This window comes from Eretmochelys imbricata, chromosome 1 (genome assembly GCF_965152235.1).
Source record: "Eretmochelys imbricata isolate rEreImb1 chromosome 1, rEreImb1.hap1, whole genome shotgun sequence".
NCBI lineage: Eukaryota > Metazoa > Chordata > Testudines > Cheloniidae > Eretmochelys > Eretmochelys imbricata.
This window is the reverse complement of record NC_135572.1, coordinates 90,494,562-90,566,650: the sequence shown is the minus strand read 5'-3', so window position 1 is coordinate 90,566,650 and position 72,089 is coordinate 90,494,562.

Genomic DNA, 72,089 nt, shown 5'->3' with positions numbered 1-72,089 from the left:
ACATCATTCAGCATTAAGTATTACTTATCTTCTGTGTCAGTTTCAAAAGAAATACTCTTATTAAAAGAATATCTGAAAAAATAGGATTTTTTAATGGGGACCAAAGCAGCTCCTCCTAAGCCAATCAATAATTAGTGTGCTAAAGATCTCATTAGAATGCTGGACCTCATTAAGAAAAAAAGGTTCACATAAAAATCTCCTTACAGCAGCCTTATTATGTACCCTGATCCCTCAAAAACAAACAGGCTATATATCATGGTGGGCAGATGTTCACTTAATTCTGTTTGCTGTGTTTCTTAAGTGTAATAGAGAATAAGTCTAAATGCAGAATGGTAGGTTCAACGCATCTTTAGTAGGGCTAAATTGGTCACATTCTGCTCTTGGTTACCTGGCTAAAACTCCTATTGAAAACAATGGGATCAGATAGCTCCCTCTAGAATTTGAAGCCCCCAGTTTCATAGCTACCTATTTTGGAACATTCCTGATGAAGACAAAACAAAAATGAAAAACAAACAAACAAACAAATCAGGAGTGGGTCTTTGAAGGTCTAGGGAGAAGAATTCCAGAATTGGTAGGAAATTTGGAGAGGCATAAGTCATTCATTGGAGAAAAGACTGTGTGAGAGTCCTTTAATAGGCTTCATCTTAAAACCTGTAGTGAAAGTTGAAGATGGAAATGGCCTGTGATGAGAGAAGCTATGTTTTTGGGTCCATAACTGAGTTTTTAAAAGAGTGTAGGAGGAAGCTCCCCTCTGCATCTGCAGGATTTGGGAGGAAGAGCTTATGGGTCTAGAGAAGAGTAGTATGGTCTGGGGAGAGTTAAGGACTGTCTTGTTTCAATGACTTTTCATTACTCTAGAAGAGTAATGTTTTATCCCTCTAAATGAACCATAATCTAGTCACCCTATCAGCAGAAGGACACTGTGGACCAGTGATGGGAAAGTGGGACATGAATGGCATGAGGTAAGAGGTCTGTGAGTTCAAGACTCTGTTATTTCATCTTATTTTACCGTCCTTTTGGTTTATATCCACATGTATATAATAGCATTAACTGTGGATATACATTGAGGGCTATTACCTGCCCTTTGGCATCAGAGAACTGGATATTTAAGATGACTAACTGCCTGTAATAACTCTGAGTTAAAACAAAGTTATACAAGATTGTCAATATAAAATTATGCAATTAAGTTAACCCCAAACTGTCATCACTCAGTTGGGGAAGAGGGGGAGGAAGGAAAGGGGAATGGAATGATGGGAAATTCAGCTTTGAGGCTGAACATTGGAGCTGCACCATTATGGCATGCCACAGATGTTTTTTTGTATCAGTTACTACCAAAATCTGGGTCCTCCCTTGAGTCTAATAAGTCACCCTGAGACAGAAAGACCAGGTAATTATATCAAGGATGGAATCCTTAACCGGGGTCCTGTGAGTCTTGAAACATCATGATCTGGCCCTTCCCATGTCAAATGTTACCTATGAAGTAGCTAAACCCAGTTCAAGTTGTACATGTCAGGGAGGTGGCAGATATTGGAGGTCTTTAAATATTTTGTAAAGCATTACCTTAATCCCACTACCTGAATCCTTTCCCAGGCTTCGCCCCTTCTCCATTACATCAAACATAAACCAATTGTCCTAACTCTGAAAGCTCTTCACTGCTAAGTCCCACCCTCTTGATCAAATCTAATATGTTGCTGAGACTTCAAGCTCTACCTCTGCTCTTTCAGTAATGCCAGTCTCCATTTCCCATTAGTCCAATTTCTTCTCTTTTCTCCATACATTTCCTTATGTTTTGGAAGAATTTCTGCAGAAGACTGTGCATTATTCTTCTTTAAACCTCTATAAAATCATCACTGCTGTGATACATACAAAATGCCAGTTATTAAGCCATTGTCAAGTGTGCTAACCATGGTATTTCTTACCATGACAGACATAATTTATTTCACTATTAGACAGTTTTTTTCCTCTCCACCTTTATTTTCTCATAACATTCTAAGAGTACAATGTCACGGTCAAGGATTGTCACTCTTAATGCAAATGTGTACTATGTCTAACACAGTGGTGCCCTGATCCCTGATGGGGGTTTCTTAATTTTACTTCAACAGAAAGAATAAGTTTTGGGTTAGGTAATCAGTTAGCCTCAGATAACTTTCATATACCAAAGCTTTTTCTGTGAGGATGGGTTCACCTGTACAAAACCAGTGCTTTCATGTTTGTGGCAAACCTTTATTTTTAGTTGGGTCAGACCTGATTACCCAGTGGGGTTGTGCTGGTAAGAGATATGATTAAACTAATGCTGATATTATACAACAGTCCATTGTGGACTCTGGAGTGCTTTTATTTTTTATTCTCCCCCTCCCCCCCCCTCAACTCACCAACCCAAGCACAGGGTCAAGAATAAATATGACTAGGGATATTCCCTATGTTATGGTCTGGGATGGAATTTCACTACTGTGCATAGATTTAAGATTTTCCAATATCTTTGTATGTGGAAAGGGCAGGATGAGGAGACCTCAGTTTGTCAGCCCTAATCCTAATTTGATCAGCGAAAATAGTGGCACTTTATCTTGGAGGATTGAGCCGTGAAATGGAACGTGACTGAAACTGAACCAGATGAGTTGTTAAATAAAGAGTTTTTAGTTTAGTTGTTCAATAAAGTTCTGGCCATTGCTTAAATCAATCTAATCGTTTGGAGTCTTGATTTATATTATGCTGTCTCTTCAGCAGCAACAGCACTGTTGTACACCCAACCTCCTGTGCAATTCTAAAAAAGAAGAAACCTCTTGCATTTATACAAGTGCAGATAAGCATACAGCAAGAATGCCTTTCTCAAACCAAACCTATCAATAATCTTGTAAAATGAATTGTGCCCTCTGGCCATTCGGAGATTATCTGAAGAAGATAAATGCTATATAAGGTTATGCTATCTTTGCCTCAAAGCTGCATACATAACCCAGTAGTCCTGCGGACCACCATGGACAGGGATTGTCCCTGGTAATGTGGATAATTTGGAACTTCACTGCCAGGAAGTCAAGGGAGAAGGCTATATGTGATGGCCACAGGATTGCCAATGCGTCCTGAGGATTTCATAGTTTGGGAGTGAAACCTCTGGCCTTTTGAATTTGGGAAGGACAAACTCTATAAGAGAATATAGGATATCTCTGAGGCTTCTTCCTGCATACCCTAATGTGATGAGCTTTTGTGTGTGTGTGTGTGTGTGTGTGTGTGTGTTGCCTGGGGGGGGGGCGAAGGGAAGGGACTTGTTCTGTGCAGCTGATACCTTGTCCTATGAAACTTGCTTTGAGGCCTTCTGCATTGGTATGCCTTGCCTGGGGTACAGCAATACTGAAAAGATTTGCCAAATTTACCTAAGACACATAGGTACCTTAGCATTTGAGTATTATATTCTTTCCTATATTTTCTCTAGCAAATACCTCTCATCTGCAAGAAAAACAAGAACTAATTGGAAATCTTATTTAGGAAACTCCAGCTACTGGCAAGTTCTTCAGTACCACCATTGTGCAGATTTGGGGTACCATTAAAAACAACAAATTTGAAGGTCCCAAAATTGAGACACCCCTTCAAAGTGCATTCTATGAGAAAATTTCTTATGAAGATTCTTAATAATAATTTCCAAACAAAACTGGCCTTTCAATGAAAAATCCACATTTAAAGAAGATAAAAAATGTTGACATTAAAGATAGCATGTTCTCCATAACTTCTCCCTGCCCCACACATTTCTAATAGATTAAAAGGGTAGCACATATAACACACATATGCTGATTTATAACATTGAAATATAAAATTGGAGGATTGCTAATGATAAGATTAAAAGCTTTGCTAGCTATATTTTAATGATTTGTAATTTTGGATAGCGAATGAGCACAGGTGAAGTGGAACTTAAGCAAAGGTCTTGCTGGCATATTTTTGGTTTTGTCAATTCTTCTTTTACATAGAATTGCTAATCTGCTTAAATTATATTGTTGCTGACAGAACCAAGGTAACATGTTGGGTTGCAAGATGTAATGAAGAAGTACACACACATAATTATAAATTAAAAACAACAAAAACAACAACAAAACTGTTTCAAGAAAGCTGGAAACCAGGACAATTCATTGCAGAAAACTGAAAATTTAGCAGAAAAAAAGGTAGAAGTTGGATAATTGAAACTTGCATGTGCATAATATATGGGTTACCTAAAACCCAAAGGCTTTGATATGTTAAAAGCCAATTGGATAAAGATTAATCTGCAATGTAAATGTATAAAAAACCTAAGTGAACATGGGAAAAACTGGAGAAACTATAGACCAGAAACTGAAGGACAGAACTGAAGGACAAGACAAAGGGATCAAAGCAGTCAACAAATATCATGGAAAGTGGAAGGGCTTCCCGGTGCCTGGTGGAATGTGGTAACTTGGACCCATTTACCAAATCTGTTTTGTCTGTTATTATCTGTCTGGCATAAATGTATGTACAGACACTACAAGTGGCAATAATTATGTATGAAATTTTATAAATAAAAGCCAAAAAATTAAGACTAAATTGAGTGGACTTGTGACTGAGTTTCCCAAATTTTACCCCCAACATGCAATAATGGAGGATAATATCCGAATGGACCACTTACTGAATTAAACTATTTGCTTTAGGGTGAAATTTACCCCTGTATGGCAACCAGCAGAAGGTTCATCTGTACACTTAAATCCCCTATAAACCATGAGAGTTCATCGTTGATGTAACTGAAGTGAAACCAACTAAGATGAACTGGATCCGTAATTTTGATCAAGTGACACTATTCACCTTCCTATTGCCCAAAAATTGCATTATGTAGGCTTATACTATAATAAAATAGTCTTTGTTTCTTCTTGCGTTTTGTTTTGGGTTTTTTGAAGGTAACTTCAAGGTAGACACTGCCTATGCTGACAGAAGTAAAGCTTCAGGGTAGACACTGTCTATGCTGACAGAAGAAGTTCTTCCATTGGTGTAGGTAATCCACCTCCCCAAGAGATGGTAGCTAAGCCAATGGAAGAATTCTTCCTTACACCTAGTGCTGCCTACACCAAGGTTTATGTTGGTTAAACTGCGCTTCTCAGGGTTGTGGATTTTTCACACCCTGGGGTGATGCTGCTGGGTTTACAAAGCATTTTAGTGTAAACCAGGCCTAAGAGTCACCTGGAATCATTCAGGTTTTGATACAAGATCAAGTGTGGGAAATGACATGAAATGTCTTCCAACAACTCCTTGGAAGAAAATTCCCAAGAAGCAAACTGCTTTCTGTTAGAGCTTTATAATGTCTGTTAATTTACAGTACCACATGGTGAACTCATAGAATGATTTTATAGTCATTTCAGGCAGGGGAAGTTGAAAAATGTCATATCACATTTAGAAATGATCATGTGATGAGACTGTTCCTTCACTTCTCCAGATTGCTAGCCCTAAGGTTCCTGCAGTGATCAAAGCTATTTTAGTAGCAAAACCACCACAGTTCATAAAATGGTTCACTTTGACATAGATTCATAGATACCAAGGTCAGAAGGGACCATTATGATCATCTAGTCCGACCTCCTGCACAACGCAGGCCACGGAATCTCACCCATCCACTCCTGTGAAAAACCTCACCTATGTCTGAGCTATTGAAGTCCTCAAAACATGGTTTAAAGACTTCAAGGAGCAGAGAATCCTCCAGCAAGTGACCCGTGCCCCGTGCTGCAGAGGAAGGGAAAAAAAACCCAGGGCCTGTTCCAATCTGCCCTGGAGGAAAATTCCTTCCCGACTCCAAATATGGCAATCAGCTAAACCCTGAGCATATGGGCAAGATTCACCAGCCAGATACCCAGGAAAGAATTTTCTGTAGTAACTGAGATCCCACCCCATCTAACATCCCATCACAGGCCATTCGGCCTATTTACCATGCATAGTTAAAGATTAGTTAATTACCAAAATCATGTTATCCATCATACCATCTCCTCCATAAACTTATTGAGTTTAATCTTAAAGCCAGATAGGTCTTTTGCCTCCACTGCTTCCCTTGGAAGGCTATTCCAAAACTTCACTCCTCTGATGATTAGAAACCTTCATCTAATTTCAAGTCTAAACTTCCCAATGACCAGTTTATATCAATTTGTTCTTGTGTCCACATTGGTACTGAGCTTAAATAATTCCTCTCCCTCTCCGGTATTTATCCCTCTGATATATTTATAGAGAGCAATCATATCTCCCCTCAACCTTCTTTTAGTTAGGCTAAACAATCCAAGCTCCTTGAGTCTCCTTTCATAAGACAGGTTTTCCATTCCTCAGATCATCCTAGTAGCCCTTCTCTGTACCTGTTCCAGTTTGAATGCATCCTTCTTAAACATGGGAGACCAGAACTGCACACAGTATTCCAGGTGAGGTCTCACCAGTGCCTTGTATAATGGTACTAAAACCTCCTTATCTCTTATCAGGAAATACCTCACCTGATGCATCCCAAGACTGCATTAGCTTTTTTCACGGCCATATCACATTGGCGGCTCATAGTCATCCTATGATCAACCAATACTCCAAGGTCCTTCTCCTCTACAGGGCTATATGTAGATGGCATTATTGGGGATATGTTGCAGACATCCAAAGGAACAAAAGGAATAATAGGGTTCTCTGCAATTACAGATGCATCGTTTACTCCCATCCCACAGCTACATTTAACCCTCTAATGCCATGTTTGAAAAGTATACTTTTCTCATTCCCAGCAAGACTGTCTTGATGTGGAATTTAGTGAGAGGGAATCAATTGTTAATTAGTTATATACAGAATATTGTAAGTGAAGTTTCTTCCTGAGCTCTTGTAATGGAAACTGTGATACTAGAGATGCTGCTATCTAGGCCCGTTGAAACTGAAAGCCATTATTTTTGAAAAAAGAAAAGGAGTACTTGTGGCACCTTAGAGACTAACCAATTTATTTGAGCATAAGCTTTTGTGAGCTACAGCTCACTTCATCGGATGCATGCTGTGGAAAGTGTAGAAGATCTTTTTATACACACAAAGCATGAAAAAATATCTCCCCCCACCCCACTCTCCTGCTGGTAACAGCTTATCTAAAGTGATCACTCTCCTTACAATGTGTATGATAATCAAGTTGGGCCATTTCCAGCACAAATCCAGTCATTATGCAAGACTAACACGGCTGTTACTCTGAAACCTGTCATTACGCAAGGCACTGCATTTAGCCGTATGGAGTGGAAATCTATCAACTGCATGAAAAAACTTGTACACAGACAGACATCATCTTCCTTTCCAAATGCAAACAGATGGATATCATACCAAAAGGACTGAAGGTAAAAAATCCATTACAATCTACATACCACACAGACTATGCTGACAGCTTGTGCCACACACTCTCAAAGAAACTGCGGAATCACCTAATCAACATCCTCTACAGCAAACAGGGAAAGATTAAGAATGAGATCTCAAAAATGGATACTCTCATAAAAAAAACAACCTTCCACACAAGCTTCCTCGTGGCTGGAATTTACTAAAACTAGACAAGCCATTTACAACACACACTTTGCTTCTCTACAAAAGAAAAAGGACACTAAACTTTCTAAACTACTACATGACAAAAGGGGCCACAGCAATGGTTCCCTCAACCCACCCAGCAATATTGTTAACCTATCCAACTATAATCTCAGCCCAGCAGAAGCAGCTGTCCTATCTTGGGGCCTCTCCTTCTACCCCTCCACCCCCACAAACATGATACAGTTCTGTGGTGACCTAGAATCCTATTTTCAACGTCTCCGACTCAAGGAATATTTCCAACATACCTCTGAACAACATACTAATCCACAGAGACCTCCCTACCAACACTACAAAAAGAAGGATTCTAGGTGGACTCCTCCTGAAGGTCGAAACAGCAGACTGGACTTCTACATAGAGTGCTTCCGCCGACGTGCACGGGCTGAAATTATGGAAAAGCAGCATCACTTGCCCCATAACCTCAGCCGTGCGGAACTCAATGCCATCCACAGGCTCAGAAACAACTCTGACATCATAATTAAAAAGGCTGACAAAGGAGGTGGTGTTGTCATCATGAATAGGTCGGAATATGAACAAGAGGCTGCTCAGCACCACTTTCTACAAGCCATTACCCTCTGATCCCACTGAGAGTTACCAAAAGAAACTACAACATTTGCTCAAGAAACTCCCTGAAAAAGCACAAGATCAAATCCGCACAGACACACCCCTGGAACCCCGACCTGGGATATTCTATCTACTACCCAAGATCCATAAACCTGGAAATCCTGGGCGCCCTATCATCTCAGGCATTGGCACCCTGACAGCAGGATTGTCTGGCTATGTAGACTCCCTCCTCAGGCCCTACGCTACCAGCACTCCCAGCTACCTTCAAGACACCACTGACTTCCTGAGGAAACTACAATCCATGGGTGATCTTCCTGATAACACCATCCTGGCCACTATGCATGTAGAAGCCCTCTACACCAACATTCCACACAAAGATGGACTACAAGCCGTCAAGAACACTATCCCTGATAATGTCATGGCTAACCTGGTGGCTGAACTTTGTGACTTTGTCCTTACCCATAACTATTTTACATTTGGGGACAATGTATATCTTCAGATCAGCGGCACTGCTATGGTTACCTGCATGGCCCCACAGTATGCCAACATTTTTATGGCTGACTTAGAACAACGCTTCCTCAGCTCTCGTCCCCTAACGCCCCTATTCTACTTCGCTATATTTATGACATCTTCCTCATTTGGACCCATGGAAAAGAAGCACTTGAGGAATTCCACCATGATTTCAACAATTTCCATCCGACCATCAACCTTAGCCTGGTCCAGTCCGCACAAGAGATCCACTTCCTGGACACTACAGTGCTAATAAACGATGGTCACATAAACACCACCCTATACCGGAAACCTACTGACCGCTATTCCTACCTACATGCCTCCAGATTTCACCCTGACCACACCACACGATCCATTGTCTACAGCCAAGCTCTGCGATACAACCGCATTTGCTCCAACCCCTCAGACAGAGACAAACACCTACACGATCTCTATCAAGTATTCTTACAACTACAATACCCACCTGCGGAAGTGAAGAAACAGATTGATAGAGCCAGAAGAGTTCCCAGAAGTCACCTACTACAGGACAGGCCTAACAAAGAAAATAACAGAACTCCACTAGCCGTCACCTTCAGCCCCCAACTAAAACCCCTCCAACGCATTATTAAGGATCTACAACCTATCCTGAAGGACGACCCAACACTCTCACAAATCTTGGGAGACTTGCCAGTCCTTGCCTACAGACAGCCCCCCAACCTGAAGCAAATACTCACCAGCAACCACATACCACACAACAGAACCACTAACCCAGGAACCTATCCTTGCAACAAAGCCCGTTGCCAACTGTGCCCACATATCTATTCAGGGGACACCATCACAGGACCTAATCACATCAGCCACACTATCAGAGTCTCGTTCACCTGCACATCCACCAATGTGATATATTCCATCATGTGCCAGCAATGCCCCTCTGCCATGTACATTGGTCAAACTGGACAGTCTCTACGTAAAAGAATAAATGGACACAAATCAGATGTCAAGAATTATAACATTCATAAACCAGTCGGAGAAAACTTCAATCTCTCTGATCACGCGATTACAGACATGAAAGTTGTGATATTACAACAAAAAAACTTCAAATCCAGACTCCAGCGAGAAACTGTTGAATTGGAATTCATTTGCAAATTGGATACAATTAACTTAGACTTGAATAGAGACTGGGAGTGGCTAAGTCATTATGCAAGGTAACCTATTTCCCCTTGTTTTTTCCTACCCCCACCCTCCCCCCTCAGACGTTCTTGTTAAACCCTGGATTTGTGCTGGAAATGGCCCACCTTGATTATCATACACATTGTAAGGAGAGTGGTGACTTTAGATAAGCTATTACCAGCAGGAGAGTGGGTTTGTGTGTGGGGGGTAGGGGGTGAGAAAACCTGGATTTGTGGTGGAAATGGCCCAACTTGATTATCATACACATTGTAAGGAGAGTGATCATTTTAGATAAGCTATTACCAGCAGGAGAGTGGGGTGGGGAGAGGTATTTTTTCATGCTTTGTGTGTATAAAAAGATCTTCTACACTTTCCACAGTATGTATCCGATGAAGTGAGCTGTAGCTCACGAAAGCTTATGCTCAAATAAATTGGATAGTCTCTAAGGTGCCACAAGTACTCCTTTTCTTTTTGTGCATACAGACTAATACGGCTGTTACTCTGAAACCTGTCATTATTATTGAAGGAAAGTATCACAAACGGATGCATTAAATATGCTGATATAATAAAAACATCATTGTATTACCTGGTCAATGCCAAAGACAAAACACGTGAAACACTATCTCAGGGTCTATTTTCCATTCTAAAACAGCAATGTGAATTTATAATGAATCCAGGCATTATAAGCCATTTTCTAAACAGATTTAATTAGAGGTAAGCTCAAACCAATGCCCTGGATCCAAATTTATGTTTGAGTAGGGAACTTAGATTTGAACCATTCTCTTGTGAAATACAATGGTGTCTCTGTGATAATGTTATGAAAAGTCTCAAAACGCAAGAGTTACATATTAATGCATAGTTTTCATTCTGCCCCCTAGTGTATATGTATTCCTTTAAAGCCTTAAAGTACATGATCACATACAATACTATAAAAAAAGAAAAGGAGTACTTGTGGCACCTTAGAGACTAACAAATTTATTTGAGCATAAGCTTTCGTGAGCTGTAGCAGACTAACACGGCTGCTACTCTGAAACTATAAAATACTATAGTATGCCCAAATAATAAAGAATGTTTTACAGGGTTTTATTTTTCTGTTGTATTACAGTGGCTTAACTAAGCTCACCAGAAACAAACAGACATCAATTCAAAATTATTTTTAGTTAAATCTTTCAGGAAGTTCTCTCTGTGTTTCCATTGGAATCTGTCTACAGTTGAAGCTGTATGTAGATGTCACCAGATGCTGTTTAATCTGTGTCAGCTGATAATGGCTACTTGTACAACTCCAGTTAATCTTTTTTCAAACAATAAAAGTCTATAATCTGCTGTGAAGAGTAGCAATCCTGAAAATTTCTAATTATAAAACTCAGCCATTTTTATTTAAAATTAAAATCTTAAAATTAGAACAGTTTTTCATTCTTCCAAAACTCAAACCAGCTGATTGCCCCTTGCTTACACTTTTCAGACTAATTTTACTTCTGAGATGAAACCCCTTTTTATGGTCTAAATGATTTAAATACAACCATCCACCTTCTCCCTTCCCTTACACTTCACAAAAATTGGGGAATGTGGTTTCAACCCCCCGAAATAAGGGTTGTTTGGATCCAGCATTTTGACTCTCCCTGTCATATTAAGTTTGAATCCAGCATTGTAATTCAGATTGGGGCTTTTAATAAGAGGCCATTTTTGTTTAAACACTGTAAAGATTTTTTATTTAGCTGAAAATATTTGCCTTAATATGTATTGACATGGTATTTTTGGCTGACAACAATATAGTGAGCCACAGGTAAAATCAGGTTTCATACAGAGAACACTCTTCTAAAGTTTCAGTATATATTTATTTTCAGAGCTCTTCCAGAGAAGCTCTTTCTTATGAAGATGTACATTATAAAATCTAAAGCATTATATCATTACATAATGCATTTCAGGTTGTAATATTATAATACATCAATGAGGCTATTCTGAAAATCGTCATCTTATTTAGTAGACACCTATTTCCAAGAATTTACTTTGTGGGGGAACGAGTGGGTTGGGGAGCTCTTAACATATAATGTTGCCTACTCTTGCAATGTTTTTATTATGTCTCAAAATGTTGGGGATATTTCTTAAAGCTCCAACTCCTGTAGTCAAGTGATTATGTGAAAATCTTTACTCTAATTTTCGTAAGGGCCTAGCTCTCAGTTTGATGCAGAAACATTTAAAAACATGAGCCCTAAAGGCTCAGAAACCAGAAAGTGACATTTCAAAGGTAGTTTCATGATTTTCCAGAGTCTGACTCATACATTTTTGAATACTTGGGGTTGATAATCCATAAATATTGCCATTGAAATTATATAATAAATCTAAAAACTTTAAATTTAAAAAAAGGGCTTAAAGTGTGCTGGATTTTCAGTGAAAGTTCCATAAAGATGTAATATTATGAAATTGTAGGCTCCTCAGAAGCTAGTTAACATTTGGTGTTAAAATTAGAAGAGATTTCTAAAGAGAACAAAACACAAATAAAAACTGTAGTTTTTATACTTCATAGAATTCCATAAAAATAATTATAACATAATGTTTTAAACTGCTGAGACTGTTCTGGTAACAAACGTTAAATGAAGTGAATGCAAAACAGTTCTAGAGGGCCTCTAAAGGGGATGAGTGGAAGAACATTGGAAAAAGTTTAATTTAAAAGATATTCCATGAACAAAGGAGGATACAGATAAACTTTTTCATGAACTTTGTAGTACCACAAGTTATTGTGGCCATGAGTTATGCATTACAGACTAACATGGCTCCTTCTCTGAAAGGTATTACTGTTCAGAACATCTATACTCTAGTCATGCTTATATGCTTACATTTTTATCTAGGTACCTAATTTCAGGCAAAAAGAAAAGGAGTACTTGTGGCGCCTTAGAGACTAACCAGTTTATTTGAGCATGAGCTTTCGTGAGCTACAGCTCACTTCATCAGATACATACCGTGGAAACTGCAGCAGACTTTATATATACACAGAGAATATGAAACAATACCTCCTCCCACCCCACTGTCCTGCTGGTAATAGCTTATCTAAAGTAATCGTCAGGTTAGGCCATTTCCAGCACAAATCCAGGTTTTCTCACCCTCCACCCCCCCACACAAATTCACTCTCCTGCTGGTGATAGCCCATCCAAAGTGACAACTCTTTATTTCAGGCAGTTACATTTGGAAAATCTTGCCCATGTTTTTTAATGAAACTTATTTTTTTTTATCACAACTTTGTTTCAAAAGGTGGATTCCTCAGCAAAATCTGCATCCATATCATTGCAGATACCCAAGACTCTGCTCATATGGCTCTAGGCAGAACCATTCAATTCTGAGGATAAAATGTATGCATTATAATTTAGACAGAGACACCCTATCAGTTTTATGAGTTTTCAAAATGTCAAAATTTTTCACTGGATATTTGACTGGAGATGATCATAAGCAAATGAGCAGATTTTGAAGATCTGTCTATTGGCATCGTAGCCTTTTTTGACTTACTACCTAATACCCAGTGTCAGTTATCTACCTCTAATGCAGGGCAACCCAATTAAGTTGGATGCACTGGAGGAATGCCCTATCTGTCAAATTTACCTAATAGCCATTTTAAAACAGGAAATATCATATTGAATACTGCATGCAGTTCTTGTCACCCCCCTTTAAAAAAAGGTATATTGGAATTGAAAAAGGTACAGAAAAGGGGAACACAAATAATTAGGGTAAGGAACAGCTTCAATGTGAGGATAGATTAATAAGATTGGGACTTTTCATCTTGGAAAAGAGACAGATAAGGTGTGGGATGCGATAAAAGTCTAGAAAATCATGACTGGTGTGGAGAAAGTAAATAAGGAAGTGTTATTTACTCCTTCTCATAACACAAGAACTAGTGGTCACCATATGAAATTAAAAAGAATCAGATTTAAAACAAACAAAAGGAAGTATTTCTTCACACAACACACAGTAAACCTGTGGAAGTCTGTGCCAGAGCATGTTGTGAAGGCCAAGATTATAACAGGGTTAAAAAAAGAACTAGATAAATTCATGGAGGACAGGTCCATCAATGGCTCTTAGCCAGGATGGGCAGGGACGGTGTCTCTAGATTTTGTTTGCCAGAAACTGGGAATGGGATTACCTGGGATTACCTGTTCTCTTCATTTCCTCTAAAGCACCTGGCATTGGCCACTGTCAGGAACAAATCTACACAGACACACTGCTAGAGCCCTGACCAGGGGTATTACTGAGAAAGAAGGACAATCAGCGAGTTACCTCAAGTGCCTATACACAAATGCAAGAAGCCTGGAAACAAGCAGGGAGAACTGGAAGTCCTGGCACAGTCAAGGAATTATGATGTGATTGGAATAACAGAGACTTGGTGGAATAAATCACATGACTGGAGTACTGTCATGGATGGATATAAACTGTTCAGGAAAGACAGGCAGAAAAGGTGGGGGAGTTGCACTGTATGTAAGGGAGCAGTATGACTGCTCAGAGCTCAAGTATGAAACTGCAGAAAAACCTGAGTGTCTCTGGATTAAGTTTAGAAGTGTGAGCAACAAGGGTGATGTCGTGGTGGGAGTCTGCTATAGACCACCGGACCAGGGGGATGAGGTGGACAAGGCTTTCTTCTGGCAACTCACGGAAGTTACTAGATCGCAGGCCCTGGTTCTCATGGGAGACTTCAATCACCCTGATATCTGCTGGGAGAGCAATACAGCGGTGCACAGACAATCCAGGAAGTTTTTGGAAAGTGCAGGGGACAATTCCTGGTGCAAGTGCTGGAGGAACAAACTAGGGGCAGAGCTCTTCTTGACTTGCTGCTCACAAACCGGGAAGAATTAGTAGGGGAAGCTAAAGTGGATGGGAACCTGGGAGGCAGTGACCATGAGATGGTCAAGTTCAGGATCCTGACACAGGGAAGAAAGGAGAGCAGCAGAATACAGACCCTGGACTTCAGAAAAGCAGACTTTGACTCCCGCAGGGAATTGGTGGGCAGGATCCCCTGGGAGAATAACATGAGGGGAAAAGGAGTCCAGGAGAGCTGGCTGTATTTAAAAGAATCCTTATTGAGGTTACAGGGACAAACAATCCCGATGTGTAGAAAGAATAGTAAATATGGCAGGCGACCAGCTTGGCTTAGCAGTGAAATCCTTGCTGATCTTGAACACAAAAAAGAAGCTTACAAGTAGTGGAAGATTGGACAAATGACAAGGGAAGAGTATAAAAATATTGCTCCGGCATGCAGGAGTGAAATCAGAAAGGCCAAATCACACCTGGAGTTGCAGCTAGCAAGAGATGTTAAGAGTAAGAAGAAGGGTTTCTTCAGGTATGTTAGCAACAAGAAGAAAGTCAAGGAAAGTGTGGGCACCTTACTGAATGAGGGAGGCAACCTAGTGACAGAGGATGTGGAAAAAGCTAATGTACTCAATGCTTTTTTAGCCTTTGTCTTCACGAACAAGGTCAGCTCCCAGACTGCTGCACTGGGCAGCACAGCATGGGGAGGAGGTGACTAGCCCTCTGTGGAGAAAGAAGTGGTTCGGGACTATTTAGAAAAGCTGGACAACCACAAGTCCATGGGGCCAGATGCGCTACATCCGAGAGTGCTAAAGGAGTTGGCAGATGTGATTGCAGAGCCATTGGTCATTATCTTTGAAAACTCATGGCAATCGGGGGAAGTCCCGGAAGACTGGAAAAAGGCTAATGTAGTGCCCATCTTTAAAAAAGGGAAGAAGGAGGATCTGGGGAACTACAGGCCAGTCAGCCTCACCTCAGTCCCTGGAAAAATCATGGAGCATGTCCTCAAGGAATCAATTCTGAAGCACTTAGTGGAGAGGAAAGTGATCAGGAACAGTCAGCATGGATTCACCAAGGGCAAGTCATGCCTGACTAATCTAATTGCCTTCTATGATGAGATAACTGGTTCTATGGATGAGGGGAAAGCGGTGGACGTGTTGTTCCTTGACTTTAGCAAAGCGTTTGACATGGTCTCCCACAGTATTCTTGCCAGCAAGTTAAAGAAGTATGGGCTGGATGAATGGACTATAGGGTGGATAGAAAGTTGGCTAGATTGTCGGGCTCAACGGGTAGTGATCAATAGCAGTTCTTACTTAGGCACAACTCTTGCTGAAATCAGTGGAACTATTTGCAGTGCAAGCCACAAACCACCATGAGTCCTTTGGGATCCTGAAGGTTTAAAGACAGTCTTTAAATGTTAAGTATTCTTGATGTTATCCTGTTTTTTCTTCTCTAGCTATACAAAACAATTTTTTAAAAACATCATGTGCCGTAAATTTCTACCTGTATGTCTGAAAGAAAGAGAAGTACTTTCTTGGTCCCTGGGGAAAGCTCCCTTTCTATTTTTCTATCCAAGGTTCAGGATTCATTAACCATCCTTTTAGAATAAAGGGAGAGAGAATAGTTGCTGAAGTATTCAGAGCAACTATTGAGCAAACAGAGCAAAAGTTTGTTTTCAAGGGAAAGTAAGATTTTTTTGTAATGTACTGTGTCTTCCTTTTCCAAAGCACTCGTGGAATCTTGAAGTATCTTACTCTATAACCTCGTCCAACCAAAAAAAAAAAAAAAAAAAAACAAAACCTACACAAACAAACAAGCAAGGAAGCACCCCCCACCCCAAAGTAAGATCTTTCTAGTTGTAAAACTGTTAGTGGCAATCTGAGAAATTGTAGCTGATGTTAAACTGAAGCTTTTTCTGAATCACAAAGATATACACATGGTAACTTGGACTGTTTTCTTATTGGTATAACTCCTTCTTCCACATACTCTCCCTAGATAGCACTGGATCATACCCATTAAGCACATCTGATTGCGCTAACACATTCCTGGTTCATAGATGATATAAGAACTGTGTCATAGAGAGAGTGCTTCTCAACTGCTGGACATGCAACGGGAGAACACTTACTCCATTTCTTACTGCATTATCACCACCTGCATATCAGTGCAGTACCTAGGTGAAAGGGGATGGGGCTATGAGCTCAATTTTAGGTACTTATGGCTCCCATTACTATAGTATATGAGTACTTCATAATCGTTAATGTATTTATTCCTATATCACCCTTGTGAGATAGGGAAATATTCCCACTTTACAGATGGGGAACTGAGGTACAGAGGCAATGTTACTATCTCAGGGTCCCCCAGGAGATCTGTGGCAGAACAGAGCACTGAACTTGGATCTCTTAAACCTCATGCCAGCACTCTAACTGCTGTTGCATATTTATGGAACTTAGAATGTGTGGTGTTTCCTGCCCTCTAAGGAATTGCAACTGCACACTCTCTAGAGGCACTGTCCATTGGTCTCAGGATACTGCTGAATAGACAGATCCTGAAAAAAACAAATTTTTTTGAGCTGGAGCAGTTTCAACTTTCTTGTGAGAGGATTCTGTGGAACAACAGAAGAAATAATAAGATCAGGGAAGCAGAATTATCGGTGAGTATTCCTTCTATCACCACTTAAATTAGGATGAGTAAAATTCTAGCTTTCTTTGGTGGAGCCTTTCACATGTGCTTGTTTGCAATCAGGTCTTCATATATCATAACATAATCTAGCCTCATAACAAAATCTGGCCTCCCTGAGTTTAGGTCTGGTCTGAATTTTAGGGTCAATATCTGCTTCCGCCAATGATTTTTCAAGGAATGATTTTCTAGTTTTTTTTTAAATTATTGAATATCAACCATGTAGTTATCACTGAGCAGCTATTCATCTAAACAGCCTCTGGAGTACTTCCCTCTCCCCCATGCCAGCTGCTTAGTACTTATATAAGTTTCCCATAGCCAGGTTCCTAACAAATGGCTACTGCCAATGACCATCACTTATGGAGAAGATTCATGTGCAGAATAGTACTGCTAAGAAATATTCATGTAATTGTCCCTTTGTCCAAAAATGGCCCCAGTATCACCAACTAAATATTATCTGTGGATCAAACACTGAATGTTGAATGGCCCTACTTCTAATACAGATCATCCATGTTGCAGCCACCACTGGCTGGGTTAGCGCCACCAAACACTCCTTTGGTTAACTGCTTTAGTTGAATAATGTGACTAATGTCACTGTTTGTGAGCTTTGCTCACAGTACTTTCATTTAATGCATTCAGTCTAGGCTGGGAAAACAGTTCTGCATGACAAAAGAGAAGTAACAGCAGTGATTCAGTGCATAATCAATTTTTATTGCCTCAAAACACATTTTCCATACAAGACAGTCCTTTGGAAGTGTGTGTGATAAGCCTACAGCTAAGGGAGGGTAGGCTCACTTTTGAGATTGTGAGACTGGTACTATTCCAGTGGCTAACATTTAGATCTGAAATCAAAACCACCCTCCCTGGTAGTATCATAGGATAATGGATCTGACCATATTACCTAAAGTAACAGCTTTTTAATTCTTTTGCCCAAGGAAAAGTGCTGATTGTACAGATTAGAATGACTTGACACTGAAAGTCTAATTTTTCATTGAAGGTAGCCATTGGCAGGGATCCACAGCTGGAAAGTTTGAAGAATATTGATATTCTTGTTAAAATATGTTTTAATAGCTTTGGCCTCCATTATGTTCTCTATGGGACTTGGGGTTCAGTTAGGGTGACCACATGTCCCGATTTTATAGTATTTGGGGATTTATCTTATATAGGTGCCTATTACCTCCTTTCCCCCCATCCCCTCTCCTGATTTTTCATACTTACTATCCGGTCACCCTAGGTTCAGTAAGGGGTTATGTCACCACTTGCCCTGCAACCCGGAGTGTCCTACAATGCTTTGCTGCTGTAGCTCCTCGCCTGGGGTGTTCACAGCTAGCATATAGGCATGTCAGTCATTCCCTTAGTGTCCATACAGCAGCTCTGACCCCTGAAGCCTCTCTACAGCCCACACCTCCACCCTGGTTTCCACCAACCTCGGTTACAATCAGCAAGGTGTTCCCAGCACAAGCCTAGTCCCAAATGTTCCCCAACCTGTGTACTTGGCAATGTCTAGCCATCTCCTGGACAGTTCGAGGAAAAATATTAGTTTGTTCCTTTAAAGTGATAAAAGCACATCACAGCTTATTAACTTATTAACTGTGGTAAATACACCCTTCCCTTGTAGTAAAAATAAAACAAATCTATTAACAACAGAGAATAGGTTAGGTGATGCCAATAAAAAGGAATAAAGTTAGCAAGGGTTACAACTGAATAAAAGTGAAAGCACACATTTAAAGGGCTAAAACTTAATCTAGCAAGGTTCAGACATTGTTCAAGTTTGCTTATCTCACAGGTTGTTCTTCCCAGCCATTGCTGACTATCCTCAGTTAGGGGCTTCCACAGAAATACAAGATGCTGGTTTCTCTTGTTTTCCTGGAGATAGGTTTTTGCCTAAGCAGATTTCTCACCTATTTCCAAAGACTTCAAACCCCTTTTGGTTGAAGGACTTATCTTTCTCAGCTTGCAAGAGGTCTGGCCTCTTTTGCCCAACTAGTGGTGGATGCCAAAGATGGCTTTTCTCTTTGCTTATATCTGCCAAAATTCAATGACTTTGTTTCAAGAGGAGGAAAGGCCACAGGATGTTTTTCCTTCCTGTGGGCTTCCCATCCCCCATATGTGAATAGGGTTTCCATTGTTTTGATTGTTCTAATTTAGATAAGAGACAAGTAGTAGTTGAGACATTCTCTCCTTCTGGCAGAGACATTTTTCTCCCTTTTTGATCACAGGTTTTAGAGGATAATATCATGAAGTATCTATATGTCCTAATATAGTGTTAATAAATTACATTAATCACCAGTGTGTCATTAGCTTTAATAACACAGTATATTGTATACAATCAGTTGATTCAATTGTTTATCACTTGAAGTTCAGCTACCCCTTCCCTCTCTTTATAGACCAGTAAACCATTCAAATGGATTCTTCTGAAAGTTACCCCTCAAAGTAAAGTTTTTCTATCTGTGAGGAAAGCAACATAGAGTCTGGTAGTGAAGGAAGCTCCACGCTTTCTTCCCACTGGTGTTTGCTAAAATGTAAATTGTTCTGTTTCTTGAAATCTCCTCCACTCTTGCTAGTTTGATGGTGCTCTTTACTGCTTGTATGTAAACTGATTTAAATCTACAGTTCTTTGTCTAAAGCAGACAGTGCTTATGCATTGCTTGCCAAACATATTTAAGAATATAATTCTAGCACATATTCATAACATTTTGTATACACCCTGTATATACATCATACAGTAATATTAATAATCAGTGAATTGTTTGTTTCCCAATGATATCTTCCATACCACCTTTTTTATACAGATTATGACAGCAGCGTTTAAGGTGTAGTGAGCATTTCAGGCCTTACAAGTGCTGCTGACACTGAGTAGTGAACCACAAATGGATCTCTTTGTCATACCTTCACAAACTACTGCTGTTTTGGGAGCTAGAAACTTATACAAATCTGCACTGACCAAAAGTATTTTGAATGGTTCTGCCATTATCAGAGGTAGCTTGTTTCTTTTTTCAGAGAAAAACAGCCGGAGAATTGACATTTACCTCCAAACGCCCGAGGATCCTCAAGACATATGAACATCAGGCAGTCCACAGAGGCATGCTCCTATACGTTAGCTCCAAGGTCCCTTCAGCTTCGGAGTAGTAGGTCTTTTATAGGAGTTGACAGGGATTGTCCTGCTCACAGCTATCCCTGAAGGCCGCATTCAGAATTTGATATCATGGTTGGGGAAGGGGGGTGGATGAGTAAACGCTTTGGATTTTGAAATGGAAAGGAATCCATACCACAGAGAGGGCCAGGGAGGCAGCCAATCTCCACCGACAGAAGGCAAAGGGGAACCTTTGTATGAGAATGTGGCTATCCCCGGACCTGAACTTTCTTTCTGTAAATCTACAAACCATTTGGCATTATATGGATCAGTCCAAGAGCAAAAAAAGTTCTTCAGAAGCATCTCTCTACTGAGGTGGATATGTCTCATCTACTGCAAATGCTGTTTGCTTCCTCAAATCTTCCCCAGGTGGTGACCTTTCACTTGAAGTATCTTTTCTGAAAATTTATATAAAATGTAAAACTAACATCTTACAAGTTTGAAAGTGGTCTCAGGTGACTAAAATTGAGTATCTAAAACCTGTTTTTTGAAACTTGGTGCATGCAGAGCCATGAAAGTCAGTTGTACCACTAAGGTCAGGTAAGTAGTTCCTTTATTTACTAATGGCTGTGTTTGCCACAATTATTCAAGTGAAAGCTACCTTAGGTCATGTCTACACTGCCCTGCAATTCAGACTACAGGGGTGTGAATAGCAATGTACACTGAAGTACCACTCTGTAACTCCCCTTTGTGGATGCTAGGGGCATGAATTAAAAAATTCCTAGTTTGCATTAATATAGTCTTGTTTAAAGAAGATTATATTAACACAAACTAGAAACCTTTGTTTTGCTCCTACAACCTCCCCATGGGGACGTTTCAGCACAGTACTTTTGTGTGCACTGCAATTCATACCCCCCTCATCCAAACTGTGGTACAATGTAGATAAGCCCTTATTCTTCAAGCAGACCCACTCAGATGAACCTCCTTGTGAAGTAAGGTACTGTCATGGATCTACTGGGCTTCATTATTGTGATTAATATAAACAAAAGTATTGTTAAACTAAAAATGAACAAAGGTATTGTCAATGTTAGACCCCAAACTTCCGGAAGTTTCAAAAAGCAAGCTCTGCAAAGTTAAACTGAAACTTGAGGTCAGGATGCGCTGCAACCAGATAACACTTTAGGCTGGCTCATATGTGTGAAGATAAACTATGCACCCGAGCATAGCTTATAATATTAAAGCAACCACATTTGAGATAATTGGCTACATGAAGATAAACTATGCACATGCGCACAGTTCATAATATCAAAGTAACCACACTAACCACACTAAGAATTTGGTCCACCCTGATTGTTCGGTCTGTTTTAAAACACAGCTGACAGATAAGATAAAAAGTACCTGAAGACACAGGACTAAGGTGTGTGTGTGTGTCTGATCATAAGAGGACCCCTCTTTCATCGGGAAACCTGACCCACACCCCCTGAACCGAAGGGACATGTACTTCTTGACTGTCTGTATCTGGCCAGTGCAGAAAACGGCTGACTGAAGGGTAATGTATTTTTGGACAAATGGAGTAAAGAAGTCTGGTTGCTCAAGCTGAATTGATCTCAAATTTGTATCGATACTATAGTGTTAAAAATAGCACTAGGTAGTTGATGAATAACTTTACATGTATTCGTGCTTGTCTTCAGTATAACTTGCCATTTCTATTAATCATTATACAGTGCTGGACTTTAATCTTTTTTTCTTGTTTTGTCTGTGTTACTTTTATAGCTGGAAATCATTAAAAACCTTTTTTGAGGAATAATTAGTAGTTTTAATGTCTCTTATATGGGCACTACTCAGCCTCATTACATCTTGTTAGGTGGTGGGAAGTAGCGATCACCCAGGGCACAATTAGGGCCCTGATGCATGTCCCCTTCTTCTTTCATCTCCGCAATTATGTGTGGGCCTTTATGTAGACTCTTGGGAGTACCCCTACCTGGCTAGATCTAGAAGCTTTTCACAAGGGTCATTTACATGATCGTGACACTTCAGCTTCAGTTTCAGCACCCCCTGTTTTTCATCTTGTGCTTCACTGGAGGACCAAATGAGCTCAGATTTCTGTGGAGACTTCTACCTCTTCAGAGAGCAAAGTATTCAGTAAGTATTTGCAGTAAGCATAGCCTTTTCAAAACAAGATAACATTATTCATAAACTTAAAGGCAGCACCTGAGAGTCCTTAGGTCAGCATGAAAAGATAAGCTTAGATAGAGTTTGTAATGACAGAAGCAACTGCCCCACTATTCTATGAGGGAAGGGAATCCTATTAAATGATTTTTCAACAAGCTCTAATGTTGGCTTATTTTTTGTTCTTAGAATCTGGATGCAGCCCAAGAACTGCAGTAGAAGCAAGCTTGGGTTTTTGAGTTATCCAACAACATTTGATATCATCAATCCCATATCAACAATCATCCCATATAATCACAGGCAGCTACTATGTGTACGAAAGTACTATTTGGTAAGAACCACTTAGAGGGAGAACTAACCCAATTAACATAATTATGTTGATATAACTAAATCATTGATATTGGCGTCTAGACCTGCATGAAATCTTTGACTGAACTTTTTGGATAAGAAATACAATTTGGAAACACAAAAACACTCCATGAATTTGTGAAGATTTTGCCAAATTGTTCAGATGAGAAATACGTATTAAAAAAAAAAAACAAAAAACAAACCAAATAATTTCAAATAAAAAAAAAGAATCAATATTTTTATTTCAAAATTCCCTTTAATTTTATTTAGAAATTTAAAGACATGAAAAATTCACACAAAAATAGTTTAGGCCTAACAAAATGTTCCACATAACCCAAAACTATTGTTTTCAATTTTTTGTAATTACCAGCAAACCAAAAAAATCCATTATTTACCCAGTTTCCCTGATGACAACAGAGGATAATAATAATAATTATTAATAATAAAAACAGCGTCTATCTCTTAGAAGCAGGGAACAAGTACACAAAAAAGGACTAACTGGCAGGGAAAGCTGTCTTCTGTTTTCTAAGAGGACAAACACAATAATGTTGTGGTGTGCATTACTGTAAATTTACCAGCAGATGTCTTTACAAATGCAAGCAGAGTGCAAAACCATGATGGGAAAAGTGGTCTCGAGGATTTCATTATTCTGTTTATTTTGTCATTGGATGGAAGTATGGTCTGGATGAATGACTACAATTTTGGCAGTTCTAATCATGATTCCAACATCAACTCACACAGACAATGGTCAAGTCACTTAACCTGTCTGGGGTTTCCCATCTGTATTATGTGGGATGATACAGGATTAATATCTGATAATAGTACTGGATATGTTCTAAGGATTCATTAACTAGGCTCCAATTCAGTAGCTCACTAAACTATGTATTTAAAAAATAGATGAGTAATCCCATGGAAGTCAGTAAGATTTAAACACATTAAAATCCTTTGCTGAACTGGGGTCTTTACCACACACTCTTTTGAACGAATGACATGGTATAAAATGTATAGTGTGTCTAGGGTCATACTACACTGTGGGTACTACAGTGGCACAGCTTTGGTGCCATAGCTATGCCATTGTTGTGCTGTAGTGCAGAAGCACAGTACAGCAATGGAATGGGTTTCCCCATTTTTGTAGCAACTCTACCTCCCCAAATGACAGTAGCTAGGTCAACAAAAACATTTTTTTTCAACCTGGCCTCATCTACACCAATGGTTTAAATCAACATAGCTACAGCACTCGGTGGTATGGATTTTTTATACCTCTGAGTGATGTAGCTACGTAGACCTAAATTTTAAGTGTAAGACCAAGTCTAGGATATCCATCACCCTAAAAACTAAGCACCAAAGGATATGTGTTCCAAAGCATTATAGGTAGACATTACTACAATTGATAATCCTGTATGAACTCAAAAAAAAATGATCACTTTGAGATGAAATAACTAAAGTAGGGAGTACTGGCAGTTTACACTGTCTCTGGGATATGGATTAATAATGGACTTTAATATTCAATATCTATAACTCATTTGAAGTATTAGAATTATTCACCAAGACATGGTGGGATTTGCATTATGATTACCTAGTACCATACCTTGGATATATTACGAAGCATAAATTATGCTGAAATTATTCATCTTTATCTATATATGGGATTATTAATATAAATACATCCAGCTCCTACATATAAAATTAAAGTATAAAATGTATTTACTGCCTTAAATAAAATGAGTATTGTTATTTATCTTCAGGTTTTGAAATCAGTCATTTGGGTGGAGTGTTAGTGTCGCTGCTTTAATAAAACAACTCCAGGCGCTGACTTCTCAGGACCTGAAAGCATTGCTCTCACATTGTTGTCTTTAGGGCCATAAAACTTATTTCATAATCCATTCCTTATAGTGATCCCTGGCAGTGGTAATATAAAAACGGGTTATTGGGGTTCCTATGTTAAAATGACTTTTTTAAAGTATTTGTAGAACTATTGCATGGTCATTTCAATTTGCATATTATTTACAGACTACTTTCCCAAGAGTATGCCAGACAGTTGCCATAGAACAGAAGAGGCTGCAAAGCAGGGAAGGTAGGGAGTTAACATAAACTCCTAACAAAAATCATTTCTCAAAGTTTATTGCCCAAATTTACAGGACCTGTAACACTTAACAGGATTATGACTCACACACTTTTGTTTTTTTTTTCAAATTCACCAACCCCCTAGTCCAATCAATTATTCTACCACTTTCTTTTAAAAGATGTCTACTCCAGGCAACTTTACAAAAACAAAAACAACAAGCCCTCCCCCTATCACTAGTTTATCTAAGCACCCACCAGTGAGAGCCCTACTTTAGATATGGCATAGGTGGCTTTTAGTGTTTTTTATCACTGTCAGTTAAATCTGCTACATCATCATTTATGTCAATGCTATGACTGGCTCAGCTGAACTGGTGATAAGAATGGTGGAACATGTAATCATAGGTGCCAACTTCTCCTGTCGCCGCTGGGTGCTCAACCCCCCCACCCAGGGCCCGACTTCATCCCTGCCCTGCCTCCATTCCAAACCCTTCCCCAAATCCCCACCCTGCCCCACCTCTTTGCTACCTCCTCCCCTGAGTGTGTTGCATTCCTGCTTCTCCCCCTTCCCTCCCACAGCTTGTTATGCCGCAAAACAACTGTTTTGCGGCAGCGAGCACTGGGAGGAGAAGCCGGGACCTGGTGCACTCAGGGGAGGAGGAGGAGGTGAGCTGAGGTGAGCTGAGGCAGGGGGGTGGGGAGCTTGGCTGCTGGTGGGTGCAGAGCACCTACCAATTTTTCCCTGTGGGTGCTCCAGCCCAGGAGTACCCACAGAGTTGGCACCGAAGCATGTAATTCCTTAATGTAGAGCAAGTCTTCATGTTTACGATGCCAGGACAGTTTCTGAAGCTGTGAGAAGGCAGTTGCCATAGATAGATCAAGAGGGTTTTCTAATTCAAAAGAGTGGCAGTTTAATTTTTGTGGGTGGAGAACTTTGTCATTTGGAGAGGCCCTCAAGCTTTTCATTGCACAGTATTGAATAGTCTGGGCAGTGAGAAGCTGGGGACACACTGTGGGCCCAGAAGAAACACACTGTGGGCCCTACACAAACAACTATTTCTTAAAGGTTTTCCAAATTTGGCAAAATTCCTCTTTTGACGGAATATCCATTTGAAGTCTTAAATCATCATTTTAAAGAGGTGTATTGAGAGCAAAAACTTGACTTAATAATATTTCTCATTTTATTTTTTTTTTGTAACATTTCATGTAATGGTGCCAATGCTGTTGCCAGATTAGGCAGAAATTTACAATAGTAGTTAACCAGTGCTAAGAATGAACATAACTGTTACATATTCATTCAATGTGGTTTTTGAAGAATCACCGTCTCTTTTTCTGGTGATTTCCTTTGGCCCTTGGAATCAATTACATTTCCAAGGTATTCAGATGAAGGTTTGAAAAACTCATATTTTTCTCAATGTGCTTTCCATCCATGGTCTTTCACGAGTTGTAAGGCAGCATCCAAATTTCAAAGATGGTTCTCTTGATCCTTTCCAGTAACAAGGAGGTCATCCAAATACTTTTAAACTAAGTTCAGTCCCTTCAGGAACTCATCCATGGTGTTCTGGAACAGGGCAGGTACTGATGAGATACCAAACACTGAAACACTGTCCTTCACTAAGGGTATGTTTGCACTGCAATTAGAGACCTGTGGCTGGTAATGGCCAGCTGATTTTGGCTAAGGAGATTTGGCTTAAAGGGCCATTTAATTGCCATGTAGATATTCAGGCTTGGACTGCAGCCTGAACTCTGGGAAGTTCCCCCCTCACATGTAAATATTAAGAATCTGAATAATGTAAGTTAAGCTATTTAATTACTGAAATAAATGTATGTAGATATAGAGTATTCTCCTGGTTAGCAAAAAGCAGCACCATATATAATTGAAAATCAACATGTTTTAATGATTAACCATATTATGCAAAATCAACCTTTCTTTAGGAAAATAACAAAAGTACAAATGCAAAACACTATTAAAATTGATTATTTAATTCAAGATGTTCTGCTTGCTGATTTACATCATGATTAAAATAAATCAGTTCACCCTGACTAGCACTTTGGCTTGGTATTCCGAAATGCTGACACAGACAGCTCCACTTCATTAGCAGGAAAAAGATATGAAAATAAAAGGTCTGATTTTAGGCACCTAAGCTTAATTATTTTTCCTCTTAATGCACCAGAAAGAGACGGAGGGAGGAGATGTGGTTCTGTGGGTTTAGTTAATGCCTTTGAGTCAAAACATACCTTCAACTCTTTTGATATGTACTTCATCTTTACAGGCCCAAGCCATATACCACGCAGATCTGTATGAACTGTGCTTTTACATGCTGTAAAACACTAAAGTAGAAGTATTCTAGATGTTATTCCTGTAAAGTGCTTCAAAGTGCCTCTGGACAAAAGCCTTAGCATACAGAAGGCACATTTTTCTTCAGATTCTTTAAGTCTGACATTTGCTATGGAATCCACAGCTGGCTGTAGATTTTAGGTCGTTCATGGAAAGTAGAACAAAACTGTTAGTGCTGTATTGCCAGTCTCACAGTCAATGGGGATGGATCTTCAGCCAGCCGGTGTAAGTTGTCATAGCTACAGTGACATCAATGGAGCTATGACAATTTAGACCAACCAATTTACACAAACAGTTTTTATTTCTTAAGAACTCAGCTCCTGAGATGATATGATGACATGAGAATCTCAGCTTTAAAACGTAGAAGCAAGACTCTAGACTTCACAGTTGCAGAAAAGAGTATGAAATCATGAACATTAAAATGCCCAAAATCTCAGAAGTCCACTAACTAAAGCAAACCCAAATGTATTTTGTTTAAAATCATGATTTGTAGCATGACTTTTGAATGCTTTTGGTTGGCAATACTGCTATCAGCAAGGCTTTTTATTACGAGAAGTTTAACACTTTGTTTTAAATTTTTTAAAAGGAAGTACAGGCTTTCAGATCCTCTCAAGCTGGATAGACACATTGGAATCCATCGCTAGAAAGTCAGAAACTCTACCTCATTACTGATTGAATTGCTTTTTACTTTATTTCTGGTTCCACATCATTTCCAATATCTGTAGACTGACTCAAATTAATCCCTTGGGTAATTCAACTGAAGCTTAGAGCATTCCATCAGGGATTTATTTGGCACATTACCTGGAATTAATGCCATTTTTAACTTCTTAAAAATATTTCAATCCATAACTATGACAATATAGACAAAGATTATCACATTAAAAGCTACATACACTAATTGACATTGTCATCACCTTAGCTATTAGACTAATTATACAGGATGGGGAAGTCTACACAATTTTCACTGTCTTACTGTATGAAACTATTTGCTGTGAAAAAAGTCAAAAATGCAATGTCTTTCCAAAAAAAAAAAAAAAAGAAGTGGGATGCTTCCAAGTGTTTTCTGAACTGCCAATCCTCCAAAAGCAGTGAGAAATAATTTTCAAGAACAATTCATTTGATACTATATTGATGGTCTTTCCATTTTGAAGGCCAGATCTTGTCTCCAGCAGTACACCTCACATACAGCCTATAGAAGCTGCACACCTCATTTGGGATTCCTCTGTCTCTGTTGCTTATATGGCTTTTGGGTATATGTTTCATATGTTAGGTGTACATGCTGAGATAGGTGTTTACTATTTAAATTGCTACTCAATAACCCCCATTCTCATACACTGAATCAAAGATTTCATCCAGCCCCAAATAGATACGTATGGAAACTGGACAAGAGATGAAGTCAGGGGAAGCACTGACTATACATCCGAAATGTTAAAGTGTGAAAAAACAATCAGGCAAGGACAAAACTGACAGTGAGTCAGAGAGAATAATTGGGTAAGAAAGCTGGAAATGACTTTCACTGGTTGATCACTTTGAGACACAGGCTGACAAAAGTTCATTGGGATGAAGAGCCCTCCACCCTGGAAATCAGAAAGAGAGAGAGAGAGAGAGTTCTTTGGGTCAGAGGAGGGAATAGCGATGAGACCTACAATAACATTCCACACCTTAGGTCCCACGTCTCTTTTGTGGAGAATAGTCTTGGATCATATCCACTCCTACCACCTGCCCATTACCTGGGAGTGATGCTGAAATTATTGCAGTCCAAGGTATACAGTAACTCCTAAGGTTTATACAGGAAGGAGAGAGAGGCCAGCACATCTGTAGGGCTGGAGAGCTCATTGCTTACGTCAGAGCACCCATGTAACACAACTCTGGTTCCACCTCACTGTGGAGATGACACATTTAGGCTTTGTCCACCCTAGAACCTGAATGACAACACTTGTTAAAAAAACACTCCCCCCTAACGACAAGTTTTGCCGATGAAAAGTGCTGGTGTGAACTGCACTTTGTCGTCAGGAGAGCTCAGCGCAGCTGTATTGGCACAGCTGTGTCACTAAAAGATGTATACATATGTAGACATAGTTTAAATCTTTTCCCTTTAGGCACTGGGCTGATTGTCCTTCGGATTGACTGGATCAGTATGCAGCTGGTCTGTGGGGTTTACATGCTCATTTGATGAAGGCTCCTCTTTTCAATTACTAATAGCTGTTTCAGAAGATTTGAGCCGATAACATTTCCCTACTCCAAGAGGGTTCATTGAGGACCATTTGAATAGAATCCTTTATCACCTTTCCAAAATAGAGTTGCCAGGCCTCCAATTTTCGACCCAAACACTTGGTCAAAAAGGGACCCCGGGAACTCTGGTTGGCACCGCTGACGGAGCCATTAAAAGTCCAGTCAGCAGAGCAGCGGGGGCCTGGGGCTAAGGCAGGCTCCCTACCTGCCCTGGCTCTGCACTACCCCTGGAAGCAGCCACCAGGTCTCTGTGGCCCCTAGGCACTGGGGTGGCCAGGGACTGGGAGGCTCTGTGCACTTCCCTGCCCCCAGTGCCAGCTCAGCAGCTCCCATTGGCCAGGAACTGTAACCAATGGGTGGTGCAGGGAGCAGCGCCAGTGGGCACAAAGGCAGCATGCACCTCTCAGAGACGTCTGGCAGCCCATGCACCTAGAGGCTGCAGAGACCTGGTGGCCGCTTCCTCGGAGTTGCAGTAAGTGCCTCTAGGTCCCTGCACCCTCTCCTGCACACCAAGCCCCTGGCCCAACCCGGAGCCCCCTCCTGAACCCCAAACTCCTCATCCCCAGCCCCATCCCAGAGCCCACACCCTCTTTTGCAATCCCAAACCCTCAGCCCCACCCCATAGCCTGCTCCCCCAGCTCAGAGCCCATATCTCTTCCTGTACCCCAACCCCCTCCCCAGCCTAGTGAAAGTGAATGAGGGTGATGAAGAGTGAGCGACAGAGGAAGGGGGGATGGAGCAAGCAGGGGGCAGGGCCTCAGAGAAGGGGCAGTGCATGAGAGGGGTCCCAGAGAAAGGGCAGGGCAGAGGATGGGGCAGGGGTGTTTGGTTTTGTGTGATTAGAAAGTTGACAACCCTATTCCAAAACCTATTAAGTCATTTTTTTTTTGCATTCAATACACCTCTTTAAAATGGTGATTTAAGACTTCAGATTATTCACATGAATATTCCTTAAAATGAGGAACTTTGCCAACACTGGAAAACCTCGAAGAAAACTCTTCTTGCATCTGAAGAAGTGGGTTTTTTTTAACCCACGATACCTTATGCCCAAATAAATCTGTTAATCTTTAAGGTGCCACCAGACTCCTTTGTTGTTTCTCTAAGAAATAGTTATTCTATAGGACTTGTCATAAATATAAAGGGAAGGGTAAACCCCTTTGAAATCTCTCCTGGCCAGGGGAAAGCTCCTCTCACCTGTAAAGGGTTAAGAAGCTAAAGGTAACCTCGCTGGCACCTGACCAAAATGACCAATGAGGAGACAAGATACTTTCAAAAGCTGGGAGGAGGGAGAGAAACAAAGGGTCTGTCTGTCTGTCTATATGCTGGTTTCTGCCGGGGATAGACCAGGAATGGAGTCTTAGAACTTTTAGTAAGTAATCTAGCTAGGTATGTGTTAGATTATGATTTCTTTAAATGGCTGAGAAAAGAATTGTGCTGAATAGAATAACTATTTCTGTCTGTGTATCTTTTTTGCAACTTAAGGTTTTGCCTAGAGGGATTCTCTATGTTTTTGAATCTAATTACCCTGTAAGATATCTACCATCCTGATTTTACAGGGGGGGATTTCTTCATTTCTATTTACTTCTATTTTTTATTAAAAGTCTTCTTGTAAGAAACTGAATGCTTTTTCATTGTTCTCAGATCCAAGGGTTTGGGTCTGTGGTCACCTATGCAAATTGGTGAGGCTTTTTATCCAACATTTCCCAGGAAAGGGGGGGTGCAAGTGTTGGGAGGATTGTTCATTGTTCTTAAGATCCAAGGGTCTGGGTCTGTAGTCACCTAGGCAAATTGGTGAGGCTTTTTACCAAACCTTGTCCAGGAAGTGGGGTGCAAGGTTTTGGGAAGTATTTTGGGGGGAAGGACGCGTCCAAATAGCTCTTCCTCAGTAACCAGTATTAGTTTGGTGGTGGTAGCGGCCAGTCCAAGGACAACGGGTGGAATATTTTGTACCTTGGGGAAGTTTTGACCTAAGCTGGTAAAGATAAGCTTAGGAGGTTTTTCATGCAGGTCCCCACATCTGTACCCTAGAGTTCAGAGTGGGGGAGTAACCTTGACAGGACTCTTTCCCTTTTCTTTTGGGTCTCACTCCCAAACTGATCTAGTATTGTGCAATGAAAAGCCTGCCATCCCTTCCCATTGACAAAGATCTCCACTCACAGAAACTGAACTAGTACTTTCTCGAGTGGAAAGGAGTAAAGAATGTGAGTACACATTTCAGGAAGCAAAGAAACTGTTGGAATCAGTGGGTGCAATTCTTTCTCACATTCTTCCTGATGGCATGAAGAAACCAATTGCCTTCAAGTCATGAACACTTACCCCCTCTGAGAAGAACTATGCACAGATAGAGTAAGAAGCTTTTAGCATTACTTTTGGGATTCAGAAGTTTACAACCTATCTGTCTGGCAGACATTTTATCTTGTTGGTTGACGCGGACTACAAACAGATTAGTGGAACACTTTTTTAGATACGCTTAAGTATGGCTTAAGAGCTAGCATCTCTATATTGAATCACCAGCAGAAACTGGACAATTTCTTGCTTGTCTAAAGGAACACACCATGTGTTATTACCCAGGAGTCCCCTGAATCTCTTTTTATGAAGCAATCTTTAAGGATCTGTTTGGACCTGTAACCTTTTCATGTTGCTTCACATGTAGCCAAATCCCAAGCCAAACTGATTGACAACGTGAGACTCATCACCATTTTTTTTTCAAATAGGAAATTTAGTGTGGACTTGCAACTATGATTGTGGATTGAAATAAGTACCTGGAGAACTTGTAAAATACAGATTGTTTTGTTCATTGTCAAACTATCCAACACTACTTTATGGAAACAACATATGGACTGGTTGCAGCCTTGACAAGTAGCAATGTCCGGCGATATTCCAGTAGGACTTTCTGTACCTCTAATCAAACCTTCTTCCATTACAACTCCTAATTCCGTTGGCTTCTTGGAAGAAACTTTGGTTCCAGATCCAGCTGATTCCTTACCACCAACTGCTCCTGTTGTTCAGGACAATACTTCACCATCATAACCATGTTATCCAAAGAGAGTGAAAAAATCAGTGCTATGCTTAAGCTTAAACTTATAAATTGTTTAACTAGTAAGTTGCTAGAACAGGGCAGAAAAAATCCCTTGTCCCTTAAGAGTCTGCAGTAGTCCACATGCAGCTTTAAGTTAGGTTATATAATGCTTTATGTTAGCCATGTAAATGATTATGTGAAAAAGATATCTATAGAGAGAGAAAGAGTGGAAAATATGTCATTTTCCTTTAAATGATGTGCATTCTGTACTCACCATTCCCAGTGCTGACCTTCACTTTTGTTTGCTTTCTGTTTTGCTATCAGAACATCAGTCACCAAAGCAGATAGCTATATTCAAATCAGATCCCCCTCTGTCTATCTTTTTCACTGCTGTGTCCAAATATAACAAACAGAATTTTATTGTTTTGGTTAAATCTATCTTAAATGTTCTGGATTCATAAACTTTTTGATAAACTTTCTTTCATCTTACCAAAACATGTTTTGATTTTGAACCTAACTAATTTATTAAACAAAGGAAGTTCTGTGTTAGTGAATTAACTGATTGTTTTGAGTCACTGTGTCAATCAAGATTTTAGAAGTGGTAGATCTCATCTCACACCTGATTTTTGTTCATATAGTAAGTTTAGGCCTTTAACATAGGTTGTCAATTTCCAGTTTTATATTAAATCAGTTTAATTGTAAAAGTAAACTTGCATTTTACTTAAATCAAAATAATCCAATTTAAATTTAAAAATCTATTTTTTTCATTTATATTTTAAAATAATTACTTTTTACCCTCTCTGATTCTAGTACCTTAATATAGATAGTACATGCCTCTCTGTAGGCACCCAAGTATAAAATAACCAACCAAACAAACAAAAACTTTAGGTCTAAACCTATGTGAACCTCCTAACCTCCTCAGGATCTTTCAGCCAAAACTAAATTCCTTAGGCCCTTTGCAACTACACAACCACCTTTTCACAACTTCTTTTTCCTTCCTGTTGGGTCCCGACAAATTGTACTCTGGACCTTCCTTTTAACTGTGCTGTAGAATTTATTTCAGTTGGGCTAGGGAAACAAGAGCGCAAGATTTTCCACTCTGTCATGTAATCTGGATCACAAAGCAGGGATATCTCTCAATGCACAGAACTGTACAGAAGGATACCCAGAAAGGTGGCCACTGTACATGTTGTTTAATGTGTGGTAGTGAGGAAGGTAGGTGAGGGTTGTGAGATGAAATGAGGGTCTCCTTAAATAAAACTCAAGAATGGTTGCCTCTGGGCTTCAGATGGGGGCACATATGGAGGAAGTCTTTTATTGTTTATGTTATTCTGCATTTTGGTTCTTCCAGTGTTAAATCCAAAACAGTGTATTGCCTTTATTCATTGGAGCAATTTTGAAATTAATCAGATATTTCACAAGTAGCTGTAAAATGAATCACTTTCAGGACTGGAGTGACATTCTGAGTTGCTTGGAGTGAGTTAAATTCTAGCTTCAGCACTTTAAATAAGCAGGGGTTTATGCAGGTTTTTTTTTTTTTTTTCAGGAAGCCATAAAGTAAAACATTTTAATAATCTAATCCAAGGCACAGCATCAGCCAGTGACAACATTAATCTACATTCTAACTGTGTTACAGTTCTACAGATTTTAAACTTCACCTCTTGCAGATGATTTTTCAACTGAATAATACAGTCCAATAAAACGATGTCCTCCCTTCTTCCAGGGCAGATGGAATTTGAAGACTCCTCTAACATATGTACTCAATATTACAATTAATTGTAGATCGGCTGACTGTCAGAGGATGGAGCACATGGTGTGGAATCCACACAAATTTGTAAAGGAAAATTTGTAAAGGAGGGTGAGAAAACCTGGATTTGTGCTGGAAATGGCCTAACCTGACGATTACTTTAGATAAGCTATTACCAGCAGGACAGTGGGGTGGGAGGAGGTATTGTTTCATATTCTCTGTGTATATATAAAGTCTGCTGCAGTTTCCACGGTATGTATCTGATGAAGTGAGCTGTAGCTCACGAAAGCTCATGCTAAAATAAATTGGTTAGTCTCTAAGGTGCCACAAGTACTCCTTTTCTTTTTGCGAATACAGACTAACACGGCTGTTACTCTGAAACCTTTAAATATTTTGTGACTTAAAGACAATCACTGCACTTTTGATTGCATTTATTTCACTACCCAAAATGATATAGGTGGTTGTGGGTCTTATTTTGCCATTCCCAGCAAAGGCCCTGAAAATTGGGAACAGCCAAGTGTCTCTGCGGGTGGGGAATCTAGACCCACCCCCATTGTATGAAACAGAACTGCTGTGGTTCTGTTGCACAGTAAGCATGGACTCAGATAGCCTCTGTGGAGTGTGCAGCCCTTTAGGATGTCCTGGAATGCATAGGTCTTTCTATGATGCAATGTGAACAAGGATTTAAGGGCAGGACTATTAGCTCACCATCTTTGTGGAAGCACAGGCTGCTCTCCTCTCCTCAATGGCTCTGCTACAACGTTGCAACCTGATTCTTAGATTCTGGTCTTGGAATGAGATTTGCCTTTATAGGAGAAACAAAGGCTGCAGAATATATTGGAGTTAACTGAATGTTTTCATGGTAATGTCACATAAGCAGGTTTCATAGTATTGTGATTTGTCATTGCTGTGACTTCTCTACCATTTGGCTTTGATTCTAGTTAGCCTGTTTTTTCTGCTTTGTGGGAGACCTATACTTTGCAAGGTAGTATAATTTCTGGCATTTTAATGAACATGTCTTGCAAAACTACCTGACCTTAATATTTTTTGTAATTGCCTTACTAACTATAATAAGGCTTTGCGATATGCTTTCCCTTTTCAGTGCTGTGCTTACAATGCTTCTACACACAGACTTTATTGCTAAACAGAGCACTCTGGAGAAGACTAAACGAGTGTTTTCTCTTAGCTATTCTTTGGTCTTGTGTATCATTACTTGTATGCGTATCATTACTTGACCTAACCCTAAGCAAAGATAAGTAAAGAAAACAGCAAACTCTAGAAATTACTACATGCAGAAATGATTGATGTTTGGTTTTGGCAAGCATAGCTGCAAATAGAACCTCACTGGAACAGGTTTAACTAGAACTTAGGGAGATTATGCAAAGAGACTTCAAAGCGTTCAAAGTCAATAAAGCAGTTTTACAAAGTTAACATGAGAACTTACACATACAGGCACAAATCAGTCAATCCTTACCGTAAGGTAATGCTGATAAGAAGTACAGAAATTTTATTTGCCTGCCAAGACTTGTCCCCGGTGAGTGGACCAGTGGAATTCTGAAAGGATGTGTAAAAATAGTTTAGAAAATATGAACATTATGATGAAGCCGTGTGACATAAATAGCAAAATATTCAAATGTAATAGTTGTGCGGACTGATCAAAGTCCTGCATTGATTTTTTGGGGGGGAAAATAGACTTGGTAGCAGTATAATGTGTGAAGCAAATTTGTCTCCAAATTATTACAAAGCTTAACTGTGTACTAAGCATGGGTGCTAGATTTTTTTGTCCCTTCATCCTATTTGAACTACTACCAGCTACTGCTGCCTTTTATTGTGATACACTAACTAGTTTATTAGTGCAATGAGTCTGTCTTTGCATTAATTCAACATATTATTGTCTCAGACTCTACTTCTTACCAGTAAAAATTTGCCTTTGTCAAATCTAGTACATTGAAATGGGCATGCATCCTAAACAATCTGGGATGCCTTGGTGGAAGCAAGCTCCTCAATGGGTTTCCTTCTGCCCACAAAAAGTTGCCATCAAACATTTCTGGTAAGACAATATCCTAGATTCTTTACAAACTGCTGACCAGCATTTAGTAGTCCTGAGGGACAATCTCTTATTGTCCATGAACAACAGGCAAGTATGTGTGCACAAGTGATGTCCATAAAGATTAAAGTCTTCCCAAAAGTCTGATACTTTTAAAGCTGCAGAAAAAAAGATAATGGTCAGAGGACATCTCCTTTGTACACCTAAAATCCTGTGGTATCTTCTACCTAGCTATTAGGACTATCTATCTATCCAGTAATTTGGATATATAAAAGATACAAAATATAAATTGACAAACTTTACCACATTATATAATACCTTTTAATTTCTAGGTTTCCATGCCTGAGGGTGTCTGACGAACAGTAAAGAAAATTAAAACATAATTAAATTTAATCAGCAAGTATTACTTTTCATGGCAACCTTCCTATCCCTGTCAGACATCATCTAAATCAATAGAATGTGAGATAAACATATTGTACATTTCAGCTGGATTATACCCAGTTTATTTAAATAAGAGTGCTCTTGAAGAGAAGAAATATAAATCCTGCCTCTATCAAAAAACATGTCCTTCCTAAAAATTTGTTGAGAGAAATAATCACAGAAGACAAGATGTACTCATCTACATTTTTACCCACCAAAACATATAAAATCCACAATATAAATAGATATTCCAGTCACAATGGGACACAACTGACCTTTCACAACTATAAAACTTGAATATCATGGGAACTTTAAAGGTGACTTAGTGGAGTTTTTCTAAAAGTAGAAACAAAGATGCTTAAATAAAGGGCAGTCTGCATGAGTGTCCTAATGGAAGAGTGTAAGAGTAGATATGACCTTGTGATACTTTTTCGTTCTCATGCAGATCCAATATCCATTGACTTACAGTTCCTGTTCTTTTTGGGATCATTCCAAATAAAATGATAACTTACATTAAGGTGTCACAGCAGATATGGTAACTATTTAAATAGCACTCTTTCTCAGCAAGAGAAAGCTAGATTGAGTTAAAGGCATTGTGTAATATTTGCTTTCAGTTATGAAGAATATAAAAGCCAGGACTTTCAGAAAATGTTTGAATGATGCAAAAGCTCACTTTACTATTATGTAATTAATTTATACTGAAAAACCCATCTAATTCTGTCTCCAACATATATTAATTACATGTAGCTATGTGGATTCTCAAGTGAAAAATCTTGAATGGCTACATCTGACAAACAGGAAAATATAATCTAAAAATCTGCCATAAAAGGCAAATATCCTGATAATTTGTGTGACTAATGTAAATTGGAAATAAATATGTTGTTAACATTGTGAAACACAGGTAAAAGTCTCTTAACTCGGATGTACTGTTGATCTCTTATTGGCTGTATGGATTCTATTACATGTTCAGCATGCAGCTACCATTTGATGTTTTTTTTTTCTAGAAGATATGCTCTAGGGATTATTTCAGGGATGTTCTATCCATAATACAGAAGGTCAAATTAAATGATTAAAAGTGGTCCCTTCTGGCCTTGAAATCTTCTAAGACTATAGTAATTCTTCATGTGAAATACAGAGGGTGAAATGCTGTCCCATATGAAGACAATGGTACTCTTCCCACCAACTTCAATGGCATCAGAATTTCACCAGAATATTCAAAAAAAGATCTGCAGAGGAATCTGCTAAAACAGAAAAATATTGCACCAATAACTCATCAAATTATTCTATAGAATAGATCTAGGCACGTTATTCTATCTGCTCATTTTGGCCTTTTTATTTCCTGTTGCTGGATCATTCATGAATGATTCTGACATCTGAAAATCTAATCTTCTAATAGAGCTTATCAAAAAACTTTCATCAGAATACTATCTGATTGAAATATGCAGTTTTCTCAAAATAAAACATTTTGTGGGAATATTTTTCATCAAATGTTGATGAAGGGGAGAAATTGTTTTGACTCTCCTTTTGATAATATCAAAATGAAACATTTGACTTTTTAATGTATATTTTAATAATAAAGTTCAAAATGACAAATGTTGATACTTCTTGGAATTTTCATTCCATGGGGAAATACTGAAACTTTGGCTTTCCATTGCTATTCAGAATTAAAACAGACTTTGAAACATTGGAATTTCCATTCTGTGGAAAATTCTAATTTCTGACAATCACCAACTTTTAAAATTTGAGGGAACATTCTTTATCCTGAGTTGTTAACAAGCTGTTCCTTTAACTTATCCTTATTTATTTGTGGTGTGTACTTATTCACTTAACTTTGTATGACTTTCTTTCTCGTCCCTCAGCAGAATTTTCTGAAGAGTAGACTAATAAATCAAGAATACTAAATAGCCAATAATGAATATAGTGATGAATATTTCTGTTTGTATACAAAAAAACGTTCATTTGCAATATCCATTCAAACCCTGCTCCTGCTCCCATTGAAGTGAATAGCAAAATATCTCTAGACTTCAGTGGTGAACAAATGTGTGATCTAGCTTCTTGAATGACACTGAGTGGATTAACACAATGAAAGAATTTGTGTCTGACATAAAACTACAGAACTATGGCCAGTTTAATGGGGGGGATTGTAATTTAATTTCAATTTATTTAATTTAATTTGCTTTAAAATGGTGTAAGCAAAAAAAGTTCTCAATTAACGTTTAAAGTATGGTATTTTTAAGTGACAATTGAAAAATATATAGAGAAAAATTAAATGTAAACAATATCTTGCATTTAAGTTATAGAACACATGAAAAAATCAAAAGTTTGCAGAATGTGCAAGCAATATTTCCAGTATTCAAAACAGGAAAAATATGGTACAGTTGTATAAAATCCTGCATGTTAAATGTGAAACCCTTCTGCCCATCAGAGTTGGCAGCAACAAGGGCCGGGTTCAGTATTAGGGGCTCCATTCCAATAACACAATGAAAAACCGGTTCGAGCGCCCACCCAGTGACCTGGGACAAATATATACCACCCCTGCTGGGCGCCTCCAAGAGGCAGTACTTCCCCTCTCACAAGCATGGAGTCTGAGTGTAGCAAAAAAGCCTTTTAATAACAGAGAGAAACAATGTGGCATTATGTCGGGGAAACACCACCAACAGGATTCATAACACAACCCATGAGCAAAAACCCACCTCAAGCAAATTGGGGCGTGTCCTTTCCCTTGGGTTCTTCAGTCCAGCAACCCAAAATCACCCAAAGTCCCAAAAGTCCAATGGCCCAAAAGTCTCTCTCCCTGGTCAGGGCAGCCCCAGAGTTCGAAAGTTTATCTGCAGAGTTTTACCTCCCAACCTGGGTGGAAATGGGCGGGGGGGGGGAAGGGGAAGAGGTAAGGGGCACCTTACATGATCTGAAGCTGACTGCCCCACAACTCCATAGGACTCCGCTCCGCTCCACCAGCCAGTCCACAAACTGCTCTGCATCCCACAAGCAGCTCCCACCGTCCCACGAACTGCTCCACTCGGCTCCGCATCCCACAAGCAGCTCCCGCCGTCCCATGAACTGCTCCACCAGCCGGTCCACAAGCCGCTCCAGCTGTCTCACAAACTGCTCCACAATATATCTTCAGGCTCCCCCACTATTTAACAGAACACTCAGTGATTTCAGCTCTTAGTCAGTTTTTAGCTCTTTTGTGATTTCAGCTTGTAGTAGGGGAGCCTCAGTGCTGGTGCATCATTAGCCCAAAGTGAATTCAGCTCAGCAGCCTGTAACTAGACTCCTAGTGGAATCAACATTAGCTCTGATATTCCACAGTGGAGAGAGGAGAAAGTGCAATTAGCATGTAAATCCCATACCACCAACTATAAATATTTGTCCCCAGCCTCTCTCAATTCACAGAGTTTTGGAACCCATGCCTAGCGAGTGTTGCTTAGTTGATGGTGAGTCCCTCCATCATAACAAAAGGCCCAGTACAGTTCCAAGCACAGTTCCCATAATCAGGGTAATAACAATTTATTCTTTCTGCCCCAATAACAGAGACACTGAGGATCCTACAGCAGTCAAAGTGACCATTTGGGCAGCTATGGGCTTATGCTAGGCGGGGTGAGTGTGCCTATGCAAATGAGATCAGCCCCTGAAGTTCTTTTCCACAACTTGCCACACCTCACCACCAGATGTTAGGGTGGAGCTCATCCTGACTTTGCTTACAAATACACTCCATTTCCACTGGAGGAGAGGATACTCAGCCCCATAAAGAATTGGGTCCTATGTGTCTCTCCTAACTCAAGTGCAGTATCCAGACTTCCAGCACTTTTACTAATCATTAGACCATAGTGGCTTCATATTTGCTGCAAGTTATCAATTTCAGCCTAAAACCAGGAACTTCATGTTATATTTCTTCTGCCAGTTACAATATGACCACATAGAAATGTTGGTTGTGTTTAACCAAAATGAGAATTGACCAACATGAAATTTCATGAAGTAGGCAAACCTTTAATCTAACAAAGAATTGATTCTTCCAAGCAGTATCTATAGTTTAGGTGTCACTTCTGAATGACTAGATTTACAGATAGATAAGGAATCCTTAGGGCTGGATCCCCAGCACCCATTCCCACTTTTGATAAAAGTGGAATCCCCAGTTGCATAAGGAAATTTCCAAATAATATATAGCTGGTGTAGCCAGAGACAGGGTAGGACCACCTCCTGCCTTTCCCCTTCTATGTTGCCACAAGAAGTCTGTGAGTATACATATCATATGATGTTGGACGTCAAATTAATATTGCACAACTGTTACATTCTTGTTTGGATTGGAGAATTTGTGTTTTTACTAACAATGTTAATAAAACTATTGAAAATTTGAAATTAAAGTGTGAGTGTTGCAACTTTATACACAAGTTCCAAACCAAACAGTAATTCTACTTCTGCTATGCCTGATGCTGGGACTAGAACCTATCAAATTTCACAAGTCTAATTTATTAGTTAGGGATTCTTAAGTAATCAGTATAGCCAATATACAATAAGTAGATCAGGCAACAAATGGTTCAGTAAATTTGGCATCAAAACACTTTATTATTCTGAAGTTTCAGAAGATTGTTCAACTCCTTTTTTGTCACTACTGCCAATTTTGCTTTTCTTCCACTAGTAATGTTAAAATGGACTCTCACCTAAAATCAGCTAATTGTGACTCCATAAAAATACTTACCCGTCACGCTCCTAGCATGCAGAAAAAAAAACCCAGTTTTGGTGGCCTTCCTCCATATCCATTACCACACGTGGTGAATTTCAACCTATTTGTTTTTGGAACTAACCCCTACCTTCACTTTCCCCCCTAATATCCTCATTTGCTCCCAAAGGCTTCTTTCTATCTTGCAACATTCTGACTTCTGAATCTGTATAATGTCCTCATGATGTTATGATTTAAAAAAAAATATATGGGGCAAAATTCTTAGGTCCTTACTCACCTTTCTCAGGTTTCAGAGTAACAGCCGTGTTAGTCTGTATTCGCAAAAAGAAAAGGACGACTTGTGGCACCTTAGAGACTAACCAATTTATTTGAGCATAAGCTTTCATGAGCTACAGCTCACTTCATCGGATGCATACTGTGGAAAAGACAGAAGATGTTTTTATACAAACAAATCATGAAAAAATGGGTGTTAATCACTACAAAAGGTTTTCTCTCCCCCCACCCCACTCTCCTGCTGCTAATAGCTTATGTAAAGTGATCACTCTCCTTACAATGTGTATGATAATCAAGGTGGGCCATTTCCAGCACAAATCCAGGTTTTCTCCCCACCCCCCACCCCACCCCCACACACAAACCCTGGATTTGTGCTGGAAATGGACAGTTAACAATATTGTTAGGTTAACAATATTGCTGGGTGGGTTGAGGCAACCATTGCTGTGGCCCCATGTGGCATGTAGTAGTTTAGAAAGTTTAGTGTCCTTTTTCTTTTGTAGAGAAGCAAAGTGTGTGTTGTAAATGGCTTGTCTAGTTTTAGTAAAGGCCAGAACACTATCCCTGATAATGTCACGGCTAACCTGGTGGCTGAACTTTGTGACTTTGTCCTTATCCATAACTATTTTACATTTGGGGACAATGTATATCTTCAAATCAGCGGCACTGCTATGGGTACCCGCATGGCCCCACAGTATGCCAACATTTTTATGGCTGACTTAGAACAACACTTCCTCAGCTCTCGTCCCCTAACGCCCCTACTCTACTTCGCTATATTGATGACATCTTCCTCATTTGGACCCATGGAAAAGAAGCACTTGAGGAATTCCTCCATGATTTCAACAATTTCCATCCCACCATCAACCTCAGCCTGGTCCAGTCCACACAAGAGATCCACTTCCTGGACACTACCGTGCTAATAAACAATGGTCACATAAACACCACCCTATATCGGAAACCTACTGACCACTATTCCTACCTCCATGCCTCCAGCTTTCACCCTGACCACACCACACGATCCATCGTCTACAGCCAAGCTCCGCGATACAACCGCATTTGCTCCAACCCCTCAGACAGAGACAAACACCTACAAGATCTCTATCAAGCTTTCTTACAACTACAATACCCACCTGCGGAAGTGAAGAAACAGATTGATAGAGCAAGAAGAGTTCCCAGAAGTCACCTACTACAGGACAGGCTCAACAAAGAAAATAACAGAACTCCACTAGCTGTCACCTTCAGCCCCCAACTAAAACCCCTCCAACACATTATCAAGGATCCACAACCTATCCTGAAGGATGACCCAAAAATCTTGGGAGACAGGCCAGTCCTTGCCTACAGACAGCCCCCCAACCTGAAGCGAATATTCACCAGCAACCACACACCACACAACAGAACCACTAACCCAGGAACCTATCCTTGCAACAAAGCCCGTTGCCAACTGTGCCCACATATCTATCCAGGGGACACCATCACAGGGCCTAATCACATCAGCCACACTATCAGAGGCTCGTTCACCTGCACATCTACCAATGTGATATATGCCATCATGTGTCAGCAATGCCCCTCTGCCATGTACATTGGTCAAACTAGACAGTCTCTATGTAAAAGAATAAATGGACAGAAATCAAATGTCAAGAATTATAACATTCATAAACCAGTCAATCTCTCTGGTCACGTGATTACAGACATGGAAGTTGTGATATTACAACAGAAAAACTTCAAATCCAGACTCCAGCGAGAAACTGCTGAATTGGAATTAATTTGCAAATTGGATACAATTAACTTAGGCTTGAATAGAGACTGGGAGTGGCTAAGTCATTATGCAAGGTAACCTATTTTCCCTTGTTTTCCTAACACCCCCACACACCCCATTCCTCAGACGTTCTTGTTAAACCCTGGATTTGTGCTGGAAATGGCCCACCTTGATTATCATACACATTGTAAGGAGAGTGATGACTTTACATAAGCTATTACCAGCAGGAGAGTGGGGTGGGGGGAGAGAAAACCTTTTGTAGTGATTAACACCCATTTTTTCATGATTTGTTTGTATAAAAACATCTTCTGTCTTTTCCACAGTATGCATCCGATGAAGTGAGCTGTAGCTCACGAAAGCTTATGCTCAAATAAATTGGTTAGTCTCTAAGGTGCCACAAGTCCTCCTCACCTTTCTCAGTTTTTACATGGACACACTTCCATTGTACTCATTCAGAATTAAGAACTGAGCATAGTAAGCAAAATGAGAGTTAGGATCTCAGGATAAGTTTCTACTTTTTGCTCTTTTAAAAATTGTTTTAAGAACTGAACACGAGCTAAAGCTCAAGGTGAACTTGTTGATTTGTTTTGTTCCTTGCTATAAGTTTATAAATTTTGCATCCTTTTACAGTTTGTTAATGGAATTTCCTTGTTACATCTGACTTGAATAAGAAGTGATAGCTATCTTAGTGGTAGGTAGGTCAATCTCTGACCACAATTTTATGCATCATTAAAATATTATAGCAACTGCCATAATTCCCTCTCTCTTAAGTAGTCAATCTACAGTGCATCTGCTTAACATAACTGGTTGGTCACTTGCTCTCAAAATTTATTGCAGGTTGTACCTTTCCATCATTTTTTGAATGATCAGTGTTGCAATCTAATGAAGTTACATATTGTATTAGCCACTTTAACAATGTTTCTGAAAAATGCACCACTACACAAATTATCCACATATGGTTTATTTTAATGATTGTTTTATCAGTATCATTCTCTCTCCCTCCCCCGACCTAAGCCGCTAGTGAACTTTCAGGGTGTAGGGGGTTATTTCTATTAGGAGACATTGTTGGATTCAGTTTTTTTTGCTGCAGTCCCTGTTTGTTTATAAAGAACATAGACAGTGCTATTTCACTCCCAGTAGGAATCAAAGAGCAGGAGACAGCTTCTTTCCCCACAGCCCCAAGCCTCTTTCCGCCAGCACTTTATCCAAAACCTCTTAGCTCTTTTCTCAGGGACAGGCTACCAGGGATCCTGGGCTCTTTTACTCCTTCTCTTTGTTTCTTCTACTTCTTTCCCATACATATATGCACAGCTCCACCAACCAATGTCCCAGTGCCTTTGTTTGCTATATCAGTTTCCAGGTAAACTCCCTGGGCCACATGGTTCAGCTTCAATTCAACCCTTGTGCTTATCTCTTGCGAGGTGGCTCCTATTGTTTCAGTTATCTTGTTCCATAAAGGAGCTTCATTATTTCCTGAATATATCCTGATTGAATGGGGGATGTCAGTAGGATAGAAGTTATTATTATGTAACACAAACATAGAATATGGGAGAAATCTAAATCCATCAACATACATGCACGCTACTGTCTATGTTGTGTTGGATAATGATTCGAGCTGTCTGAAATTGACACACACACACATATGCACACACACATAAAAACCTCCGCAACACTAAGAAACACTCAGACATTTTCATTGCTCTATTCTGGGCAATTAATTTTGTAACTCTGAGGTGCTGGGAAAACTACACTCTTAACCAACAAGCGAAAGGACTTGACTACATGGGCCATCTCTATCCTGGGGTTGCAGCATGAGAGCAAGGGAGAGCAGCCTCTGCAAGGCCCTGCTCCCTCTTCCAAGGGAATGGGAATACTCTTAATTTCCTTTCCTGCAGAGGTGATCTGAGAATGGTTAAATTGGACTGTGAAATGGGTGGAGGTTTCACTTAAAATGAAACACTAACATGATTAATGTTAACTGCATGTTTCACTGGGGCCACAGTCACAGAATTTTATTTACCATATGTTGAGTAAATGTCTAACTACAATAAAAGAACATGTCAGTAGAGCTGGCTGGGAGCTTTTGTATGGCTTTTAAATTAAACACTTGGAATTTATTTTTTTTATTTCCAGTTTTTCATCAAAACTGAATTTGTTTGTTGATATGAAAATGTATTTAATTTTTTATTTTGCTTTAACTTTCTACAAAGTTTTAATGAAAATATTTCAATCAGCTCTACATTGCATTTTGTGAGTACTACAGTCTTTCTCCTCTCCTCCCTCCCCAAGTTTTCATAAGTGTAAAATTTTGACAGTATGATTTTAAAACAATCATATGCTTCATGGAATTCGGAACCCATAACCCAGAACTTTCCTGTTTATCATGAGCTGATTACCACATACTCAATGCTGCTTACAAAACTTATGACTGTTCATGATTTATGCTGTCATCTAAACTTCCTGATAGAGCTATAAACCTATAAATCATTTACCTCTTTAAACTATGGAAAATATTTTGCTCTTTGTGTTGCACTGCTTGCTCTGCATTACTGCCTTGTCCCCATCTAACTCTTCCCATACATAGTCCTGTATAAATCATACTTTTCTTCTCACACTTTTCTTACCATATCAACCAAAGCACTTAATGCTTCACAAACTGTCTCTTTCACACACAAGCCTTACTCTTGTCATAAATAATTCCAATGTGCCTGAGTAGAGTTGTCAACCATAGACTGCAACTTGGAGCTTTAGGCAATCGCATATCCTGAGCCTAGGCCGCTGAGCATCTTGAAGATAAGGACCAGTACCTGGAACTTGACTTGCTATTTTATGGCAAGTCAGTGAAGACAGCAGAGGGTAGTTTGATATGCTTGTGGTAGCCTATATTTCTGGGGATATGTGCAATAGCACTCTCCACTAGACCTGGAGTTTCTTTAGGGCTGATGGTTTCAATTCCAGGTACGCTGCATTGCAGTAGCTCAGACAGCAATGTGCAGCCAAGGACAAGTCATTGTTTGCCAGAGTGGGGCAATTTTCAAGGCAATCACCAATGATATAAAGCATTACTTCTTGCTATTGCCATATGAGAACTTAGTGAAGAACACAAAAGAACTCTTACAATACAAATTGAAATGGCCAATTTGTGGTTATGTCCTTTCCTCCAAAGGAAACTACACCATGGCTGAAAACTTCTCAAAATTCTTGTCCATCATAACTTTCTTCTTGCTCAGGTCTGGCTTCAACCAGCTGCTCATCCATGAGCTGATTTTTTTCAAAGCACTGTGTTATCTGGGTGGTAGTGGTATGGCCTTATGTGGTGAAGTATAAGTAGAGCTGTGAGTCATTATAATATTGCTGGCTTTTGAGTCCATGTTGACTGACCAGTTCATTTGATAGGACCAGAGACTGAACTGAGATTCCAAGTGAGGAGTCTGGTGGTGAAGGTGCAATTTCCCATCAGTCTTCTTTGAGTGTGTCCCTCGGGGAAGGTCTCAAACCACTTAGTACATTCCAGGGGAATGCCACTTCTCTCAGGTGGGACAGCAGTATCTCATAGTCAGCAGTGTCAAATATTGCAGAAGTTCATCAGGATGAGAATGGATGCTGCCCATCATTCATTGACAGCTGGCAATCATCCATGTCCTGGTCTGATTCTACATTGTCAGATGTAGGGTATGAGCTTTAGTGAATTTATTAGGATTGCACTGCTGTAACTGACAGCAGAGCTCAACCTTCTGTGGTCAGGATCAAACTATCATTGGCAATTTTTTGTGTGTGTTGAGGTAGGCAAGGGGAAAAATACATGTAAATGAATAAGGAACAGGGTTCCTCACTGCAGTCCTTTATTCACAAAAAGGAGGTGGAGACATGAGAAACGTATTGATCAGACAGTTCACATTATTCCAGGATTAAGTACCGTTATTGAAAACTCACCGAGATATTCCCTGGACCTCACAAGTTTTTCCTATTTGGGGAGTAATATTATGGGACAACAAAGCAGAAATGAAATTTTGGATGGAGAAAGAGAAAGGAGATATGAGGTAGGAAGGAAACAGAATTTTGAAGAGACCGCTAGTAGAAACTATAATTTACAATGAAGAAGTAGAAAGTATGAATGAAGGTTTTTTTTTTTTTATTTTCAGAGACAAGAAGAATAAAAACAGGAGCATAGTGACAGGAAAAGACTAATACATACATGGTCTGTTGAGTCTTGTTCAATTAACCTTGGGACACTTTTACGTAAATTATATCAACTGAATATTACTAAACCTGCAAATATTGCTGATGCTGGAGAGTTTCTGTCCCTCAAAATGATTCTCACTCTTGAGCTGTTTTATACTGGTTTCAGTTGACTGCCTCTGTAGCTTGTTCAATATTGCAACAATTGTTTGAGAAAAGAGATTCTAGCTGGAATGTTTATATACAAGTCCACTACTTTAAATTCAATTCATGAACTTGTTAGCAGAAGGTGAAACTAAAGACTTACGCAGATACAGTTAGACTTGAACTTATTTCCATAGCTCCTCAGTGGAGTATGATGGGATACAAAGGAGACATGGATATAATGTGAAGTCAGTGGTTCTCTGTGGTTGGTAGAGGGTAATGAGGAAAGAACACAAGATAAATGTGTCTTGTAAACAGTTCACATGGAAGAGATTAAAAAGAATGAATGGTATTGAACGAATGAGAAGAGTACCTTAGTGCAATAAGATGATATTGTTGATATTGAGAACATACAGGGAAGGGTGTCTATTCTGAAAATCATTATGATTAAAGAGTAATAGATTATGGGCCAGATTCTGAGACAAGTTAAAGTGATTTACTCAGTACTAGAGAAATGTAAATTTTAGTCCACACTAGTGTTGTGCAGTAACTGGCTCTTTTGGCCCTTGCTGGCACTCACTAAAAGTTCCTAGTGCACATTGGGTCCACATGGGTTAGTTAGTACATGCCACACTAGTGAGGACTAAAATTGATATCCCTCTGGCATGGACTAAATCAGTGTGTAAACAAGTCATCAATCTAATTGAATATAGAGGGAGACAAGTTGGTATAATTACACAACCCCCCCCCCATTTCAGCATAAACATTGCACCATTTTAGACATTTTTATTTCAAATACTTTATATTCACCTCCATTTACTAACATATAATTTAACGTCCCCACCAAAGTCACTACTCTTTAAAGTGACAAATCAGTGAGATCTCTCCATCTATAACCCATTTTAGCTTAGGCAAACTGGACTTTCCTGATCTCCTTTTAATTCCTTTGCTTCACAAGGTCCTAACATGATTGCCAGAGTGTTAATCAGGAAGAATAGATTGAAGTCATCTAAGAAAAATCTCCCCATAGCTGTACAGCTATACCACAGTAGCTTCAATAGCTGATAGCAGTCACTGCAGAGTGAGGCAAGGTCTCCTATTCCCAAGGAAAATCAACCTCTGAAACATCACTGCAGCTCTTCCAACACTGCAATCAAGAAGTGAAGTTTCCAGAATAAAACATACTAGTATGACATGCATGACCTCCAGGATGGCTTAAAGTGGAAAGCTTAATAAAACTTAATATACAGCAAAAAGAAAAGTACTTGTGGCACCTTAGAGACTAACAAATTTATTAGAGCATAAGCTTTCATGAGCTACAGCTCACTGCATCAGATGCATCACGAAAGCTTATGCTCTAATAAATTTGTTAGTCTCTAAGGTGCCACAAGTACTCATTTTATTTTTGCGGATACAGACTAACACGGCTGCTACTCTGAAACCTGTTAATATACGGCAGCAATCACAGTAGTGGAGCAAAAGGTTAACATTCAAATTCTGATTCATTCAGCTTTACCACTTGGTCTCAGTATGAATCTTGATCTAGTAGTCAGCAATACTTTCACTGACAGAGCGAAGAGATTTCAGAAAGGGGAGATAAGTCACACAGATTATATACTCAGGATTGATCCTGCAATTCTGAGGCAGGCAAAATTCCTATTGACTTCCACAATAATATTTAGGTAGAGAAGAAGCTATTTTGGGAAGCTCAGGGGAAATGCATTAACATGTAAATCAACCTTGTGTTAGGACTATCTCTATCATGATGTAGAGAATATTGGATTAACGTGTCCATTTTTAAAATGCCAAACTCTCAGAGCTTTGTGAAATATTCAAAATGGCATGTTCTCAAAATTCAGCTTTTTGAATTTCATTTCAGCCAGGTGGGTAGGTGAATAAATATGGACATTTTTTTCTGTAAATGTGAGACTATTGTCAAAACTGGATCCATTGACACTTGCATGACAACTGAGAACTTCAGTTTTCTTGAACCTGAACCACCAAAATAACCTAAAATCAGCCTTCTTCTGGTGGCATCTGACTCAGATAATGAAAATGAGCATGCATTGATCCCCACTGCTTTGGATTGTTGTCGAGCAGAACCCATCATCACTTTGGATGCATGTCCCCTGGCATGGTGGCTAAAGCAGGAAGGGACATATGAATCTTTAGCACATTTGGCACATAAATATCTTGTGATGCCAGCTACAACAGTGCCATGAGAATATCTGTTCTCACTTTCAGGTGACATTGGAAACAAAACATGGGCAGCATTATCTCCTGCAAATGTAAACAAACTTGTTTGTCTGAGTGATTGGCTGAACAAGATGTAGGACTGAGTGGACTTGCAGGATCTACAAATTTACATTGTCTTATTTTTTAATACTTTTTTGTACATCATTCTACATTTGTAAGTTCAACTTTTATGACAGAGATTGCACAACAGTACTTGTAATTTGTAAACTGAAAAATACTCTTTCTTTTGTTTTTTTACATTGCAGATATTTATAATAAAATAAATATAAGGTGAGCACTGCACACTTTGTATTCTGTGTTGTAATTACTATCAATATATTTGAAAATGTAGAAAACATCCAAAAATATTTAAATAAATGGTATTTTATTATTGTTTAGCAGTGCGATTAATCACGTGATTAATCATGGTTAATTTTTGTAAACACTCAATTAATCGTGAATATTTTTAATTGCTTGACAGCCCTAATATAATGCAATATGTACTGGTTACTATTTCATAGTAACAAAACTAACTTTGTACAGTGATAACAAAAACAGAGGGAGGCATTTTTCAAAAGAAGTGCTTTGATTCATAATACATAGAGATTATTACATGCTTCTTCCTAAATAGTAACTCATTTGAGATATAAATGTTTTTTTTTTAATATGAGCATATTGAGATCACCTTTGAGTAATATGTACTGTGAAGAGTGAAGAATGATACTAAAGTGATGGGCATACTGATTTCCAATATCCATTTGAATCTTGATATCCAAAAAGTAACCTTTGATTTCCCCCTAGTATTTTATTATGCAGGATGGTTTCTTTAATTTAATTCTTCCACTGAAGCATTAGAAAAGTAACATTTTACTTGTATTTATACAGCTCTGTAAAGTTCCTGAATGGAAGATATTGATTCAAATTTGTATCACATTTCATTCCCAACATTCCTCTTGCCATATTAGCACATTTTCTATTTAACTACCCATGGATTTATAATCTCCCCTGGAAGTCCAATGGGAATTTTACATGATTATTCAGAGCAGAACTTGGCCCTTAATTAAATCTTTCTTTCTTTCTTTCTTTCTTTCTTTCTTTCTTTCTTTCTTTCTTTCTTTCTTTCTTTCTTTCTTTCTTTCTTTCTTTCTTTCTTTCCAAAGAACTGAAGTCAGGTCCCCAAATACTGGGAAACCGAGCAATCAGACTGTATTACATACTGTACCAGCCTGATCTCCACTGGATGAGTAAAACCAATGAGAAGGGCCCTCCCTGTGGGGGAAGGTTATCTGAAATGAGCTGTAGGATTTACCCCATAGATTTTAGGAGACTATTGGATCATCATTCTACTTGAAAAGAAGCAGGTTTTCCTTTTTCCTGAGCTTTCCATATCTATTTGTTTTCTACTTGTTGGTGAATCATAAATCCAACCTCAAAGGGGGAAAATTCTTGAAAAGTTTAAAGCATAGAAGTGCTCTTATGAAGCAAGAGACTGCACTTGCGTGCATGTATGAAAGGGTAGAGTTTTAGCCATAAGTTAAATAGGAAAGACTTACTGGGTCATCTTATCCATGCCCAAAACAATGAAGGACTAGTTCTCTAATTTTTAGTGTTTGTCGAAGTCTACATTTACATGTCCCAAGAATAGACTGATCATCACTTTGTTTTGGTGACAGTACTACGATAACAAACAGGAAACAAATGAGTGATACAGGTCTCTTTGAAAGCTAGAGCCTGCCTTGTGACAAATCCTGCTACTAAACAGCTTACATCTAATCACATTGTATTTAAATTTATGACTTTACTTAAGCAAAAAAATTAAGTGGGAATAGTGACTGTATAAGAATAGCTACAGTTCTTGTTTGAAAGATATTGGATTGGCAACATGACCCATAGTGCAGTCAATTAGCAAGGACAATATACCATACATTTTTTTCTCCTGTGTCTTATTTCTAATTGCCACATTCATGTGATGCAACTGACATTGCCAGCTCAAAAAATCATGCCTTCCTCCCCCTCCTGCCCTAGCAATAATGATGCAATGATCATGGGTGAGATTCTGTGCTGTGCCTCTGAAAGACACAACTTACAGCCCAGGGGAGGCTGGGACTAAGGTCACTTTAAGTTGTCCCAATCTTGGTCTGCTCAGTGGCCCCTAATGTATACAGCAAAGGGGGCCTGTTCCTGTCTATGGCTGTCTATGTACTGAATTGTTGCCAGGATCTCGGCAGCACTATGTGCTATTTGCCTATGCTTGACATTCACCTTATGTCAGGGCTTGTAAGGGCTCCTCAGAAGGCTGCTTTATGGCTGTCTTAATTTCTATGAGGGAGAATCCTCCCCCAGGAAGAACAGGGGATAGTAGGACACTTTATGTCATCTCAGCCTTCTTGCCTAGTGTAAGGGGTCCAGAGGATCTTGCCCAATTAGACTTTAAAAAAAATACATTATAGAACTTTTATTTGCCTTCTGGTTTTGAACGTATATTAATCACTTTTTCAAGCTTTTCTCTATAACCATGACAGTGACAACTTTTTCAATTCAAATTTACTTTTTCATCCTAGTATTTAATATTGTTGATGGGTGAAGCTCATATTACATATATCTGAAGCTTTTAAAATAGCTAATTCAGGATAGGAAGGCAAAAAAAATAAAACAAAACCATGTTTTTTAGCGAGGACTAACAGTACTATGTTCTTCAGCTAGTGGTTTATCCCTATTACTCTTGGGAAGAAGCCTCAGTTAAGATCTATAATGGATAAGATATTTTTCCCTCCATAAAGCTTGTATCTATACTTTAAACTATAGATTCAGGACAGTGAGATGGTTTAATTAGGTCTAGGGGGAGAATAAGGACTGGGCCAAAACAAGCAACCTACTCATGGGCACATTGTGTCAGGTTTTTATGGAAAGGCCATATTGTAAAGTCAGGTTGTATGCAGAGAATACAAGATACAATTAAAGACAAGTATTATGCATAGAATCATAGAAGTGTAGGACTGGAAGGGACTTTGAGAGGTTATCTAGATCAGTCCCCTGCACACCAGGCAGGATAACGTAATAACTAGAACACTCCTGACAGGTGTTTGTCTAACCTGTTCTTTAAAACCTCTAATGACGGAGATTACACAACCTCCCGAGGCTACTTGTTCCAGTGCTTAACTACCCTGACAGTTAGGAAGTTTTTCCTAATGTTCAACCTAAACTTCCCTTTCTGCAATTTAATTCCACTGTTTCTTGTCCCATCGTCCGAGGTTAACATGAACAATCTTTTGCCCTCCTCCTTGTAACAAATTGTATGTACTTGAAAAATATTACCATATTCCCCCCTCAATCTTGTCTTCTCCAGACAAAACAAACCCTTTTTTTCCCCCAATCATTCCTCATATTTTCTAGAACTTTTATCATTTTTTTTGCTCTCCTCCAATCTTTCTCCAATATGTTCATATCTTTCCTGAAATGTGACACCCAGAACTGGACACACTACTCCTTTCGAGGCATTATCAGCATGAAGTAGAGCACAAGAATTACTGTTTGTGTCTTGATTACAACACGCCTGCTAATTAGGGTGAGCAGACAGCAAAAGTGAAAAATCAGGATGGGGATGGGGAGGGGGGTAGTAAATGTCCCTATATAAGAAAAAGACCCAAAAATCAGGACTGTCCCTATAAAATTGGGACATCTGGTCACCCTACTGCTTATACATCCCAAAATGATGTTTGCTTTTTTGCAATAGCATTATACTATTGACTCATATTTAGCATTTGATCAGCTATGACCCCCAGATCCCTTTCCACAGTACTCCTTCCTGGGCAGTCATTTCCCATTTTGTCTGATTGTTCCTTCTTAAACAGTGGCACTGGATCACTTTTAATAGTGAGGATGCTGAAAGAAAGACCCCTTGCCCCTGTCCACCCCTTCCCCCGAGCTAGGACCAGGAGCAGGGCCGTATTTCTGGGAGGTGGGGACCCATATAGGAGTAAGGGGAGCAAGGCTGGGGCTATAGATGGGGGTGCACATTGGGCCACTAGTGGATTCCTGGGCATGGGCCAGGAATCAGGACCCCACATAACACCTGGGGGTGCTGCAGCACCCCAACCCCAATAGTTCCTGAGCTTAAGTTCCTAAGTAGAACTTTGCATTTGACCTTATTGAATTTCATCAAATTTACTTCCGAACATTTCTCCAGTTTGCCCAGATCATTTTGAATTTTAGTCCTATCCTCCAAAGCCCTTGCAACTCCTTCCATCTTGGTATCGTTCACAAATTTATAAAGTTTGTTAACTTATGCCATTATCTAAACCATGGTAAAAGATAAAGTGGCCCCGGTTCTCATCTCATACTGACATAATTCAAGAGTAACTCCACATAAGTGTTAAAGGAGTTACACTAGTGTAGGTGAGATGAGAATCAAACTTACTCTATGCATAGTGAAAGATCAATAACCACAGAAAATCAAAGATTGCCTTTTCCCCTTTATTATTGGTTACTCACCGATTCCCATGCTAGGTTTCAGTAGAGGAATTGATTTTGTCAGTCTGGCTTCATCAAATCACTTATTTTAAAGAAAACCCTATTTAAGACATAAACACAATAGGACAGGGTTGAGGTTTTCAATGTGAACATTCTTTTTTTTTTCTCTAATGCTTGACTTATCATTTGTAACATAAAATATTTTGAGATTTTTTACATGCGATATAATATGTGCAATTGATCTTATGTTCCTACAAGGGATTTACATTTCTATTGTCTTATTCCTTTGTAGTTCTAGAACTAGGGCAAGATTGTTTTAACTTCATACTGTCACAAGGGAGTAGGGGAATAATTAAAACACAACCTCAGCAGGCATGTTTTTTTTTAATTATTAAATTTGTCAAAGAAATGCAGTAATCATATATATAACAACAGATAAGGGAATAGTAAACAATTGACAGTCACTGACTTTACAAGAATATCTAACAACTGGGAACATTCTGGACAACAAGCAAAGTAGGCTACAAGTGTTCTCCTGACAAACAATAGTGCTACACACTTTAACTTTCATTAAAGTGTGTAGCAAAACTCACACTGACTTTACTAGGAGCATAGACTTTAGTGAGAATTGAGTGTTCAGGACCTCACGGGATCAGGCTTTAAATGAATAAGCATATTAAGTGTTTGCATTAGAGTGCCCCACAACAGTGTTGAGTTGAATTCAACTCTCTCCCATACCTCAACAAAGATGCTACATAAGTCACTTCTTGTCAAGGAAGCTTCTAATTAAATGGGATCCATGGCAATATTCCCATGTTTGTCCAACCTAGAGTAATGTAATCAAATAAAACCTAATGATTGCCAGCAATGGATGCAAAATCATCTCTAACAGTACTTATCATTTACAGGGTGTTGTTACGTCCATAAAACTCACAGGGAAACTGAATATAAGTTGTAATTTGTTTGGTTTAATGATAACTAAGGTTCATTATGAATCGTGCCCCTGAAATTGCAAGTGAATGTGTAACCTTAAATGCCCCTTTGTACTTGCATGGGGCCCCATTAACTTCAGCAGATCTTTGCCTCGGCACAAGATATTGCCCACACAGATCTGACTGGAAGATCCGGACCTGCATTTTTATTATGGTAACTCATTTTGAGTGCCCAATTCCAGATACCTTAAATTAGCCAAGTTTCCAGGCAGTGTGCTCTGAAAAATCAGGACCATTCAAGGTGTCTCAAGTTGGGCGTCCAACATCACTATTCACTTCTGAAAATCTTGGTCAAAATTATCTTCAAATACATCCATTTTCTAATTTACACCTGTTTAGTTGTCACCTGAAAAATAAGGAAGGTTTTTGCAGTGGTTACCGTAATTAGAACTAACAAACAATCTTCAAAATTATTTTTTTAGGGGCTACAAGTGTGCTAAGACATGTACTAAGAAACTATTGTTTAAATGATGAAACTTCCTGAAAAGGGAAAATGTAACATAAACTAGCAAGGGTAAGGACAAGAAATATAAGGCACTGATGCTGCAAACACTTACACATAAGTTTATCCTTACTAAAGTAAATAGTCTCATTTAAAGTAAATAGTCTCATTTATTTCAATGGGATGATTCACAACACTAAAGTTAAGCACATTCAAAAGTATTTGCAGGATCTGGGTTTAAATGATTATTTGGTACTCATTTAGTCTTGCATACATCTTGATGGTTCAAACATTTTGTTTCCCTGCAGTGTAAATGCAATATTATTTTGTAAGGAATGCTGTACAAATGGCGTTTTGGGAGTGATGTGGTTAGTGTAGAAGTTTTATGAACAGATTTTCATAGATTCTAAGGCCAGAAGGGATCGTTGTGGTCATAGAATCATAGAATAACAGAGTTGGAAGGGATCTCTGGAGGCCATCTAGTCCAACCCCCTGCCCAGAGCAGGACCAATCCCAACTAAATCATCCCAGCCAGGGCTTTGTCAAGCCTGACCTTAAAAACTTCTAACGAAGGGGATTCCACCACCTCACTAGGTAACGCATTCCAGTGTTTCACCACCCTCCTAGTGAAAAAGGTTTTTCCTAATATCCAACCTAAACCTCTCCCACTGCAACTTGAGACCATTACTCCTTGTTCTGTCATCTTCTACCACTGAGAATAGTCTAGATCCATCCTCTTTGGATCCACCTTTCAGGTAGTTAAAAGCAGCTATCAAATGCCCCCTCATTCTTCTCTTCCGTAGACTAAAAAAATCCCAGTTCCCTCAGCCTCTCCTCATAAGTCATGTGTTCCAGTGCCCTAATCATTTTTGTTGCCCTTCGCTGAACTCTCTCCAATTTCTCCACTTCCTTCTTGTAGTGTGGGGCCCAAAACTGAACACAGTACTCCAGATGAGGTCTCACCAATGTCGAATAGAGGGGAATGATCACGTCCCTCGATCTGCTGGCAATGCCCCTACTTATACAACCCAAAATGCCATTGGCCTTCTTGGCAACAAGGGCACACTGTTGACTCATATCCAGCTTCTCGTCCACTGTCACCCCTAGGTCCTTCTCTGCAGAACTGCTGCCTAGCCATTCGGTCCCTAGTCTGTAGCGGTGCATGGGATTCTTCCGTCCTAAGTGCAGGATTCTGCACTTGTCCTTGTTGAACCTCATCAGATTTCTTTTGGCCCAGTCCTCCAATTTTCTAGGTCCCTCTGTATCCTATCCCTACCCTCCAGCGTATCTACCACTCCTCCCAGTTTAGTGTCATCCGCAAACTTTCTGAGGGTGCAATCCGCACCATCCTCCAGATCATTAATGAAGATATTGAACAAAACCGGCCCCAGGACCTACCCTTGGGGCACTCTGCTAGATACCGGCTGCCAACTAGACATGGAGCCATTGATCACTACCCGTTGAGCCCGACAATCTAGCCAACTTCCTACCCACCTTGTAGTGCATCCATCCAGCCCATACTTCTTTAACTTGCTGACAAGAATTTAACTTGCTGGGAGACCGTGTCAAAAGCTTTGCTAAAGTTGATGAATAACACGTCCACTGCTTTCCCTTCATCCACAGAGCCAGTTATCTCATCATAGAAGGCAGTTAAATTAATCAGGCATGACTTTCCCTTGGTGAATCCATGCTGACTGTTCCTGATCACTTTCCTCTCCTCTAAGTGCTTCAGAATTGATTCCTTGAGGACATGCTCCATGATTTTTCCGGGGATTGAGGTGAGGCTGACTGGCCTGTAGTTCCCAGGATCCTCCTTCTTCCCTTTTTTAAAGATGGACACTACATTAGCCTTTTTCCAATCTTCCGGGACTTCCCCCGATCGCCATGAGTTTTCAAAGATAATGGCCAATGGCTCTGCAATCACATCCGCCAATTCCTTTGGCACTCTCGGATGCAACACATCCGGCCCCATGGACTTGTGCACGTCCAGTTTTTCTAAATAGTCCCGAACCACTTCTTCCTTCACAGAGGGCTGGCCACCTCCTCCCCATGCTGTGCTGCCCAGTGCAGTAGTCTGGGAGCTGACCTTGTTCGTGAAGACAGAGGCAAAAAAAGCATTGAGTACATTAGCTTTTTCCACATCCTCCTTGTCTGACCTCCTTCATAACACAGAATTAATTCCTGTTTGAACTACAGCATATCTTTTAGATAAAGTCCAAAGCATTTTCATTTATTTCGTGTCTGTATCACAGTAGCACCTAGAGTCGCAAGCCCCATCATGATAGGTACTTTACAAACACATAGACAGTCCTTGCCTTGAACAGCTCACAATCCAAGCATAAGATGAGACACAACAATGAAGGGAACACAAGGGGACAATGTGATAATAAAGATCAGCATAATAAGCTGCAGTCACAGCATACAGCTGTGTAATAATGATGACTCTTTTCTGTAAGCATCATTTCGGAGGAGAGCCTTAAAGAGAGATCTGAAATAAGACACTGGGTAGTACTGTAGAATTTGAAATGGAGCATGAGTGATTGCATGAGAGAAAGCACAAAGGTGCTTGTTGGAAAACTAGCATCACAGGTGGCACAGTATCAAAGCTCTACATTTTCTTATGATAAGAGATAGGGAAGGGATAGGCCGCATAGGGTGTTAAGAGAGAAGAGAAGTAGCTTGTCTTTTTAGTGAAGGGGGAGCAGGTGGAGGGACACAGCAGTATTTTGAATGGATATATGTAAGGTAAAATGGGATTTGATGAGGTCAGAAAGGAGGAATAGCAGTAGTTCAGAGACACGAGATCAAGATTTGGAAGTTCTAGCTGTGTGGATAGAGAGAAAAAAGCCATATCTTAAAAATGTTGGTCAGGAAGAATAAGCAAAATTTAGAGATAGCCTTCATGTGTAGATTTGAGAAGGCAGTTAGACAACAACTCAGTTATGGATTTGCATGATAGGGAGGATGGTAGTGATGTCCACAGATACTGAGACTGAGCAGGTTGTTGATCAAGAGCTATGTTTTGGCCCTGTTGAGTTTAAGATGACAAATAGAAAGACTGGGCAGTTTGGACAGAAAAAAAAAAAACAGGTCTGGAGTGGGGAGGTAAACTTCAGTTATCATCACAGGAGGCCACAGAGTGAAACTTGTGATATCCTACAAACTTGGAAAGAGCATGTGGAGGATTGTCCAAAGGAAAAATTGAAGGAACAATTAGAGACATGCATGGGAAAAACTGGAGGTGTGATACTGGTATCAATGATCTAAGAGAAGATGAAGAGAATGATCTAGGAGAAGATGATTAAGGTACTATCAAGTGCCTTTTCCATCATAAAGAAAGAGATTGGTTTTAAAATGTGGAAGAAGTGGTGACAGGACTTGGTAATACCCTTGTGTGGAGGGAAAAGGATAAGGAGGCATGAAAGATCATCCCCCAAATGACCTATAACATGACTGAGAACATAGACAGTTTTGGGGAAGTAAAGAGTAAAGTAAAAGTAAAAGCTTTGCTTTTCCTTTCTTGAGTTTCAAACAATCCTGCAAGATGATGAAATATGTTAACTATTTAGATATAAATGGGATTTCTCAGTTTCTCTCATCTAATCAATATGTACACTCATCCTGTCCCATACCTAAAAGAACATAACCATGCAGACATACATTTTAGGATGGATTTTATAATATATATACGCAATGGGCAGGAGGTCTGTCATCCTTCATCTTCACCTTCTGCTCTCTCTGCTTGATTTTTTTTTCTTGAATGTCCTTACAACAAGGTTGGATAATTATCCTAGAATATATGCTAAAGGGGCCAATTCTGTGTTAAGGAAAGGGATATGATAACCTAAATGATCTCTTCCATATCTTTCTGTGATTCACAAAGGATGCATGATGCTAAGAGGATCAGGGAGTAGGCAAAAAATTGCTAGATCATTACATATTAAAAAAAATTGTTAGAGTAGTAATGCCACCACTGAGTGCCAAAGTTAATAAAAGAGAGAGTGGATATTAATTTGTGTTCTTTTACTCACATATTCAGACCCAGGACTCTGTGCACATGATTATTTTCTTACTTATTTTCTTATCAGCATCTTAGATTTATTGTTTAGAATGTTATTTGTACAAAGTATAACAAATAGGACTCTAAGTAGACATGCAATTCAGTTTTATTACACTGTTGATTCATTTCACATATAACTGTTACCACTTGTGGTGATTTGTATTAATTGGAGTACAAGGTATATAGAATCTTTAATTCACACCTACCAAGTTACTATTAAGAGTTAGTGATTCCTTATTCTACTAGTTACAAGCTGAAGTCCACTTTGAAGTAGAACTGGGAAATTATCTTATAATTAGTATTTTATTCTGTGATTTCACAACTCTGTTCTTGTTTGTGAATCACTGAGAAGCAACTTGCATTTCCCCCCTCTGTATTTGTGATTCAAACATTTCTGAAGAATTTCAGTGAATAATTCTTGGTATATGTAAGGTATTGGACTGAGAAACAGAGGTTCACCGAATGGTCTTTCTGTGGATTTAACAAATTATAGGACGCTTTTGCATTCTGTTCTTCCTGCTTTATGTTGATTGTATGTTTCTTATAATACATCTTTGCCAGGCTAAAACAGTTTGCAGATTGTTTGTAAGTACACTATCCAAAAATATGTCTGTTGGCTAGCTATGTTCCTTCAGTGGATAAGCAGAACTCTTGAAGTCTAGTTTCTGTTGAGAATATTCACACTTGAGTTCAAGATTTACATTGTGTGACCATTATACCAATATTCTGTTACCATTCAAGTTCTATGAATAGTCCTGCCAGTAATTTCATCCACTAGAATAATCACAAAGTGAATATAAAAGACATGGAGTCAAAATATATTAGTTAAAAAGGCAATCCGTTTTGTTTTGTTTTTTAATTTGCTTGCATTCAGATAGGCCCCTGAGTTTTTTTATGAGGCCTGGGGCAAAATCTGAAATTGAGACTCACCGCCCTGAAACTGGTGCCTGGGAAGGGAGTGGGGTTGGAGAGTAAGCACTCTCTTCATAGCGGGACAGCTCCTATCCCACAGAGCTGGGCAGGGCTCCTCACTCTGTGTGTTATGGCCTGGCGTACTGGGCCTCAGAACCATTTGGGTTTGTCTCAGCTGTCCCTCTTCCATGAAGAGGAAGAGTGGGAGGTGACTGGGCAAAACTAGAGTGAGTGGCATTAAAACCTGGTGCTTGGGGTTGCAATGCTGCTCAGCTCCTACAGCAACTAGTCCGAACACAAGTAGTGCTGAGACTCTGTACACCAGGTTCCAGCACCACTCACTCCAATTCCACAGATTTGGGTGCCTTGGGAAAACTCACCTTTTGACCAGAAGGTGGCTATGCATTAGCTCACGAAAGCTCATGCTCAAATAAATTCGTTAGTCTCTAAGGTGCCACAAGTACTCCTTTTCTTTATGCATTCAGAGTGCAGTTTTAAATCGCAGACCACTCTGGTTTAGGCAGAGCTGGGAACTGAACCTGGTTTTCCCGCATTATATGTTAGAACCCTAACCTCTCTCTCTTTCTCTTCCCTCCACCAAAAAACACTGCTCTTTCCCCAAAAAATTATCTCCGGAATGTTTGGACTTAACCTGAATTAATCTAAATTTCAGTCATGTAAATTTCAAGATGATGCACTCAAGGACTAATAAGAAAGTCTGCTATAAAGCTGAGACTCATGAGTTGGAAACAAGAGAGGAGGAGAAAGACCTGAGTCTATTTATTGATCACAATGTGATTCAGCCATGAAAAGGCAAATGTAATCCTAAAATATATCTGGTGAGGTATTTCCACTAGAGGTAAAAAAGTATTAATGCCATTGTACATAGTACTGGCAATATCTCATCTATAATATTGTGTACAATTCTGGTCACAAGGGTCAAGACAGGTAAATTCAAGCTTCGATATGTAGCAAAGGGCTACTAGGAGGACCAAAATAAAAGATTTTGGCTTGGTTAGCCTAGCAAAACAAAGACTAAGGTGGGATATGATTGTTCTCTATAAAAAATGAGAAAGAGAGAGAGAAGAGCTATTTAAGCTAATGGACAATGTTTGCACAAGAACAAATTTATGTGAACTGGTCATGAATAAACTTATGCTGGAAATTAAAAGGAGGAGTGAGGATCTGGAAAAGTCCTCCAAAAGAAGTAGTGGGGAAAACAATGTATCTAATTTTAAGAATGCTCTTCATAAGTTTTTAAACATGATTATATAATGGCATTACCTGGGTCATCAGAGGACTGGATATAATGTCAGGAGGTCCATTCCAGTCCTGTGTTCCTAAGCAACTTGGGAGAGGGGAAAAAATTTAAAGCTCAAAAGGTTCAGCTAAAGTTGTGGACACTTGTTTGTACAGGATTAAACACATTATCCCACTCACTTCAGTCTTCCCTAATTATAAATCAAAATCTGATCTTGATCTGACATTCATTGCACACATCAGACTCCCAATGAAGTCAACAGGAGTTTAGAGAATATGCTAGGAATGACTCACTAATAGACAAAATATATGTAAGATAGAAACAAACTGACAAAATCCTGACAATAAACTTTAAAGTTCAAATGTTAACTTGTACTAGTATAATAAAAAGGTCACTGCAATGTGAAAGGGAAAAATATATTGAATATCCTTGTACAAAAAAAGGCAAGAAAATAAACTTTGTTACACAGTGGTTAACTATTAAGGCTAGTTTCTTCCACCCCACCCGCCCGCCCCCTCAACAAATGTTGACCAATAGTCCCATTCATTTCAAAGGGATTACTTGCATGGCAAGGCACTAGTCAATGTGTGTAAGGTGGGAAGAACTAGGCCTTTTTTAGACATCAGTAGCCTTTAACCAAACCTACAGAAAGATTCTATCTGCCCCAAGGAGCACAGAATCTTAATAGTTGTCAGAATGTGATTCTAATATATGCAAGGTTCCATGATGATAACATAAGAAAGGCAATAATCAGTCAGACCAATGGTCCGTCTAGCTCAGTATCCTGTTTTAAGATAATGGCCTATGTCAGATGCTTCAGGGTGAACAGGGCAATTATTGAGTTATCCACCCGCAGTTGTCCAGTCCCTGCTTCTATCAGTCAGAAGTTTAGGGACATCCAAAGCATGGGGTTGTGTCTCTAACCATCTTGTCTAATATCCTCCATGAACTTACCTAATTATCTCTTGAACCAAGTTCTACTTCCGGCCTTCACAATGCCCCTTGGCAATGAGTTCCACAGATTGATTGTCTGTTGTGTGAAGAAGTACTTCCTTATGATTGTTTTAAACTGCTGCCTGTTAATGTCATTATATGTCCCCCTTATTCGTGTGTTATGTGAAGGGGTAACTAATACTTCATTATTCACTTTCTCCACACATTCATGATTTTATAGACCTCTATCTTATCTCCCCTTAGTCTTCTCCTTTCCAGGCTGAACATTCCAGTCTTTTTAATCTCTCCTCATATGGAAACTGTTCCATAACCCTAATAGTTTTTGCTGCCCTCCTCTGTACTTTTTCCAATTCTAATATATCTGTTTTGAGAGGGGGCACCCAGAACTGCATACAGTTTTCAGGATGTGGATGTATCATGAATTTATATAGTGGCATTATGAGATTTTCTATCTTATTACTATCACTTGCCTATTGTTTCCTAACAATCTGTTAGCTTATTTTTATCTTCTGCTGCACATTTAACAGGTGTTTACAGAGAACTATCCACAATAACTCCAAGATCTCTTTCTTGAGAGGTAACAGTTAATTTAGCAATATATAGCTGCACGTTGGAAAACATAATCCCAATTTTTTGTACTTATTAACATTGAGTTTCCTCTGCTATTTTGTTGCTCTGTCATCCAGTTCTGTGAGACCCCTTTGTAACTCTTTACAGTTTGCTTTGGATTTAATTATATTGCATAATTTTTTTATTGTCTGCAGACTTTGCCACCTCAACATTTTCTCCTTTTTTTCCAGACCACTTATGAATATTTTGAATAGCATAGGTCCTGGTACAGGTCCTTGGGGGACCCTGCTACTTAACTCTCTCCACTGTGAAAACTCACCATTTAGTCCTACTCGTCCGCCCCCCATATTTTAACCTGTTACTGATCCATGGGAGGACCTTCCCTCGTATCCCATGACAACTTACTTAGCTTAAGCGCCTTTGGCGATGGACCTTGTCAAAGGCTTTCTAAAAGTCCAGGTACACTATACCCACTGAATTACCTTTGTCCACATTCTTCTGAACACTCTCAAATCATTCTAATAGATTGGTTAGGCATGATTTCCCTTTACAAAAGTTGTGTTGATGTTTCCCGAATATCATATTCATCTATGTGTCTGATAATTCTGCTTTTTACCATAGTTTCAAATAATTTGCTTCACACTGCTGTTAGGCTTACTGGTCTGAAATTGCCAAGATCTGGAGCCTTTTTGAAAAATTGGTGTCACATTAGCTATCCTCCAGTCATCTGGTAAAGAGGCTGATTTAACCAATAGGTTACATATCACAGTTAGTTTTGCAAATGATGAAACACTCAGATTCCCCAACTAGGAGTCAGAAGAGATTCAAAGACATCGAGTCACTCTTTTTTGTTAATTTTGATTAGTCACATATAGATAAGAACTTGATAGCTATTCTAGTATTGTGACTATATACAAAACAAAACAAAGGTTTATTTTTAATTTGTAGTAAAATAACCATAATAACTGTGGCTTAAAATTGACACCCTTATTTTTACCAGAACAATATCCTATGCTCATGCTGTAAATCAATAAACAACACACTTATAGTGCAAGTCCTAATGCTATAGAAAAGCTTTTTCATTAAAATTACAGAAGGATAAGGCATCATTATCTTGTTGCATATATATATGTGCATATGTGGAGATATATATATATATATATATATATATATATATATATATATATATATATATATGGATTGCCAAAAAATCTCCAGGGAGGGTATTTTATTATTTATAAATAATTTATAAATAATTTATATTTTATTATTTATAATATATTATTTATAAATAATAAAATATCCTCCCTGGAGATTTTTTGGCAATCCATTCCATTTGTCTGTGCAACATAATTTAAGAGGTATTTTATTTCTTTTTCTTTGACACTGACAAGTTTCATTTTCTTGCTAAGGATGAAAACACTGCATCCAGCACCTATAGAGGTAAACTGTACTGTACATATAGTAAAATAATTTATTGCATCAGTTGATATACATTAATGCCAAAAAAATCATTCAACCTTTCCTTTCTAAATGTACCTTTTCCACTATTCTTTTTGGCAACTAGTTCAGTTGATTAGTCTTTTTTATAATTAGGACTATAGTATATAGAGATTATCCAGTAACCTTAGCTGCAAGTGAAATCCCAAGAAGATCTCATCAGCTTCTTTGGCTGGTATATTCCCCCCTTTTGAATTAAATTAACACAATGAAGCCGATCAGGCCCCATGTATCTTCTGCATCTTGCATAACATTGGCACATATTCTTACTTTTTACTTTTGAATAAACAACTCTCTTGTAATAGCCTATTTTGTTAGTCTCTTTGTGTGCACCTATAGATCCTGCATTAATTCTGCCTAATGCCCATTTATTATTATAAAAATATTTATTGCCAAGTGCACTTGCAGCTGTATATGACACACAATGAGACTACAATTTTTAAACTTGGGCACCTAAGGTAAGGCATCTAAAGCCAGCTTTTGGTTACCTAAAGAAGGGCTCTGATTGTCAGAGTGCTTCATCACCTGCTGACTTCAATAAGAGCTGTGAGTGTTAATTGCTGCTAGAAATCCAGTGACTGACTGAGGTTGCTAAATCCATAAATAAGCATCTACCTTTGAGCACCAAGTTCAAACTTTTGGTTACAACTCTCTTCCCGAAGAGCTAGCAATTTAAGGACCTGCTGCTGTGAGGTGCTGAGCATCTCCTGGTGGAGTTTAGGTGCTCACAACTCCCAGTAATTTTGATGGGGATTGTATGGCTTCCCTTCACAGGAGACAATCAGAACCTTAAAGGAATGTAGGTTTGAGGGCTAATGTCCCATTTCTCCCATTTCCAAAGAGAAATTCTGCTTTGTACTTAAATGTAAGAATAAACAGGCTCTAAAAGACAGATTAGGAATGGGGGGAAATGATGTGAAAGCTGGAAAATGGTTAAAACTTAAAACCTTGTTTATGTAACCCTTCTGCCAGGTGGAGCCGGTAGCAACCAGGCCCAGGTTCAATATCTAGGGGTTTCTTCTCAACGATACAACACAGAAGTGGCTCGACTCCCCACCCAGTAGCCTGGGAAAATTACACACCACCCCTGGGCACCTCTGAGAGGCAATCCTTCCCCCTCGCACAAGCACAGAGTCTGAGTGTAAAAAAATAAACTTTTTAATGAAAGGAGAGAAGTCACCTGACATTAATTATGGAAAATGCCATAAGCAGGATTCATAAACATAAAACTGTGAGCAGGATACCCATCCCAGAGTGAGTGGGGCAGTGCCTTCCGCCTCATGTTCTTGAATTCTACAACGAAAAGTTCCTTTTCTATACCCCTCTCTGCCCCCTCACTATACCCCACTCACAGTAGTCCTTGGTCAGGAGGACCCAGGGTTCAGAAGTGCATCTGTGTGAGTTCACCTCCCACCTGGGGAAGAAGACAGCTGGTTTGCTCTGACATCTAAGCACTTGCTCTGGCTGGTCACCTCATCAGCTGCTGCTCCTCACCACCTGGCCATGCTGCCAGCTGACTGCTCACCACTTTCACCATCCAACTGCTTGCTGCTCTCACCAATCACCTATCAGTCACCTCCTGCTGCCACCTGCCTCTCTGCTGTGACCTCTGTACATCAGTCTCTTAGTGATTTTTAGCTCTCAACGGGCTGGGCAGAAACACTGTCCCACCACAAGTGAGTTCAGCTCTCAATGAGTACTTAACATAACATTGTTTCAGAGGTAATTCCCAAAATGCAACATCAATTCCAAACAGAAATCTGGGAAATTAAGCAAAGTAAAGTAAATTATAATTTAGAATGCTAGAGTAGTTTCTCATTACACAGAGCTTGGGTCTTATTGTGAAAATATGTACAAATCCCTGTGATTTTCGAAAAAATAGTCCACTAAAACATACCAGATTACAGGGTGTGGTATGTCAGAGTTAATTACAACTCAAGATTGTCAAATAGCAGGTTCATTTGGAATGATCTAATCAAAGATTATCAATCAGAGATTAGTACAGGACTATACAGAATCCAGAAAGGATAGATACATTGTCACCCTTTGTGTCTGACCAAAAGCTGGCTTTGTGTCTCTCCTTCACTGTATCTGGAGGAATGCGGCGGAATTCATTCTACAACTAAGTTCCCTTACCAGTATCATTATAAACAAACAAAGAAAACCTCTTTTGCCAAAAGAAACATGTCTTGATGTCATTTCTGTACATTCGCAGTTTACCTGATTTATATGTGAAGGCATCATTATTTACAACTGAGAGGACTAACATGATAATATATTCCAGTCAGTCTTTATTCCTCCATAATTATTCTTTCCTATCTGCTGTAACAATTATCCCTTATCAGTTTCCCAGGTTTATATAGGCTAGCTAGATATAACTATTCCCTTAATGTTAAATATATAACATACATAATATTAAGGGAATGGTTTCCCAACTATCTGGAGTTCTATGGACACAGCGGTGCCCAAGCAAATTAAATACTGTCCAATACATGGAATTCCTGAATAGGGTTACCTATTGGTCAAAGAACAATGTTCTGGGCTGTAGAATTCAGCATTCTCTTTGTTAGTACCCTAAAGATTCTAAAGAATAGTTAAAATATAAATCAAATGTACAGAAAATAAAGGACTAAAAAAGGTTAATATTTACTAACAGGTACTAACAACTTACTATAATCAGCTACAGGATGCATCAATCATATTTTGATATTTCAGTAAAGAATCAAGCATTTGATATAATACATGGCACATGTACGATCAGAAGCAAAGAACTATTGATAATATGGACCAAGGAACTTTTTCAATCTTATTAGAATCATTTAATGAAAATGCACCACAGAATAGCTATATTTATTGAGCAGATAGCATGAGTTTCACTATGTCTTCAGGATTTGCTGCTGAGCTTGCACAGTGCAGTGAGTAAAGATTTGTTTGTCATTATCATCATATATAAATAAACAACCTCCTAAATCCTATCTGAACTGCAATTTCTCTGATGGAAATAAATGCTCAGTGGTAGAGTAGAACAAAATGTCATCTTAAACAAGTTGCAATTTCTTGTCTGGTGATTTATTGTCATGATGCCAAATGAAGCTTATACCCTGTAAATTCCAACATGTGTTTATCTTCCAATACTCATTTACCTTCTATCACATGTCAAAACAATTTCCTTATCTCTGTCACTGACTTACATTAAAATTGGAATTTATTGCTCATTCTTCTTTTCCTTTTTGCAGACAATACAGTATGCTTTAAGGATCAAAGGGATAAAATTATATATAGTTATAATATAATAAAGGGATAAAATTATATATAGTTCAGATCAAAACAGCTTAGCAAATACATTGTAATGGACTCATGGTGATAACGGAAAGTCACAATTAAGGTAGTTTACTGTTCTGCACAATAATTCGGGGGCAAAGCTTATGTTTACAAAATGACACTAATTCAAATTCAACTGTGTTAATGCAATATTAAGTCTGCATAGCTAAAGTTACATCATGTTGGTAGAGAAATAAGTTTGATGCCAATTGTAACTTGGCAACAGTGCATTGTGTATCCTTTATGTTTTATGGTGTACTCTTTATTACATAAATAGTAATATATTAAGAAGTGGGAAAACACTGCAATCCACTTCTCAGCAGTATTTGCTCAAACTTTTAAATGAACTTGATTGTGTAATACACTAGTCTACCATGTGTGATCATGACTTCTGCTAATGACAATTATTTAGCTTGCTGAAGGGTCAATCCCTGCTGAAGACTAATATTTCGAGACTTACTAGTATGGCTCAGATGCTTGGTCCCCTCAGTGTTCTCATTTAAAGTATATAGCAAAGGAAAAATTAAAATATTCGGGTAGCCTATAGGAATTGGGTAATAATCCTTTAAACAGCTTGAATTTTAAAAGAAAGCTACCCAGTTCTTATACATTACAGTGCTATAAGTGTATATCTAACTTTGTAGACATAAAGCATCTGATAACATTCTATTTGGGAAATATTATTCACTGACATATCTACAGACTGTCAGAATCTATACACAAGGGAGCAGAATTAAAGCTAAACATGCAGCTTTAGCTCATACCATTCTGGACCTTCTAGTATTTAACCAAACAACATTAACATCTTTTAAAGTAGGGTTTTTTAGTATGGATGTTTCCCAGGTATTTTTAATTAATATATTCCAAAATATTGCCAAAACAATTGAAAATTGCAACATTCAATTACTTTGCCCTCAGCACTTTTAAATTGAATTTAAACTGTAGCCTGATCTTTAGATTATGGTCTAATTATATTGATTACTTAAGAATCCCCAGTTATTACTTTGAGGGTTGACAGGTTCTTGTCTCAAGATCAGGCCAACTATTATTTAAATTATTATGTAGTTGGGAACCCGATGTGCACAGTTGCAACACTCACACTTTTATATTTACAAATATCATTTATTAATACATTTACCATCCCCTGTGGGTCCGGGGACAGAATAAGCCCACTGCTTCTCCTGCATGTTTTAAGAGGCGACTAAAAGGGGGCTGCCTGGAGAGGGATGGGCTCTGTCAGGTTAGAAATTTGCTTAAGACACACCATATGATGAGCAAGTCAACCATGTCCATACCGGATTGATTGTAGCCCAGGCTAATAATGACCACGCCATCCGTCTCGCACCGGGGCAGACAGAACAATTATACTACTGGTGTAACCCCAACAAAGAGGATCCATGGAAGAGATAACATCACCATAGCCATGTGGAACGTAAGGACATTGAGACAAATAGAGAGGTTGAAAAAACTCAAGTACGAAATAGAACAATACACCTGGGACCTCCTAGGAATCTGTGAGGTCAGATGGAAGAACTTTGGAGAGGTATTAATGGAAGAAGGCCATGTACTCTATTACAGTGGAGAGGACAAACATGTCAATGGAGTAGAATTTCTTGTGCATAAAGATATCAAGAATTCAGTATTAGGATGCCACCCAATGTCCAGCAGGCTTACTTCCATCCATCTAAAGGCAGTACCATTAAATATTGCAGTGATACAAGTCTATGCCCCTACAACAAACTATGATGATGAACAAATTGAAGATTTTTACAATCAGCTCCAAGACATCATTGATAAGGTACACAAGAAATATATCCTGATTGTACAAGGAGACTGGAATGCTAAAGTGGGTACTGTCGCACAGACAGATTGGCGAGATTATTGTGGCCCTTTCTGTAATGCAGTAACCAATGAGAGAGGATTGAGACTTTTGGAGTTAGCCAGCTATAACAATCTGGTTCTTGCAAACACATTAGGAGCACATAAAGCATGCAGATGATCAACATGGCACGCACCTAATGGTCTACATCACAGCCAGATCTACATCATGCTGCAAAACCAATTTCGTTCTGGAATTAACAGAGCTAAAACAAGGAGCTTCCCTAGTACTAATATTGGAAGTGATCACGACCTTGTAGTGCTAAATTTTTGGCTGCGGCTAAGGAAAAGCATCAGGCCAAAGTTCATCAGAACTAAGTTTGACTTAGAAAGAGTCAGAGACCAAAACATTGTGGAGTCATTCCAAGCAATGATCGGTGAAAAATTTGCTCCGCTGCTTGCTCTAGAGTAAGATGTAGAAACAATGACCATCAATTTCAACACTGTAATGAATGAGGCAGCAATGGACATTCTTGGGAAACATCATAAGAAGACAAAACCATGGGTCACAAATGAAATACTACAGATGTGTGACATTAGAAAAGAATTTAAGAGAGACAAGAACATCACTGAGGGAGATGATAAATACAGAGCAACTAGCAAAAAGATGAAGAAAGGAATGAAGGTGGCCAAGGAGATATGGATTGAAAAACAATGCTCTAAAATTGAAGAGTGTATCAATAATAAAAATAGCAAATGAGTCTTCCAGGTTGTAAAAGATCTGATGAAGGAAAGATGGACCAAAGCTAATGCAATTCAAGTCAAAGAAGGGAAGTCTTACAGGAGAAAGAGAAATCATCAATAGGTGGACAAACTACTGCTCTGATCTATACAACCACTAGACAAATGGAGACCCTAGTGTCTTAGACAGCCCAGACTCAACAGAGGAGGATGACTTTCCAATACTACGTGAAGAAATGGAGACAGCTGTGAAATCACTCAAGAACGGAAAGGCTACAGGTATTGACAACATCCCAGCCAAATTGATGAAATTCAGAGGTGAAATAGTAATAGATGGACTCACCAAGATCTGCAACAAGATCTGGCAGGCTGGTGAGTGGCCCTCCACATGGACACAGTCACTAATCATCACTCTGCCAAAGAAAGGCAACCTGCAATTGTATCAAAATTACCAGACCATAAGCTTAATTAGCCATCACAGCAAAGTGATGTTGAAAGTTATATTGAACTGATTGAAGCCACAAGCAGAGAATATCATCACTGAAGAACAGGCTGGCTTTCGTGCTGCAAGAAGTACCACAAAACAGATTTTCAACCTTTGTGTTCTGAGAAATACTTATAAAACCAACAGGATATCTACCACATCTTTGTTGACTACAAGGACGCGTTTGACAGAATATGGCATGAAGCTCTCTGGGCAACCATGGAGAAGTACAATGTTGGTCATAAGCTTATTCTTACCATTAAACAACTGTATGCCAAGGCCAGCAGTAAGAAGAAAAGGATGACTTGTGGCACCTTAGAGACTAATACATTTGTTTGAGCATAAGCTTTCGTGAGCTACAGCTCACTTCATCAGAAGCATTCAGTGGAAAATACAGTGGGGAGATTTATAAACACAGAGAAAATGAAACAATGGGTGTTACCATACACACTGTAAGGAGAGTGATAACTTAAGGTGAGCTAAGACCAGCAGGAGAGCAGGGGGTGGGGGCGGGAACCTTTTGTAGTGATAATCAAGGTGGGCCATTTCCAGTAGTTGACAAGAACATCTGAGGAACAGCTGGGGGCGAGAAGGGGGGGAATAAACATGGGGAAAC